Raw genomic sequence first — 72,089 nt, forward strand, 5'->3', positions numbered from 1 at the left:
ATGGGTAGGGAAGCTCTCAGTCGGGAATAGAGGGGATGGGTAGTAAAGCTCTCAGTAGGGAATAGAGGGGATGGGTAGGGAAGCTCTCAGTAGGGAATAGAGGGGATGGGTAGGGAAGCTCTCAGTAGGGAATAGAGGGGATGGGTAGGGAAGCTCTCAGTAGGGAATAGAGGGGATGGGTAGGGAAGCTCTCAGTAGGGAATAGAGGGGATGGGTAGGGAAGCTCTCAGTAGGGAATAGAGGGGATGGGTAGGGAAGCTCTCAGTAGGGAATAGAGGGTGTGGGTAGTAAAGCTCTCAGTAGGGAATAGAGGGGATGGGTAGGGAAGCTCTCAGTAGGGAAAAGAGAGTATGGGTAGGGAAGCTCTCAGTAGGGAATAGAGGGGATGGGTAGGGAAGCTCTCAGTAGGGAATAGAGGGGATGGGTAAGGAAGCTCTCAGTCGGGAATAGAGGGGATGGGTAGGGAAGCTCTCAGTAGGGAATAGAGGGGATGGGTAGGGAAGCTCTCAGTAGGGAATAGAGGGGATGGGTAGGGAACCTCTCAGTAGGGAATAGAGGGTGTGGGTACGGAAGCTCTCAGTAGGGAATAGAGGGTGTGGGTAGGGAAGCTCTCAGTAGGGAATAGAGGGGATGGGTAAGGAAGCTCTCAGTCGGGAATAGAGGGGATGGGTAGGGAAGCTCTCAGTCGGGAATAGAGGGGATGGGTAGGGAAGCTCTCAGTAGGGAATAGAGGGGATGGGTAGGGAAGCTCTCAGTAGGGAATAGAGGGGATGGGTAAGGAAGCTCTCAGTCGGGAATAGAGGGGATGGGTAGGGAAGCTCTCAGTAGGGAATAGAGGGGATGGGTAGGGAAGCTCTCAGTCGGGAATAGAGGGGATGGGTAAGGAAGCTCTCAGTAGGGAATAGAGGGGATGGGTAGGAAAGCTCTCAGTTGGGAATAGAGGGGATGGGTAGGGAAGCTCTCAGTAGGGAATAGAGGGGATGGGTAGGGAAGCTCTCAGTAGGGAATAGAGGGTGTGGGTAGGGAAGCTCTCAGTCGCGAATAGAGGGGATGGGTAGGGAAGCTCTCAGTCGGGAATAGAGGGGATGGGTAGGGAAGCTCTCAGTAGGGAATAGAGGGTGTGGGTAGGGAAGCTCTCAGTCGGGAATAGAGGGGATGGGTAGGGAAGCTCTCAGTCGGGAATAGAGGGAATGGGTAGGGAAGCTCTCAGTAGGGAATAGAGGGGATGGGTAGGGAAGCTCTCAGTAGGGAATAGAGGGGATGGGTAGGAAATCTCTCAGTTGGGAATAGAGGGGATGAGTAGGGAAGCTCTCAGTAGGGAATAGAGGGGATGGGTAGGGAAGCTCTCAGTAGGGAATAGAGGGGATGGGTAGGGAAGCTCTCAGTAGGGAATAGAGGGGAGGTGTAGGGAAGCTCTCAGTCGGGAATAGAGGGGATGGGTAGGGAAGCTCTCAGTAGGGAATAGAGGGGATGGGTAGGGAAGCTCTCAGTAGGGAATAGAGGGGATGGGTAGGGAAGCTCTCAGTAGGGAATAGAGGGGATGGGTAGGGAAGCTCTCAGTCGGGAATAGAGGGGATGGGTAGGGAAGCTCTCAGTAGGGAATAGAGGGGATGGGTAGGAAATCTCTCAGTTGGGAATAGAGGGGATGGGTAGGGAAGCTCTCAGTAGGGAATAGAGGGGATGGGTAGGGAAGCTCTCAGTCTGGAATAGAGGGGATGGGTAGGGTAGCTCTCAGTAGGGAATAGAGGGGATGGGTAGGGAAGCTCTCAGTCGGGAATAGAGGGGATGGGTAGGGAAGCTCTCAGTAGGGAATAGAGGGGATGGGTAGAAAAGCTCTCAGTTGGGAATAGAGGGGATGGGTAGGGAAGCTCTCAGTAGGGAATAGAGGGGATGGGTAGGGAAGCTCTCAGTAGGGAATAGAGGGGATGGGTAGGGAAGCTCTCAGTAGGGAATAGAGGGGATGGGTAGGGAAGCTCTCAGTAGGGAATAGAGGGGATGGGTAGGGAAGCTCTCAGTCGGGAATAGAGGGGATGGGTAGGGAAGCTCTCAGTAGGGAATAGAGGGGATGGGTAGGGAAGCTCTCAGTAGGGAATAGAGGGGATGGGTAGGGAAGCTCTCAGTAGGGAATAGAGGGGATGGGTAAGGAAGCTCTCAGTCGGGAATAGAGGGGATGGGTAGGGAAGCTCTCAGTAGGGAATAGAGGGGATGGGTAGGGAAGCTCTCAGTAGGGAATAGAGGGGATGGGTAGGGAAGCTCTCAGTAGGGAATAGAGGGGATGGGTAGGGAAGCTCTCAGTAGGGAATAGAGGGGATGGGTAAGGAAGCTCTCAGTCGGGAATAGAGGGGATGGGTAGGGAAGCTCTCAGTAGGGAATAGAGGGGATGGGTAGGGAAGCTCTCAGTAGGGAATAGAGGGGATGGGTAGGGAAGCTCTCAGTAGGGAATAGAGGGGATGGGTAAGGAAGCTCTCAGTCGGGAATAGAGGGGATGGGTAGGGAAGCTCTCAGTAGGGAATAGAGGGGATGGGTAGGGAAGCTCTCAGTAGGGAATAGAGGGGATGGGTAGGGAAGCTCTCAGTCGGGAATAGAGGGGATGGGTAGGGTAGCTCTCAGTAGGGAATAGAGGGGATGGGTAGGGAAGCTCTCAGTCGGGAATAGAGGGGATGGGTAGGGAAGCTCTCAGTAGGGAATAGAGGGGATGGGTAGGAAATCTCTCAGTTGGGAATAGAGGGGATGGGTAGGGAAGCTCTCAGTAGGGAATAGAGGGGATGGGTAGGGAAGCTCTCAGTCGGGAATAGAGGGGATGGGTAGGGAAGCTCTCAGTAGGGAATAGAGGGGATGGGTAGGAAATCTCTCAGTTGGGAATAGAGGGGATGGGTAGGGAAGCTCTCAGTAGGGAATAGAGGGGATGGGTAGGGAAGCTCTCAGTCTGGAATAGAGGGGATGGGTAGGGTAGCTCTCAGTAGGGAATAGAGGGGATGGGTAGGGAAGCTCTCAGTCGGGAATAGAGGGGATGGGTAGGGAAGCTCTCAGTAGGGAATAGAGGGGATGGGTAGAAAAGCTCTCAGTTGGGAATAGAGGGGATGGGTAGGGAAGCTCTCAGTAGGGAATAGAGGGGATGGGTAGGGAAGCTCTCAGTAGGGAATAGAGGGGATGGGTAGGGAAGCTCTCAGTAGGGAATAGAGGGGATGGGTAGGGAAGCTCTCAGTCGGGAATAGAGGGGATGGGTAGTAAAGCTCTCAGTAGGGAATAGAGGGGATGGGTAGGGAAGCTCTCAGTAGGGAATAGAGGGGATGGGTAGGGAAGCTCTCAGTAGGGAATAGAGGGGATGGGTAGGGAAGCTCTCAGTAGGGAATAGAGGGGATGGGTAGGGAAGCTCTCAGTAGGGAATAGAGGGTGTGGGTAGTAAAGCTCTCAGTAGGGAATAGAGGGGATGGGTAGGGAAGCTCTCAGTAGGGAATAGAGAGTATGGGTAGGGAAGCTCTCAGTAGGGAATAGAGGGGATGGGTAGGGAAGCTCTCAGTAGGGAATAGAGGGGATGGGTAAGGAAGCTCTCAGTCGGGAATAGAGGGGATGGGTAGGGAAGCTCTCAGTAGGGAATAGAGGGGATGGGTAGGGAAGCTCTCAGTAGGGAATAGAGGGGATGGGTAGGGAACCTCTCAGTAGGGAATAGAGGGTGTGGGTAGGGAAGCTCTCAGTAGGGAATAGAGGGTGTGGGTAGGGAAGCTCTCAGTAGGGAATAGAGGGGATGGGTAAGGAAGCTCTCAGTCGGGAATAGAGGGGATGGGTAGGGAAGCTCTCAGTCGGGAATAGAGGGGATGGGTAGGGAAGCTCTCAGTAGGGAATAGAGGGGATGGGTAGGGAAGCTCTCAGTAGGGAATAGAGGGGATGGGTAAGGAAGCGCTCAGTCGGGAATAGAGGGGATGGGTAGGGAAGCTCTCAGTAGGGAATAGAGGGGATGGGTAGGGAAGCTCTCAGTCGGGAAAAGAGGGGATGGGTAAGGAAGCTCTCAGTAGGGAATAGAGGGGATGGGTAGGAAAGCTCTCAGTTGGGAATAGAGGGGATGGGTAGGGAAGCTCTCAGTAGGGAATAGAGGGGATGGGTAGGGAAGCTCTCAGTAGGGAATAGAGGGTGTGGGTAGGGAAGCTCTCAGTCGCGAATAGAGGGGATGGGTAGGGAAGCTCTCAGTCGGGAATAGAGGGGATGGGTAGGGAAGCTCTCAGTAGGGAATAGAGGGTGTGGGTAGGGAAGCTCTCAGTCGGGAATAGAGGGGATGGGTAGGGAAGCTCTCAGTCGGGAATAGAGGGGATGGGTAGGGAAGCTCTCAGTAGGGAATAGAGGGGATGGGTAGGGAAGCTCTCAGTAGGGAATAGAGGGGATGGGTAGGAAATCTCTCAGTTGGGAATAGAGGGGATGAGTAGGGAAGCTCTCAGTAGGGAATAGAGGGGATGGGTAGGGAAGCTCTCAGTAGGGAATAGAGGGGATGGGTAGGGAAGCTCTCAGTAGGGAATAGAGGGGATGGGTAGGGAAGCTCTCAGTCGGGAATAGAGGGGATGGGTAGGGAAGCTCTCAGTAGGGAATAGAGGGGATGGGTAGGGAAGCTCTCAGTAGGGAATAGAGGGGATGGGTAGGGAAGCTCTCAGTAGGGAATAGAGGGGATGGGTAGGGAAGCTCTCAGTCGGGAATAGAGGGGATGGGTAGGGAAGCTCTCAGTAGGGAATAGAGGGGATGGGTAGGAAATCTCTCAGTTGGGAATAGAGGGGATGGGTAGGGAAGCTCTCAGTAGGGAATAGAGGGGATGGGTAGGGAAGCTCTCAGTCTGGAATAGAGGGGATGGGTAGGGTAGCTCTCAGTAGGGAATAGAGGGGATGGGTAGGGAAGCTCTCAGTCGGGAATAGAGGGGATGGGTAGGGAAGCTCTCAGTAGGGAATAGAGGGGATGGGTAGAAAAGCTCTCAGTTGGGAATAGAGGGGATGGGTAGGGAAGCTCTCAGTAGGGAATAGAGGGGATGGGTAGGGAAGCTCTCAGTAGGGAATAGAGGGGATGGGTAAGGAAGCTCTCAGTCGGGAATAGAGGGGATGGGTAGGGAAGCTCTCAGTAGGGAATAGAGGGGATGGGTAGGGAAGCTCTCAGTAGGGAATAGAGGGGATGGGTAGGGAAGCTCTCAGTCGGGAATAGAGGGGATGGGTAGGGAAGCTCTCAGTAGGGAATAGAGGGGATGGGTAGGAAAGCTCTCAGTAGGGAATAGAGGGGATGGGTAGGGAAGCTCTCAGTAGGGAATAGAGGGGATGGGTAGGGAAGCTCTCAGTAGGGAACAGAGGGGATGGGTAGGGAAGCTCTCAGTAGGGAATAGAGGGTGTGGGTAGGGAAGCTCTCAGTAGGGAATAGAGGGGATGGGTAGGGAAGCTCTCAGTAGAGAATAGAGGGGATGGGTAGGGAAGCTCTCAGTAGGGAATAGAGGGTGTGGGTAGGGAAGCTCTCAGTAGGGAATAGAGGGGATGGGTAGGGAAGCTCTCAGTAGAGAATAGAGGGGATGGGTAGGGAAGCTCTCAGTAGGGAATAGAGGGGATGGGTAGGGAAGCTCTCAGTAGAGAATAGAGGGGATGGGTAGGGAAGCTCTCAGTAGGGAATAGAGGGTGTGGGTAGGGAAGCTCTCAGTAGGGAATAGAGGGGATGGGTAGGGAAGCTCTCAGTAGAGAATAGAGGGGATGGGTAGGGAAGCTCTCAGTAGGGAATAGAGGGGATGGGTAGGGAAGCTCTCAGTAGGGAACAGAGGGGATGGGTAGGGAAGCTCTCAGTAGGGAATAGAGGGTGTGGGTAGGGAAGCTCTCAGTAGGGAATAGAGGGGATGGGTAGGGAAGCTCTCAGTAGAGAATAGAGGGGATGGGTAGTAAAGCTCAGGTACTCTTGGAACTGCTGACACTTGAAATGTCTCTCTCTAGGTGATCCAGGGAATAGCTGTTCGCAACTGGACATTTCAACTATCGGATAAATCCCCTTTTAGTGAATTTAGCAGCCGACAGGTGATTTAAGTTTAGCAAAGTCTCTGCCACAGACTTGGTTGTAGAACTTTAGAACAGATCAGAAAGTCTCTCACAGAACTTAGTTGTAACTGAAGGATGAAATTAGGAACTCTCTTACGGTACCAGTATCAGGGCCTCTGGGGGCTGGTCAGGAGGACCAGGGAGTCAGCACATACTTCTGGACCGGAACCCAGAACCACGTGATCTCAGCACCTTAAGTACCCTCTCCCGGAATACACAGCGAGACAACGCACCCGCTGATTAGCTCCGAGAGAGAGATTGGTACCCAATGCGTCCAGCCAGACTACGTTCCAATGCTTGTCAAAGGTAACACCTACACCTATGACCAGGGCAGGACTTAGGGTGGTGGGGGCCCCTGGGCTTGAGTCACTTTTGGGGCCCTACCTTCTATACATTACCGTATTTATTGGCGTATAACACACGCCGGTGTATAACATGCACCCCAAGTTTAGGAGGGAATTTTAAGGAAAAAAACTTTTAAAAGACTTTTAAAAAACTGTTAAAAAACTTACAGTTAAATGCCCATCAATGCAGCCGTATCAGTGTCCATCTGCAGCCTTGCCCATCCATCTGTCATTGCTGTCTTGAAGTTTAAAAATGGCGCCGTTGGCTCTCAGGTCCTCTCGCTTGGGTCCCGAGAGTAGCCGAGTGTACTTGGCTCGGCTCACAGTCACATCCAGTCCCTTTGTTATGTCCATCATAGGGCAGGAGTGGGCGTCACTGTGAGAAGAGCCAAACCGAGTACACTTGGCCATGTATCTCAGTGGGGCCCAAGGGGCCCCCTATTGCGCGGGGCCCATGGGCTTGAGCCCAGTCAAGCCCAATGGTAAGTCCAGCCCTGCCTATGACCAGGCAGAACATAGTACAGTCCAGCCAAACTGATGCCACAACCATAATTTACTGAAATTAACCCTAAAACCCAACTATGGTCTTAGGAAAAACTAAATTTACAAAACATAGCGCGTGCTCTCCAGGAGCCCGGCGCTACATATATTTTCACAAAAAATCCACTAAAATCATTATTTTATAACATATTTACAGGCCCCCTCCCCCACTCTCAATCCTGAAACATTCACTTGTGTGCCCACAGCAGCTGCCAGCAGGGGAGGAAAGAAGGGAAGCCAGAAAAGCTGCAGGGAAAAGGGGCACACGGGGGGGGGGGGGGGCTGCAAAGCAGGGGGATGGGGGGGCAGATGCTAGAACTGGAGGTAGAGAAGGAGAAGCCGGCAGCTCTGCAGGAGGAGGCAGAAGAGGATCAGTATCTGCAGTGAGGCAGTACAGCTGGCCCTCCTGCTCAGCAGGTGCCCGGGGCCCCCCTTTTAAGCTGATGGGGCCCGGGCCCCATACAGGAGGGCTGGCTGTACTGCCTTATCAGCAACCCTGATCCTGTTCTTCAGCAGTGGGTTCCCGACAGCAGAGTGGCCCTTTGTGTAACGATGGCTGACGAACCCGCTCTATATGACTGCAGCAGCAGATGATGATGACCAATGAACCCGCCCTGCATGGCTCCCTGATTGGTTCTTTGCTCTGCCAGGAAAGGAGTGATGTGCTGGGGGAGAAGCCTGACACAGCCAGCATGAGAACAGGATTTTACACAAGCTGCTCTGGCTCCCAGTCTAACATTGTAGGTGGGAGAGGGAAAGGCAAAAGAATCTGCAGCTAGTGGTAACAGATGGCGCCTGGCTAAATATAAATATACTGCATAAACAGCTAATTAAATCTACTACAAAGATTAGGCAGTTGGAGAAATGCGATGGATAAACAAGAGCAGAAATGTGCTGCAACCACAATGATAGGTATAAAACACAACCCCTTCTGCACCCTTTACTGGGTAACCTAGGTAACAAGGGATGGGGGGGGAGATATATCACAGTATAAGCTCAGCAGCCAGTAATAGCCTACTCTACATCTTCTGCTGGCCAGCTCGTTGGGGCCCAAGGCGTTATGTTGGAGCATTCATGTCCCTATAAGAGCTGATACAGGCAATACCGCAGTACCTGGAATTCTGGAACAGGCAGATTTTGTGAAAGTGTCTCTCGTGCATTCTAAAAGCGGTGAAGAATGCCCCAAATTCATTTACCTTTCTAGAGCTGGTGCTTGAACTTGGCTCAAGAGACACTTTCACAAAATCTGTCTTAGACGGGGTTTCTCTCTGTATGCCAAATGAGAGTTGTTCTGAATTAGTTCCACTTTTACATTTAGCGCATTTGGTAAAAGTGGTGCATTTTATAGCTGCCTGAATTTGAGGTCACTGTCAGAACCAAAAGTGTCGCCATTAATTAATTTGGCTCAATACATTAACAAGAGGGATTAACGCCTGAAAAGTGGCGCAGCAGCTTTATTGGATTCCCCCCAGGGTTTCTGGCCAACAATTTTGTTCCTCTGTATTGAAAGAGTAGTGCAGGATTGGCCAGCAAACGCTCACCAGCTTTGTGTTAGCAGGAGGTCTCCTTCCGCTCACTAAGCAAAGGGTCACTTACGGTCACTGTCCATAGAATTGGCGTGTCTACCGCAAAGCAAACAAGGCATCATTGGGCCCTGGGCAGCATTTTTCAGAGGGGGTGGCACCGTCTCCAGCCTGGTCACATGTTTTCCCAGTGGTGTAGCGTGGGGGGGTCAGCAATTAGGGGAGTGCAGAGATTAGTCAAGCAGCGTCCCGAGTCCCAAACTGTGACGACCCGTCCACTTATGTCCGATCACTCCACCCCAGGCCGGGCCCAAACTCCCCGTAGCATTCTCAGTCTTTACTCCTCTACAGCTTTCTACTTCATCCGGCCCACATGTAGGGATGGGAGTCGGCTACGTCTAGCAGAGATGGGAGGAGAATTCGGGCACACAGCTCACACCGGACACACCACCAGTACGATACCAGTATGGTGCTCGGAGAACATTGGGTGGTGTGCGGGGCACGTGATTGGAGCACTGCCATTGGGATTATTGGGCGGTATGCGGCAGCAGGGATCCGGTAGTGGGCGGAGCACCCGTAAGTAGGGCTGCGAGCACCTGACGCCCACAACATTGAGGCGAGTCCCTGTTACAGATCCGCTCTGCCGAACTCCCCAAGTGATGTGCCTGATCTGTGTATAGAGATGAGGAGCCAGTACAGCCAGAGTATCATCTCACTGCACCGCACATCCCCCCTCTACCGAATCCCTCGCTCTCACTCTCTTTCTCACTCTCTCTCACTCACTCCCCTCGCTCTCTCTTACTCACTCCCTCTCTCTCTTACTCGCTTCCTCTCGCTCCCTCTCTCTCTTACTCGCTTCCTCTCGCTCCCTCTCTCTCTCTTACTCGTTCCCTCTCTCTCTTGCTCTCTCTCACGCTCTCTCACTCTCATGCTCTCTCACTCTCTCTCACTCCCTCTCTCTCTCTGATCTGATCCACCCAGACAGAGGGGAACAGATCCCCTTCCATTTGTTTTTAGCACACCGGATTGGATTGGAGATTATAGCCCGCTGCTCCATAGAGAAGAATGGAGGGTCCAATTGGGTCCACCTGAAAAATGGACAGGCAGATCCAATTGGGCTGCTCATGTGAAAGGAAGGGGTGGAACAAATTTAGATGGGGGGGGCGCCAATTTTAGTCTTGCCTAGGGCAGCACAAAACCAAAATACACCACTGGTCATCAGCATCTGGCTTCTTAGCTAAACAGCACACTCCCCAGCAGCCAGAGTTCCTTCCACTGCTTCGGAATGGCTGCCTCTCTGTCTCTTCTGCTTGTAGGTGCCACCGTCCACTGCTCCTCTGCAGGAAGTCAGCCTCTCTTCTCTCCCCAAGTGCAGCAGGTCTATATCAACCTCAGCCTCTCTGTAGAATGCCCCTTTTTTAAATTTTCCTCCACACCTCAGTGTAGCTAATGCCGCATACACACGACCGGACTTTCCGGCAGAAAAGGTCAGATGGAATCATTTCATTGGATATTCCGATCGTGTGTGGGCTTCATCTGACTTTTTAAAAAAAAATTCTGATGGACCTAGAAATAGAACACGTTTTAAATCTTTCCGGCGGAATCAATTCCTATCGGGAAAACCATTCGTCTGTGTGCTGTTCTGACGGACCAAATACGACGCAAGGGCAGCTATTGGCTACCAGGCATGTACTGACCATCGGGAATACCGGGAGTTTCCCGGTGGGCCGATGGCTCAGTGGGCCACTCTGATGTAAGGGGGCTGGTGATGGGATACTCTGATGTAAGGGGGCTGGTAATGGGACACTCTGATGGAGGGGGCTGCTGATGGGACACTCTGATGTAAGGGGGCTGCTGATGGGACACTCTGATGTAAGGGGGCTGCTGATGGGACACTCTGATGTAAGGGGGCTGGTAATGGGACACTCTGATGGAGGGGGCCGGTGATGGGACACTCTGATGTAAGGGGGCTGCTGATGGGACACTCTAATGGAGGGGGCTGGTGATGGGACACTCTGATGTAAGGGGGCTGGTGATGGGACACTCTGATGTAAGGAGGTGCTGATGGGACACGCTGATGTAAGGGGGTGCTGATGGGACATGCTGATGTAAGGGTGTGCTGATGGGACACTCTGATATAAGGGGGTGCTGATGGGACACTCTGATGTAAGGGGGCTGGTAATGGGACACTCTGATGTAAGGGGTGCTGATGGGAAGCTCTGTTGTAAGGGGGCTGGTGATGGGACACTCTGATGTAAGGGGGTGCTGATGGGACACTCAAAATGTAAGTGGGCCGGTCTGGATGAAGTCCAGGGCCAAATTTCTGTCCCAGTCCAGCCCTGTTGGCTACTGGCTATTGAACTTCTTTTTCTAGTCCCATCGTACGTCATTGCGTTCTAAACGAACAGACTTTGGTGAGATCGTGTGTAGGCAAGTCCGTTTCAGCGGAACTCCGTAGGAAAGACCGTCAGAGTTTATTCTGACGGAAACTCCGGTCGTGTGTACGCGGCATTAGAGTTCAAATCCAAGAACAAACTGTCCTGCATGTTGTCAGGTTATTTTCTTTGGAGGAAGAGAGGAAGAGGGGCTTTGAAATTCTAGAACCAGAACTGATTCTCCTGCTTGGGTGTCTCCAGTGAAGGGTCCCGGTAATACTCCATCATACAAAGAAACTGTAGGCAATTGTACTCTTCCATCCTTGTGGTAAGAGTTTGGGGAAGGCCCTTTTCTGTTCCACCATGACTGCCCCCGCCCCGTGTACACAGCCAGCTCCATAAAGACATGGGTGACCAGTTTGGTGTGGAGGAACTCCAGTGTCCTGTACAGAGCCCTGACCTCAACCCTACTGAACACCTTTGGGATAAATTGGAATGCTAATGGTGAGTCAGGACCTCTCACTCAAAATCAGTACCTGACCTCACAAATGGGCATAAATTCCCACAGACACCCTCCAAAATCTCGTGGAAATCTTTCCCAGAAGAATGGGGGATGTGATAGCCACAAAGTGGGTGAAAAATGAACTCTGCCTTATTGCCCATGGTACTGTATGTCCAGGGATGAGAGGATGTCTAGTAAGTTCGTATAGGTGTGATGGCTAGGGGTCCACATACAATAGACAAAAAAATGCAGAATTTTCAGTTATTTGAAGTTTGGGGGCTTAAAGTGTATCCAAACCCAAAAACAAAAAGACGTGGTGTTCACATTCAATTGTTTTTGTTTAAATTCACCCGGGGATCCATCCAGTTACACACTTTCTATCTTAGGTTGGCAACGGCTATATTTAGGCAATGATGTAAGGCAGTGATGGCCCGTCCATTAAGGGCGCCCGGGCATAGCTCCTTCATCCATGTGTCCGGCCCCCTAATCTACATACATGGACGCCAGATGCCTGGATTCCAATGGGGGGAGTGTGTTTTTGAAGAACATGAGGCTCTAATAGGCTTCAAAAAAGGGTGGGCTCCGTGTGCAGAGCACTGCGCCCAAAGCCCACCCAGTTGTGTGACGATAACGGATGAATATTCGTTATCGCCACACTGATCCTCCTCCCGGCCAATTGGGAAGCGGGTCTGACACCTGTCACCCAATTGGTTGAAAGGAAAGGTGATCCTATTGGATGCCTAGGAGGAGGAGAGAAGAGATGCATGGCGTCTCTATGAGAAGAAACAGAAGCCTCTGCCTGGGACACAGCTTGCCACCCGTCACCTGCTGCCTGACCCGCAGCCCATCACTTAGACCCCTTTCACACCACACCGCCCTTTGCGTCGGTGGTAAAACGCCGCTATTTTTAGCGGCGTTTTACCACTGGATTTGCGGCCTATTTGCGGCGCATTTCGGCCGCTAGCGGGGCGCTTTTACCCCCGCTAGCGGCCGCGAAAGGGTTAAAACCGCCGGCAATACACCGCAATAGCAGCGTTTTGCCGGCGGCATTACAGCGCTGCCCCATTGATTTCAATGGGGAACAGCGGTGGAGGAGCGGTAAACACACCGCTCCTTCACCGCTCCAAAGAAGCTGCTGGCAGGACTTTTTTCTGACGACCTTCCAGCGCACCGCTGTAGTGTGAAAGCCCTCGGGGCTTTCACACTACATACAATGGTGCAGCTTCTTTAGAGCGGATGGCAGGCGCTATTTCTAACGCTATAGCGCCTGCAAAACGCCCTGGTGTGAAAGGGGTGTAAGATGGGGTACATGCCAGGCAGACAGCAGGTGGGTGGTGCGGTTAAGTGCCACTGGCTGCGGGGGGAGGGTTTTGGGTGCGAGGGTGTTGGACTACTGCTGTGGCGCTGGCCCCAGGGGAGGGGGGGGGGTTCTGGAAAGGTGTCCAGCTGCTGGCCGCCTGGGGGGGTTGGTTGATTGCTGCCCCCCCCCCCAAACAAAAACCCACAAGCTGCCACTGATATAAGCCTTAATTCCTCACCCATTTGCTTAGGGGAATGGGCTGGGTGATGTCAATGGTTGGTAAGGATGCTGTGGGTGCAAGTAGGCACTGCTACCTTAACAACCATTGATAGCCGGGATAGTGGTGACATTATTGCCCATATATGGACATGTGGCCATATTTAAGCACTGATGTAACCCTCTCCATTCCCTGTCCATTTGCTTATGTGGTCAGGCATTCCCTGCCATGTAATGGGCCAGGTAATGTGCGTCCTAAATGTTCAGATTTGAACGAACGTCCAATAAGCTAGTGTTCGAAACTGATCTAACATTCGGACCGACCACTAAGCTCATCCCTATCTCCCTTTACCATTCTTTGGTCAGTCTTCAACCTTTCCCATTCTGGAATGGGCACACTTGTGGTAGTCTTATCTATACTGTTTTAGCTGTAAACAAAAATATGTAAGTGAAACTGATTTGTCTGCATTCCCATGCTATTGTTGTGAAATTCGGAATTTTTTTCTGTCTGTGTAGTTCTGCTGTCACAAGCAATATATAAATCCCTCACTAACACAGCCGTGACCTGATGACGCCATGAAAATCATGAGATCCTGTTTTTTTTCTTAATGAATTTTTGTTTTATTGAATTCAAAGTCTATGGTACAGCAAATAATCCAATCCTATCATAAAACGATACTGTTATGCCACGTACACACGACCGGAATTTGCGGCAGACTAGGTCTAACGGTCTTCCCAACAGACTTTTGTCTGAGTTTCCGACAGACTTTCCGAACGAACGGACTTGGCCACACATGAACAGACTAAGTCCATTCGTTTTCAACGTGATGACGTAAACGGGACTAAACAAGGAAGTTCAATAGCCAGTAGCCAATAGCTTCCCTTGCCTTGTATTTGGTCCGTCGGACCAGCACACAGACAAACGGTTTTCCAGATTTTAGTCCGTCGGAATTGAGTTCGTCAGATAGATTTGAAACATGTTCTATTTCTAGGTCTGTCTGATTTTTTTTTTCGAAAAACAATCGGACTAGCCCACACGCGATCGGATTGTCCGACAGACTAATCCCTTTCGGACCTAGTCTGCCGGAAAGTCCGGTCGTGTGTGCGCGGCATTGGAGGCTGCAGGCTCAGGGCCGCTGATAAGGCAGTACAGCCAGCCTTCCTGTACTGGGCCCAGGTCCAGGACCGTTTTTAAGGCCGGGCAAAAGGGGCAGCTGCCCTGGGCCCTGTGATAGTTATGGGGCCCAAAGCAGCTCCCTCATACTTGCCAACTATCCTGGTTTAAATTCCCTTGTCCCCTGAGGTTTTAGTCCTGTGCTGTGTCCCAATATCTCAGTGTGAAGTGCTGCTAATAATGCTGCCCAGCCCTGCCCTATTGTTGTGTACAGATGACTCATCTGCAGACCCTGTGTTTACATGTAAATTACCGGCATTCATATGCAAATAGCAGTGGCATTCATATGTAAATAGGGGTGACTGGCAGCATTGAAATGTATATCATGCCCCCCTGAGGTCATATCCACAGTAATCTCTAGCAACCAATCAACAAGCAGAAATCATGTGCTGTAACCTCTAGCAACTAATCAGTGAGCCATAATGTGTGCTGTAACCTCTAGCAACCAACCAGTGAGCGGTAATGATACACTGTAACCTCTGGCAACCAATTGCAATAGTCACCTGATTTGATTCAGTAAACTGATTTTGAGTCTAACTGCTATTTATTGTATGTCTCAGAGCAGGTGGAGAGCAAAACTGCATGCGGGGGGGGCCAAGAAAAGTTTTGCCCAGGGTCCAATCAATATTAAAGATGGCCCTGCCCAGGTCCCCTCAGTTCAAAAGGGGTTTCAGCACCCAAAAACCTGCTGAGCAAGAGGGCTGGCTGTACTGCCTTACTGCTGACCATAGGTGTGCACAGCCTATTGCATTAGGGTGTGCACCCCAAATGTATTAATACATGGATGGTGTTAATAGGCAATGGACTTTTCTATAGAGCCGAGGTTGGTGTTAGTAGGGCAGTGGACAGTGTCAGTAGTTTTCTATTTCTATTTAATTTTTTTACAATTTTTTTTAGGGGCCCCATTGGGGGGGTTTTGGTGAAATATCAGCAAGGGGACACCCGGCACACCCCCTGCGCACACCTATGCTGCTGGCACTTGTGACTCTTGTGGATCTCCCTGCAGCATATTTCCTCCTCCTTTGCCCTCTGGCTGTGCTGCAATGGGAACAGTTCTAGGATCTGAGACCCTTCCGCCTGCAATGTAGGGGGATTGCTGGAACTTTCAGCATTTCCTGAAGATACCATCCATGGATTCAACCAGTATTGGACTTTTGTTTGAGTGGGTATGCTGGGGCAGCCACAAGCCTGAAGTTAGGGACTAGGGATGCTTGGAAGTGATGGTACTTTATCTTGGACTGTCAGTGTTCTCTGTCATTATGTTAATTTATTATTCAAATAAACTGTTTGAAATGTTGCCTTTGTCTGGTCTGAAGTTACTAAAGGGGTGCAAGGCAAGTAACCGGCACATGTAGTCTACAGCTTGGGTCACTTAGCAAACTTAGGTGTATGAAGTTAATGGAAAAAGTATTTATACAGTGTGAAGATAAAGTGGTTATCAAGGGTAACAAAGCTTTCTCTAGCAGCCTTTCATTAAGCTCCTACATGTGGCAGGTGAGGCAGCCTCTTTCAACGAGGGAGATGTTTTCAGTGCTTCTTCAGCTGCGATCTGTCTTTCTGCACCGCCAGGGCCCTCATCCTGTACACAGGTACGGAAGGGTAAGAGCTAAGTCAAGAGCACTCATGGAGTCTATGCCAGGTGCACGGCGGGACCCCATACCGTTACTGGTAGTGAGGTAGAGGTGATACACTGGGCAGGAGGAGAGGGCAAAGGCTCTGTGTGGCCCTCCAAAATGCCAGAGAGTTTACTAGACTTGGTTCATATTTTATCACATGTTCGGGTCATGAGCATGACATAGTTTCGAGGCTGTCCCTGGGCTGGACTTTCAGCTCCCTCCAAAGATTTTCTATTGGGTTCGGGTCTGGAGACTGGCTAGGCCACTCCAGGACCTTAAAATGCTTCTTACAGAGCCACTCCTTAGTTGCCCTGGCTGTGTGTTTTAGGTCGTTGTCATGCTGGAAGACCCAGCCACGACCCATCTTCAATGCTCTTACTGAAGGAAGAAGGTTGTTGGCCAAGATCTTGCGATACATGGCCCCTTCCATCCTCCCCTCAATATGGTACAGTCGTCCTGTCCCCTTTGCAGAAAAGCAGCCCCAAAGAATGATGTTTCCACCTCCATGCTTCACGGGTTGGGATGGTGTTCTAGGGGTTGTACTCATCCTTCTTCTTCCTCCAAACACGGCGAGTGGAGTTTAGACCAAAAAGCTCTATTTTTGTCTCATGACACCACATGATCTTCTCCCATTCCTCCTCTGGACCATCCAGATGGTTATTGGCAAACTTCAGACGGGCCTGGACATGCGCTAGCTTAAGCAGGGGGACCTTGCGTGCGCTGCAGGATTTTAATCCATGACGGCGTAGTGTGTTACCAATGGCTTTTTTTGAGACTGTGGTCCCAGCTCTCTTCAGGTCATTGGCCAGGTCCTACCATGTAGTTCTGGGCTGATTCCTCACCTTCCTCATGATCACTGATGCCCCACGAGGTGAGATCTTGCATGGAGCCCCAGACCGAGGGAGATTGACCGTCATCTTGAAATTCTTCCATTTTCTAATAATTGCGCCAACAGTTGTTTCCTTCTCACCAAGCTGCTTGCCTATTGTCCTGTAGCCCATCCCAGCCTCGTGCAGGTCTACAATTTTATCCCTGATGTCCTTACACAGATCTCTGGTCTTGGCCATTGTGGAGAGGTTGGAGTCTGTTTGGTTGAGTGTGTGGGCAGGTGTCTTTTATACAGGTAACGAGTTCAAACAGGTGCATTTAATACAGGTAATAAGTGGAGAACAGGGGGGCTTCTTAAAGAAAAAAATAACAGGTCTGTGAGAGTCGGAATTCTTACTGGTTGGTAGGTGATCAAATAATTATGTCGTGCAATAAAATGCAAATTCATTTTTTAAATCATACAATGTGGTTTTCTGGATTTTTGTTTTCGATTCCGTCTCTCGCGGTTGAAGAGAACCTATGATAAAAATTACAGACCTCTACATGCTTTGTAAGTAGGAAAACCTGCAAAATCGGCCATGTATCAAACACATGTTCATATTCTGCCTGTAGGCACTAGGCAAAATATGAATTCTAAATGGGTAATAACAGGAGAGTCCACAGTGTTCTGTATCTGGATGAGGCATACCGTATTTATCGGCGTATAACACGCACCTTTTTCCCCTTAAAATCGGGGGGAAAACGTGGGTGCGTGTTATACGCCGATCACCCGCCGATTGCGAGCTCTTCTGCCTTTTCCGCCGGTCTCGGCAGCTTTCGGCTATTTTCGGCTATTTCCAGCTGCTCTCAGCTATTTTCGGCCGCTCTCGGCTTTTTTCGCCCGTTCTCGGTGGCTTTCCGGAAGCCGCCGAGAACATCCGAAAATAGCCGAGAACGGCCAAGAGCTACCGAGCGCCGCCGAGATACACAGGACATCCGCTCTGTATCTCGGCGGCGCCATTTTTAAACGGAAATACTGCAAAAGAAACTGACAAGGCTGCAAATGACTGACAAGGCTGCAATGGAAGGCTGCAAATGACATGTAAGGCTGCAATGGAAGGCTGCTAATGACTAACAAGGCTGCATTGATGGGCATTTAAATGTACGTTTTTTTCCTTAACCGGTTCCCGATGTACGTCGGCAGAATGGCACGGGCAGGCATATTGGCGTACAGGTACGTCCAATCTTCAATGCCGCCCTGCCAGTCGGGACCCCCGTGAGTCCGGTCGCGGGTCCCGCGGACTCGATTGCCGCGGGAATACCCACAATCGTCTCACGAGACGGCTGAATGGAGAAGTGCTGTTGTAAACAGCATTTCTCCATTCTGCCTAGCAACTAGTGACGCTGATCTCTGCTCCATGTGATTGGAGCAGAGATCAGTGTTCACTAAATGAAAGCCCAACCCCCCTCAGTTAGTAACACGCCCCTAGGAACACTTAACCCCTACACTGCCACCCACTGGTTAACCCCTTCACTGCCAGTGTCATTTACACAGGAATTACTGCATTTATATAGCAGTGATTGCTGTATAACTGACAATGGTCCCAAAAATGTGTCAAAAATGTCCGATGTGTCCGCCGTAATGTCGCAGTCACAATAAAATAAGCGGGTCGCCGCCATTACTAGTAAAAAAAAAAATAATTAAAAATTATTAATAAAAATGCCATAAAACTATCCCTATTTTGTAAACGCTATAACTTTTGTGCAAACCGATCAATAATCACTTATTGCGATTTTCTTTTACCAAAAATATGTAGAAGAATACGTATCGGCCTAAACTGAGGGAAAAATTTTTTTTTTTTTTTTTTTGGGGGATATTTATTATAACAAAAAGTAAAAAAATAATGTGTTTTTTTCAAAATTGTCGCTCTATTTTTGTTTATAGCGCAAAAAATAAAAACCGCAGGGGTGATCAAATACCATCAAAAGAAAGCTCTATTTGTGTGAAAAAAGGATGTCAATTTTGTTTGGGAGCCACGTCGCACGACCGCGTAATTGTCAGTTAAAACGACGCAGTGCCGAATCGTAAAAAGTGGTCTGGTCTTTGACCAGCAAAATGGTCCGGTCTGAAAGTGGTTAAACTTCCCTCCTAAAAGTTTTTTTCTTTTAAATTCTGTCCTAAACTTAGGGTGCGTGTTATATGCCGATAAATACGGTAATTCTTTTCGGGGCGGGGGCTCTGTCGTTCTAGATCCAGATCTGGTAAATCCTTATCTCAACCAATTATAAAGGATTACTCTGATAGTGATTGCGGTGTTCGCATTGTACTCTTTGCATTTATTATTCGTGGAGAGGGAAGTACAAGTTCAGTGTTATTTGTAAGAAAAACAAATGCGGAATTTTCTGCTGATGTATGGAGAAGAAGAAAGTGAAAGAGGATGAAGAGTATATAAGAGCGGAGCCAGGACTCTGGAGGAAGCAAACACAAGGCAGAGGTCATGGCTGGTGCCCCAGAGACAGGTATGACTACATATTATTATAATCAGGGGGGATTGTAGGGTGATATTATGGGGGAGTCATGGCTGGTGAAGACACCTTTGGATTAGATACAAAATAAAGCCGGGTTGAGTCTTTATTAGGTACATTGTTGGCTGGAAGATGGGTTTCCCCTTTATTTGGGTCCAAAGTTGAACTTTTTAAGGTTGTTATTCCCTTTATATTGGTTACATTCAGTAAAAATGAAACAGATGACTACAAATCATTCGTAAATTGAAACATCGTCCAGACTGGAATCCTGGAATGGAATTTTTATGTAACTTCTTTATTTGGTCTGTTTATTATACTTCTCTTTTTTTACTTTATTGCTTTCAAAATATTACATTAAAAACTCCTACACACTTCTTGCCTTTTACATATTCTCCATCATAAGCAAGAAAACCAAAACAAAAGACAGAAAGAAAAATAAGAATAGATAGGATACTATCTATCTATCTATAAGAGCCTTGGAAAATTGTCTCTGTATTTTGCTCAGCATTTATCAAATGTATCTTTATCCTTTTAGAAGAGTTTCGTCCTAACACATCGTAGGATTCCATTGATTTGTGGAATGTTTCTAGACCAGCCTTTGTCAACAAAGGTTCAATGAGATCCTAGGGTTCCGCCAGTGTATGTTAGGGCTTGCTTGAAAGATGAGCAGTTTCGGCCATCAAGGAACTTTTTAGCTCTGTAAGGGGCCCACCTACCATTAGCTGCCAGTTTAAGGGGTGCTCTCAATGACCACCATTATAAAGTGATCCTTTTCCCACTGACCACCAGTCTAAGGGGGCTTTTCTCCACTGACCATCAATCTACGGAGGTCTTTCTCCACTGACCATAAATACAGGGCCGTCTTTAAGGCAGGGCTGCTTTGGGCCCTGTCATTGCTGTGGGGCCCAAAGCAGCTGCCGCTCAAGCCTTGCACTGCCTGAATTTTTTCCAGAGTAGCAGGTGCAGCCGATTCCCCCCCCCCCCTCCCCGCTCTCCCAAGCGGTGGCCATATTAATTATAGAGGAGAGTGGGACAGCTGCGGGGTTCATGTGTTTGAGCCCGCTCGTCCCGCTTCTCCCTCTGCCAGGAGCTGCGGATCAGAGTCAATGACAGAGCAAGAGCGGCACTCCATGTTCTTTCCGCCCCCACCCCCACCTGGCGGACCTGTGTAGCACACAGCTGAGTGAAGTTTTCTGCCTGTGTGCTGGGTCTGATATGTGGAGACTGTGTACATACAGAGGTGGAAGAGGGGGTACAGAGATGAACCCAAAGGTAGACGGGGGTACAAAGGTGGACATAGGGATGTACAGAGGTGGACGGGGGTACAGAGGTGGACGGAAGGATATAGAGGTGAACGTGGATGGGGGGATACAGAGGTGGATGGGGAATACAGAAGTGAGCTGTGAATGGGGGGGGTACAGAGGTTGACATGGGGGGGGTACAGAGGTGGATGGGAGGAACAGAGGTGGAGGGGGGTATAGAGGTGTACACAGAGGTGGAGGAGGGTACAGAGGTGGACAAAGGGGGTACAGAGGTGGACATGAGGGGGTACAGAGGTGGACATGAGGGGGTACAGAGGTGAACACAGGTGGACGGGGGGTACAAAGGTGGACATGGGGGGTACAAAGGTGAACCCAGAGGTGGACATGGGGACGTACAGGGGAGGGGTACAGAGGTGGACAGAAGGATTTAGAGATGAACTTGGATGGGGGATACAGAAGTGAGCTGTGGATGGGGAACACAGAAGTTAGCTGTGGATGGGGGGGGTACAGAGGTGGACATGGGGGGGTACAGAGGTGGATGGGGGGAACAGAGGTAGAGGGGGGTACAGAGGTGTACACAGAGGTGGAGGAGGGTACAGAGGTGGACAAGGGGGGTACAGAGGTGGACATGAGGGGGTACAAAGGTGAACCCAGAGGTGGACATGGGGATGTACAGAGGGGGACGGGGGGGTACAGAGGGAGACGGAAGGATATAGAGATGAACATGGATGGGGGGATACAGAAGTGAGCTGTGGATGGGGGGATGTAGAGGTGGATGGGGGTACAAAGGTGGACATGGGGGGGTACAGAGGTAGACGGAAAGATATAGAGGTGAACATGGATGGGGGGTAGAGAGGTGGACGGAAAGATATAGAGCTGGACATGGATGGGGGGTAGAGAGGTGGACGGAAAGATATAGAGGTGGACATGGGGGGGTACAGAGGTGGAGGGGTGTACAGAGGGGAACACAGAGGTGGATGGGGGGTACAAAGGTGGACAGAAATATATAGAGGTGGACATGGGGGGGTACAGAGGTGGAGGGGGTACAGAGGTGGACATGGGGGGGTACAGAGGTGGAGGGGTACATAGGTGGACATGGGGGGGTACAGAGGTGGAGGGGGTACAGAGGTGGACATGGGGATTACAGAGGTGGACATGGGGGGGTACAGAGGTGAACACAGGTGGTCGGGGGAACAGAGGTGGTTGGGGGGTACATAGGTGAACAGAGAGGTGGACAGGGGTACAAAGGTGGGGGGGTTCAGAGGTGAACATGAGGGGATACAGAGGTGGAAGGGGGGTTACAGAGATGAACCCAGAGGTGGACGGAGGTACAAATGTGGACATGGGGATGTACAGAGGTGGACAGGGGTACAGAGGTGGACGGAAGGATATAGAGGTGAACGTGGATGGGGGGATACAGAGGTGGATGGGGAATACAGAAGTGAGCTGTGAATGGGGGGGGTACAGAGGTTGACATGGGGGGGGTACAGAGGTGGATGGGAGGAACAGAGGTGGAGGGGGGTATAGAGGTGTACACAGAGGTGGAGGAGGGTACAGAGGTGGACAAAGGGGGTACAGAGGTGGACATGAGGGGGTACAGAGGTGGACATGAGGGGGTACAGAGGTGAACACAGGTGGACGGGGGGTACAAAGGTGGACATGGGGGGTACAAAGGTGAACCCAGAGGTGGACATGGGGACGTACAGGGGAGGGGTACAGAGGTGGACAGAAGGATTTAGAGATGAACTTGGATGGGGGATACAGAAGTGAGCTGTGGATGGGGAACACAGAAGTTAGCTGTGGATGGGGGGGGTACAGAGGTGGACATGGGGGGGTACAGAGGTGGATGGGGGGAACAGAGGTAGAGGGGGGTACAGAGGTGTACACAGAGGTGGAGGAGGGTACAGAGGTGGACAAGGGGGGTACAGAGGTGGACATGAGGGGGTACAAAGGTGAACCCAGAGGTGGACATGGGGATGTACAGAGGGGGACGGGGGGGTACAGAGGGAGACAGAAGGATATAGAGATGAACATGGATGGGGGGATACAGAAGTGAGCTGTGGATGGGGGGATGTAGAGGTGGATGGGGGTACAAAGGTGGACATGGGGGGGTACAGAGGTAGACGGAAAGATATAGAGGTGAACATGGATGGGGGGTAGAGAGGTGGACGGAAAGATATAGAGCTGGACATGGATGGGGGGTAGAGAGGTGGACGGAAAGATATAGAGGTGGACATGGGGGGGTACAGAGGTGGAGGGGTGTACAGAGGGGAACACAGAGGTGGATGGGGGGTACAAAGGTGGACAGAAATATATAGAGGTGGACATGGGGGGGTACAGAGGTGGAGGGGGTACAGAGGTGGACATGGGGGGGTACAGAGGTGGAGGGGTACATAGGTGGACATGGGGGGGTACAGAGGTGGAGGGGGTACAGAGGTGGACATGGGGATTACAGAGGTGGACATGGGGGGGTACAGAGGTGAACACAGGTGGTCGGGGGAACAGAGGTGGTTGGGGGGTACATAGGTGAACAGAGAGGTGGACAGGGGTACAAAGGTGGGGGGGTTCAGAGGTGAACATGAGGGGATACAGAGGTGGAAGGGGGGTTACAGAGATGAACCCAGAGGTGGACGGAGGTACAAATGTGGACATGGGGATGTACAGAGGTGGACAGGGGTACAGAGGTGGACGGAAGGATATAGAGGTGAACGTGGATGGGGGGATACAGAGGTGGATGGGGAATACAGAAGTGAGCTGTGAATGGGGGGGTACAGAGGTTGACATGGGGGGGGTACAGAGGTGGATGGGGGATACAGAAGTGAGCTGTGGATGGGGGGGCAGAGGTAGACAAGGGATACAGAAGTGAGCTGTGGATAGAGGGGTACAGAGGTGAGCTGTGGATAGAGGGGTACAGAGGTGAGCTGTGGATAGAGGGGTACAGAGGTGAACTGTGGATAGAGGGGTACAGAGGTGAGCCGTGGATAGAGGGGCACAGAGGTGAGCTGTTGATAGAGGGGTACATAGGTGAGCTGTGGATAGAGGGGTTCAGAGGTGAGCTGTGGGTGGACAGAGGTACAAAGGTGAGCTGTGGATGAGGGAGCAGAGGTGACCAATAGATGGTTACATAAGTTTATGTATGTGTTTTGTTTTTTCGAATGTTGGGGTGGAGAGACAATTTGCATGGGGGGGGGCTCAAGACTTTTTTTTGCCCAGGGCCCAATCAATAGTAAAGACGGTCCTGCATAAATCTATAGGGATCTTTCTCCTCTGACAATCAATCTAAGGCGGGCTTTCTCCACTGACCATAAATCTAGGGGGGTGTTTCTCCAATGGCCATCAGTCTAAGGTGGTCTTTCTTCACTGACAATCAATCTCCACTGACCATCAATGTACTGGGATCTTTCTCCACTGGCCATCAACCTACAGGGGGGTCTTTCTCCACTGACAATCAATCTACTGGGATCTTTCTCCATTGGCCATCAACCTACAGGGGCTTTTCTCCACTGGCCATTAATCTATGGAGGTCTTTCTCCACTGGTCATTAATCTATGGAGGTCTTTCTCCACTGGCCATCAATCTATGGGGGTCTTTTAACACTGGCCATCAATCTAAGGTTTTTTTTCTCCACTGACCAATTTGATTAATTCCTTGAATATTATTAAAATTATTGAGACCATTATTTAACCTCCATTCATAACTCGAGTAAAGATTAGGAATGCAATAATTTTAAATGTTAACATTCTATGCCTCTCTACCATCTCATTTACCCAAATATCTACTTTACTCCAAAGTCTTATCACTACTCTACAATGAAAAAAACATATGGTTCATGTTTGGGTGGGTCCCACATTTCAGCCATTAATGTTCCTCAACCCCATTAAACTCAGAAGGACATTTAGGAGCAACTTAGTAACATTATCTCTGACCAGTGTCACCATCCGAGGACCAGCTTACTTCCCTGTGAATCTTAATTTAAGGAGCCCCTCAGAACAGATTTAGAGGGGTTGATTTTGCTGACTCTAGCCCTCGTTTTTTAGAGGGATATTTCCTTTGAAGGTGTCAATACATATGGGACCCCACAATCTTGTTTCCTCAGATGGTAAATTATAGGGGAGGACACAAAGAGAAAGGACCAGGGCTGGATTAAGAGCATCATGTGCTTGGTGCTGAGGATTTTGGTGGACCTTTTTCTGGGCACCCTTCTGTGTTTCTAAGAGCCCGTGTTGGCATGCGCCCAGACTCTAAAGGGTGAATGCCAACTAGGGAAGCCAGGCATCTGACTTGCCAGGTTGCCGTAAGGGCCGTGCATTGGTGTGCACTCTGAGCTGAAAGAGTGCAGCCGAGAGGGCCTAACACTATGGAAGCCCCAGAATTCTGGAAGTGCCCTGCACTGGTGTCCCCAGCCTTCCCGTTAGGACTGCTCATGCGGCGCCCATTATCAATCCCACCACCCTGCCCAGGCGTTGCATGTGGAATGCAGGGCCTGTCAGTGGAGAACTCTGTTGGCCCATTGCTTTTCATGAGCAGTGTGTTCTTTTTGGGTGGCTGGGCCTATATTAAGGTAGGGGCCTGGAGCTGCAGCCCCAATAGCCCCTACGTTAATCCAGCCCTGGAAAGGACCCATAACGTAAAACTGTTAGTAAAAATGTATTTAACAAAAAAGGCATACATTTTTCACTTACATGTCGTGGTGCCCATTAACTAGGCACCCGGTGAAGTATTAGCGGGTTCCCAGCCAGGCATCCAATGTTTGTATTGCAATGCAGTTCCGCCAGTGGCAACCCTAACCCCAGATAAAGTGTCAGGCTTGGATAAAATAAAAAATGTGACCCTCTAAAACTCCTGTCCTGACCCACTAACAGGCCAGATTTTATGTATTACCTTGGGGGGAGATGGAGACTAGAATACGGCAATCACTGAGCAGCAAATGGGATCACCTGCGATGTATTTCAGTTTTCTCTTGGAAACCTGGCCTGTTAGTGGGCCCCGAGGACAGGAGTTGAGGACCACTGCTCTAAAACATGTTGCCTTTATTCTTCTGTGAATAAATGTTGTCATTAAAAGCTTTGGACACTTGGATATTTATTTGGTGCTCTCAATGGACTGTATGTACAGTGCCTTGAAAAAGTATTCATACCCCTTGACATTTTTCCACGTTTTGTCATGGTACAACCAAAAATGCAAATGTATTTTATTGGGATTTTATGTGATAGACCAGGGGTCTCCAAACCCGCAGCCCGCGTGTGTGTTTAAACCGGCCCGCCCGCAGCTGGCAGGTCCTGCAATACAAAAGCAGCACACCCACCCATGCTGCACGACGTGCTTATTATTGGCTGCTGGGAGCACCGATGTCCCAGCAACCAGTGACGTCATTAGCGCGGCGCCTCCCCTCTTCCCGCCCGCTGTTTGTATTAACTATCTTTCAGCGTGTGAAGCAGTGGGTGGGAGTCGTGAGCTGAAGACGGCTGTACGGAGGTGTGTGTGTGTTGCCGATGGGTGGAGGGAGGTTAAGCTGTAAAATTGAAGAGGTTGAAGGCTGCATTCCCCGCTGCCCCACCTTCCCACTGACCTGTTTGCAGCAGAAGTTGGCTCGTACAGAGGCGTGTGTGGTGCTGATGGGGACACTGATGGCTGCCAATACTCTGCCATACCCTGCCAATACTCTGCCATACCCTGCCAATACTTTGCAATACCCTGCCAATACTCTGCAATACCCTGCCAATACTCTGCCATACCCAGCCAATACTCTGCCAATACTCTGCCATACCATGCCAATACTCTGCAATACCCTGACAATACTCTGCCATACCATGCCAATACTCTGCAATACCCTGACAATACTCTGCCATACCCTGCCAATACTCTGCAATACCCTGCCAATACTCTGCCATACCCTGCCAATACTCTGCCATACCCTGCCAATACTTTGCAATACCCAGCCAATACTCTGCCATACCATGCCGATACTCTGCAATACCCAGCCAATACTCTGCCATACCCTGACAATACTCTGCAATACCCTGCCAATACTCTGCAATACCCTGCCAATACTCTGCCATACCCTGCCAATACTTTGCAATACCCAGCCAATACTCTGCCATACCATGCCAATACTCTGCAATACCCTGCCAATACTCTGCCATACCATGCCAATACTCTGCAATACCCAGCCAATACTCTGCCATACCCTGACAATACTCTGCAATACCCTGCCAATACTCTGCAATACCCTGCCAATACTCTGCCATACCCTGCCAATACTTTGCAATACCCAGCTAATACTCTGCCATACCATGCCAATACTCTGCAATACCCTGCCAATACTCTGCCATACCCTGCCAATGCTCTGCAATACCATGCCAATACTCTGCCATACCCTGCCAATACTCTGCAATACCCTGCCAATACTCTGCAATACCCTGCCAATGCTCTGCCATACCCTGCCAATACTCTGCAAATACCCTGCTAATGCTCTGCCATAACCTGCCAATACTCTGCCATACCCTCTCAATACTCTTCAATACCCTGCCAATACCCTGCCAATGCTCTGCAATACCCTGCCAATACTCTGCCAATACCCTCCAAATACTCTGCAATACCCAGCCAATACTCTTCCATACCCAGCCAATACTCTGCAATACCCAGCCAATACTCTGCAATACCCAGCCAATACTCTGCCATACCCTGCCAATACCCTGCCAATACTCTGCCATACCCTGCCAATACCCGGCCAATACCCAGCCAATACTCTGCCATACCTGCCAATACTCTGCAATACCCTGCCAATACTCTGCAATTCCCTGCCAATACTCTGCAATTCCCTGCCAATACTCTGCAATACCCTGCCAATACCCAGCCAATACTCTGCAATACCCAGCCAATACTCTGCAAAACCCTGCTAATACTCTGCAATACCCTGCCAATACTCTGCCATACCATGCCAATACTCTGCCATACCCTGCCAATACTCTGCAATTCCCTGCCAATTCTCTTCAATACTCTGCAATACTCTGCAAATACTCTGCAATACCCTGCCAATACTCTGCAATAGCCTGCCAATACTCTGCGATACCCTGCCAATACTCTGCAATTCCCTGCCAATACTCTGCAATACTCTGCGATACCCTGCCAATACTCTGCAATAGCCTGCCAATACTCTGCAATACTCTGCGATACCCTGCCAATACTCTGAAATACCCTGCCAATACTGTGCAATTCCCTGCCGATACCCTGCCATACCCTGCCAATACCCTGCCAATACTCTGCCATACCCTGCCAATACCCTGCCAATACCCAGCCAATACTCTGCCATACCTGCCAATACTCTGCAATACCCTGCCAATACTCTGCAATTCCCTGCCAATACTCTGCAATACCCTGCCAATACCCAGCCAATACTCTGCAATACCCAGCCAATGCTCTGCAATACCCTGCCAATACTCTGCAATACCCGGCCAATACTCTGCCATACCATGCCAATACTCTGCCATACCCTGCCAATACTCTGCAATTCCCTGCCAATTCTCTTCAATACTCTGCAATACTCTGCCAATACTCTGCAATACCCTGCCAATACTCTGCAATAGCCTGCCAATACTCTGCGATACCCTGCCAATACTCTGCAATTCTCTGCCAATACTCTGCAATACTCTGCGATACCCTGCCAATACTCTGCAATAGCCTGCCAATACTCTGCAATACTCTGCGATACCCTGCCAATACTCTGGAATTCCCTGCCAATACTCTGCAATTCCCTGCCGATACTCTGCCATTCCCTGCCAATACTCTGCCATTCCCTGCCAATACTCTGCCATACCCTGCCAATACTCTGCCATACCCTGCCAATACTCTGCAATACCCTGCCAATACTCTGCCATACCCTGCCAATACTTTGCAATACCCAGCCAATACTCTGCCATACCATGCCAATACTCTGCAATACCCTGCCAATACTCTGCCATACCCTGCCAATGCTCTGCAATACCCTGCCAACACTCTGCCATACCATGCCAATACTCTGCCATACCCTGCCAATACTCTGCAATACCCTGCCAATACTCTGCCATACCCTGCCAATACTCTGCCAATACCCTGCCAATGCTCTGCCATACCCTGCCAATACTCTTCCATACCCTGCCAATACTCTGCAATACCCTGCTAATACCCTGCCAATGCTCTGCAATACCCTGCCAATACTCTGCCATACCATGCCAATACTCTGCCATACCCTGCCAATACTCTTCCATACCCTGCCAATACTCTGCAATACCCTGCTAATACCCTGCCAATACTCTGCCAATACCCTGTAAATACTCTGCAATACCCTGCCAATACTCTGCCATACCCTGCCAATACTCTGCCATACCCAGCCAATACTCTGCCATACCCAGCCAATACTCTGCAATACCCAGCCAATACTCTGCCATACCCTGCCAATACCCTGCCAATACTCTGCCATACCCTGCCAATACCCTGCCAATACTCTGCCATACCCTGCCAATACCCTGCCAATACCCAGCCAATACTCTGCCATACCTGCCAATACTCTGCAATTCCCTGCCAATACTCTGCCATACCCTGACAATACTCTGCCATACCCTGACAATACTCTGCAATACTCTGCAATACCCAGCCAATACTCTGCAATACCCAGCCAATACTCTGCCAATACCCTGCCAATACTCTGCAATACCTAGTCCATACTCTGCAATACCCTGCCAATACTCTGCAATACCCTGCCAATACTCTGCCATACCATGCCAATACTCTGCCATACCATGCCAATACTCTGCAATACCATGCCAATACCCTGCCAATACCCAGCCAATTCTCTGCCATACCCTGCCAATACTCTGCAATCCCATGCCAATACTCTGCAATTCCCTGCCAATACTCTGCAATACTCTGCCAATACTCTGCAATACCCTGCCAATACTCTGCGATACCCTGCCAATACTCTGCAATTCCCTGCCAATACTCTGCTATACTCTGCGATACCCTGCCAATACTCTGCAATAGCCTGCCAATACTCTGCAATACTCTGCGATACCCTGCCAATACTCTGAAATACCCTGCCAATACTCTGCAATTCCCTGCCGATACTCTGCCATTCCCTGCCAATACTCTGCCATTCCCTGCCAATACTCTGCCATACCCTGCCAATACTCTGCCATACCCTGCCAATACTCTGCAATACCCTGCCAATACTCTGCCATACCCTGCCAATACTTTGCAATACCCAGCCAATACTCTGCCATACCATGCCAATACTCTGCAATACCCTGCCAATACTCTGCAATACCCTGCCAATACTCTGCCAATACCCTGCCAATACTCTGCCATACCCTGCCAATACTCTTCCATACCCTGCCAATACTCTGCAATACCCTGCTAATACCCTGCCAATGCTCTGCAATACCCTGCCAATACTCTGCCAATACCCTGCCAATACTCTGCCATACCCAGCCAATACTCTGCAATACCCAGCCAATACTCTGCCATACCCTGCCAATACCCTGCCATACCCTGCCAATACCCTGCCAATACTCTGCCATACCCTGCCAATACCCTGCCAATACCCAGCCAATACTCTGCCATACCTTGCCAATACTCTGCCATACCTGCCAATACTCTGCAATACCCTGCCAATACTCTGCAATTCCCTGCCAATACTCTGCCATACCCTGACAATACTCTGCAATACTCTGCAATACCCAGCCAATACTCTGCAATACCCAGCCAATACTCTGCCAATACCCTGCCAATACCCTGCCAATACCCTGCCAATACTCTGCAATACCTAGCCCATACTCTGCAATACCCTGCCAATACTCTGCAATACCCTGCCAATACTCTGCAATACCCTGCCAATACTCTGCCATACCATGCCAATACTCTGCCATACCATGCCAATACTCTGCAATACCATGCCAATACTCTTCAATACTCTGCAATACTCTGCCAATACTCTGCAATACCCTGCCAATACTCTGCAATAGCCTGCCAATACTCTGCAATAGCCTGCAATAGCCTGCCAATACTCTGCGATACCCTGCTAATACTCTGCAATTCCCTGCCAATACTCTGCAATATTCTGCGATACCCTGCCAATACTCTGCAATAGCCTGCCAATACTCTGCAATACTCTGCGATACCCTGCCAATACTCTGAAATACCCTGCCAATACTCTGCAATTCCCTGCCGATACTCTGCCATTCCCCTCCAATACTCTGCCATTCCCGGCCAATACTCTGCCATACCCGCCAATACTCTGCCATACCCTGCCAATACTCTGCAATACCCTGCCAATACTCTGCAATACCCAGCCAATACTCTGCAATACCCAGCCAATACTCTGCCAATACCCTGCCAATACTCTGCAATACCCTGCCAATACTCTGCAATACCCAGCCAATACTCTGCAATACCCTGCCAATACTCTGCAATACCCTGCCAATTCTCTGCCATACCATGCCAATACTCTGCCATACCATGCCAATACTCTGCAATACCATGCCAATACTCTGCAATTCCCTGCCAATACTCTTCAATACTCTGCAATACTCTGCCAATACTCTGCAATACCCTGCCAATACTCTGCAATACCCTGCCAATACTCTGCAATAGCCTGCCAATACTCTGCGATACCCTGCCAATACTCTGCAATTCCCTGCCAATACTCTGCAATTCCCTGCCAATAGTCTGCAATACTCTGCGATACCCTGCCAATACTCTGCAATAGCCTGCCAATACTCTGTAATACTCTGCGATACCCTGCCAATACTCTGAAATACCCTGCCAATACTCTGCAATTCCCTGCCGATACTCTGCCATTCCCTGCCAATACTCTGCCATTCCCTGCCAATACTCTGCCATACCCTGCCAATACTCTGCCATACCCTTCCAATACTTTGCAATACCCAGCCAATACTCTGCCAATACTCTGCCATACCATGCCAATACTCTGCAATTCCCTCCTGATACTCTGCCATTCCCTGCCAATACTCTGCCATTCCCTGCCAATACTCTGCCATACCCTGCCAATAATCTGCCATACCCTGCCAATACTTTGCAATACCCAGCCAATACTCTGCCATACCATGCCAATACTCTGCAATACCCTGCCAATACTCTGCCATACCCTGCCAATGCTCTGCAATACCCTGCCAATACTCTGCCATACCATGCCAATACTCTTCCATACCCTGCCAATACTCTGCAATACCCTGCTAATACCCTGCCAATACTCTGCAATACCCTGCCAATACTCTGCAATACCCAGCCAATACTCTGCAATACCCTGCCAATACTCTGCAATACCCTGCCAATTCTCTGCCATACCATGCCAATACTCTGCCATACCATGCCAATACTCTGCAATACCATGCCAATACTCTGCAATTCCCTGCCAATACTCTTCAATACTCTGCAATACTCTGCCAATACTCTGCAATACCCTGCCAATACTCTGCAATACCCTGCCAATACTCTGCAATAGCCTGCCAATACTCTGCGATACCCTGCCAATACTCTGCAATTCCCTGCCAATACTCTGCAATTCCCTGCCAATAGTCTGCAATACTCTGCGATACCCTGCCAATACTCTGCAATAGCCTGCCAATACTCTGTAATACTCTGCGATACCCTGCCAATACTCTGAAATACCCTGCCAATACTCTGCAATTCCCTGCCGATACTCTGCCATTCCCTGCCAATACTCTGCCATTCCCTGCCAATACTCTGCCATACCCTGCCAATACTCTGCCATACCCTTCCAATACTTTGCAATACCCAGCCAATACTCTGCCAATACTCTGCCATACCATGCCAATACTCTGCAATTCCCTCCTGATACTCTGCCATTCCCTGCCAATACTCTGCCATTCCCTGCCAATACTCTGCCATACCCTGCCAATAATCTGCCATACCCTGCCAATACTTTGCAATACCCAGCCAATACTCTGCCATACCATGCCAATACTCTGCAATACCCTGCCAATACTCTGCCATACCCTGCCAATGCTCTGCAATACCCTGCCAATACTCTGCCATACCATGCCAATACTCTGCTATACCCTGCCAATACTCTACAATACCCTGCCAATACTCTGCTATACCCTGCTAATGCTCTGCCATACCCTGCCAACACTCTGCCATACCTTGCCAATACTCTGCAATACCCTGCCAATGCTCTGCAATACCCTGCCAATACTCTGCCAATACCCTGCAAATACTCTGCAATACCCAGCCAATACTCTGCCATACCCTGCCAATACTCTGCAATACCCTGATAATACCCTGCCAATGCTCTGCAATACCCTGCCAATACTCTGCCATGCCCTGCCAATACTCTGCCATACCCAGCCAATACTCTGCAATACCCAGCCAATACTCTGCCATACCCTGCCAATACCCTGCCATACCCTGCCAATACCCTGCCAATACTCTGCCATACCCTGCCAATACCCTGCCAATACCCAGCCAATACTCTGCCATACCCTGCCAATACTCTGCCATACCTGCCAATACTCTGCAATACCCTGCCAATACTCTGCAATACCCTGCCAATACTCTGCAATTCCCTGCCAATACTCTGCCATACCCTGACAATACTCTGCAATACCCAGCCAATACTCTGCAAAACCCAGCCAATACCCTGCCAATACCCTGCCAATACTCTGCAATACCTAGCCCATACTCTGCAATACCCTGCCAATACTCTGCCATACCATGCCAATACTCTGCCATACCATGCCAATACTCTGCAATACCATGCCAATACTCTTCAATACTCTGCAATACTCTGCCAGTACTCTGCAATAGCCTGCCAATACTCTGCAATAGCCTGCAATAGCCTGCCAATACTCTGCGATTCCCTGCTAATACTCTGCAATTCCCTGCCAATACTCTGTAATACTCTGCGATACCCTGCCAATACTCTGCAATAGCCTGCCAATACTCTGCAATATTCTGCGATACCCTGCCAATACTCTGAAATACCCTGCCAATACTCTGCAATTCCCTGCCGATACTCTGCCATTCCCTGCCAATACTCTGCCATTCCCTGCCAATACTCTGCCATACCCGCCAATACTCTGCCATACCCTGCCAATACTCTGCAATACCCTGCCAATACTCTGCAATACCCAGCCAATACTCTGCAATACCCAGCCAATACTCTGCCAATACCCTGCCAATACCCTGCCAATACTCTGCAATACCCTGCCAATACTCTGCAATACCCAGCCAATACTCTGCAATACCCTGCCAATACTCTGCAATACCCAGCCAATACTCTGCAATACCCTGCCAATACTCTGCCATACCATGCCAATACTCTGCCATACCATGCCAATACTCTGCAATACCATGCCAATACTCTGCAATTCCCTGCCAATACTCTTCAATACTCTGCAATACTCTGCCAATACTCTGCAATACCCTGCCAATACTCTGCAATACCCTGCCAATACTCTGCAATAGCCTGCCAATACTCTGCGATACCCTGCCAATACTCTGCAATTCCCTGCCAATACTCTGCAATTCCCTGCCAATAGTCTGCAATACTCTGCGATACCCTGCCAATACTCTGCAATAGCCTGCCAATACTCTGCAATACTCTGCGATACCCTGCCAATACTCTGAAATACCCTGCCAATACTCTGCAATTCCCTGCCGATACTCTGCCATTCCCTGCCAATACTCTGCCATTCCCTGCCAATACTCTGCCATACCCTGCCAATTCTCTGCCATACCCTTCCAATACTTTGCAATACCCAGCCAATACTCTGCCAATACTCTGCCATACCATGCCAATACTCTGCAATTCCCTCCTGATACTCTGCCATTCCCTGCCAATACTCTGCCATTCCCTGCCAATACTTTGCAATACCCAGCCAATACTCTGCCATACCATGCCAATACTCTGCAATACCCTGCAAATACTCTGCCATACCCTGCCAATGCTCTGCAATACCCTGCCAATACTCTGCCATACCATGCCAATACTCTGCAATACCCTGCCAATACTCTGCCATACCCTGCTAATGCTCTGCCATACCCTGCCAACACTCTGCCATACCTTGCCAATACTCTGCAATACCCTGCCAATGCTCTGCAATACCCTGCCAATACTCTGCCAATACCCTGCAAATACTCTGCAATACCCAGCCAATACTCTGCCATACCCTGCCAATACTCTGCAATACCCTGATAATACCCTGCCAATGCTCTGCAATACCCTGCCAATACTCTGCCATACCCTGCCAATACTCTGCCATACCCTGCCAATACTTTGCAATACCCAGCCAATACTCTGCCATACCATGCCAATACTCTGCCATGCCCTGCCAATACTCTGCAATACCCTGCTAATACCCTGCCAATGCTCTGCAATACCCTGCCAATACTCTGCCATACCCTGCCAATACTCTGCCATACCCTGCCAATACTTTGCAATACCCAGCCAATACTCTGCCATACCATGCCAATACTCTACAATACCCTGACAATACTCTGCCATACCCTGCCAATACTCTGCCATACCCTGCCAATGCTCTGCAATACCCTGCCAATACTCTGCCATACCATGCCAATACTCTGCCATACCATGCCAATACTCTGCCATACCCTGCCAATACTCTGCCATACCCTGCCAATGCTCTGCAATACCCTGCCAATACTCTGCCATACCATGCCAATACTCTGCCATACCCTGCCAATACTCTGCAATACCCTGCCAATACTCTGCTATACCCTGCTAATGCTCTGCCATACCCTGCCAATACCCTGCCATACCCTGCCAATGCCCTGCTAATACCCTGCCAATGCTCTTCAATACCCTGCCAATACTCTGCCAATACCCTGCAAATACTCTGCAATACCCAGCCAATACTCTGCCATACCCTGCCAATACTCTGCAATACCCTGCTAATACTCTGCCAATGCTCTGCAATACCCTGCCAATACTCTGCCAATACCCAGCCAATACTCTGCAATACCCAGCCAATACTCTGCAATACCCAGCCAATACTCTGCCATACCCTGCCAATACCCTGCCAATACTCTGCCATACCCTGCCAATACTCTGTCATACCCTGCCAATACGCTGCCAATACCCAGCCAATTCTCTGCCATACCCTGCCAATACTCTGCAATACCCTGCCAATACTCTGCAATTCCCTGCCAATACTCTGCCATACCCTGACAATACTCTGCCATACCCTGACAATACTCTGCAATACCCTGCCAATACTCTGCCAATACTCTGCAATACCCAGCCAATACTCTGCAATACCCAGCCAATACTCTGCCAATACCCTGCCAATACCCTGTCAATACTCTGCAATACCCAGCCAATACTCTGCAATACCCTGCCAATACTCTGCAATACCCTGCCAATACTCTGCAATACCCAGCCAATACTCTGCAATTCCCTGCCAATACTCTGCAATACCCTGCCAATACTCTGCCATACCATGCCAATACTCTGCAATACCATGCCAATACTCTGCAATTCCCTGCCAATACTCTTCAGTACTCTGCAATACTCTGCAATACCCTACCAATACTCTGCAATAGCCTGCCAATACTCTGCAATACCCTGCCAATACTCTGCAATTCCCTGCCAATACTCTGCAATAGCTTGCCAATACTCTGCAATACTCTGTGATACCCAGCCAATACTCTTCAATTCCCTGCCGATACTCTGCCATTCCCTGCCAATATTCTGCCATTCCCTGCCAAAACTCTGCCATACCCTGCCAATACTCTGCGATACCCTGCCAATACTCTACCATACCCTGCCAATACTCTGCAATACCCTGACAATACTCTGCAATACCCTGCCAATACTCTGCCAATACTCTGCAATACCCAGCCAATACTCTGCAATACCCAGCCAATACTCTGCCAATACCCTGCCAATACCCTGCCAATACTCTGCAATACCCAGCCAATACTCTGCAATACCCTGCCAATACTCTGCAATACCCAGCCAATACTCTGCAATTCCCTGCCAATACTCTGCAATACCCAGCCAATACTCTGCCATACCCTACCAATACCCTACCAATACTCTGCCATACCCTGCCAATACTCTGCCATACCCTGCCAATACCCTGCCAATACCCAGCCAATTCTCTGCCATACCCTGCCAATACTCTGCAATACCCTGCCAATACTCTGCAATTCCCTGCCAATACTCTGCCATACCCTGACAATACTCTGCCATACCCTGACAATACTCTGCAATACCCTGCCAATACTCTGCCAATACTCTGCAATACCCAGCCAATACTCTGCAATACCCAGCCAATACTCTGCCAATACCCTGCCAATACCCTGCCAATACTCTGCAATACCCAGCCAATACTCTGCAATACCCTGCCAATACTCTGCAATACCCTGCCAATTCTCTGCAATACCCAGCCAATACTCTGCAATTCCCTGCCAATACTCTGCAATACCCTGCCAATACTCTGCCATACCATGCCAATACTCTGCAATACCATGCCAATACTCTGCAATTCCCTGCCAATACTCTTCAGTACTCTGCAATACTCTGCAATACCCTACCAATACTCTGCAATAGCCTGCCAATACTCTGCAATACCCTGCCAATACTCTGCAATTCCCTGCCAATACTCTGCAATAGCTTGCCAATACTCTGCAATACTCTGCGATACCCTGCCAATACTCTGCAATTCCCTGCCGATACTCTGCCATTCCCTGCCAATATTCTGCGATTCCCTGCCAATACTCTGCCATACCCTGCCAATACTCTGCCATACCCTGCCAATACTCTACCATACCCTGCCAATACTCTGCAATACCCTGCCAATACTCTGCCATACCATGCCAATACTCTGCCATACCCTGCCAATATTCTGCCATAGCTAAGTAAACATGTAGCGCTAAAAGAAAGAATGAAAAAAATGCAAACAAATACAAAAACTTGTATGGTAACCCCTGTGTACAACTGCCTAGGGCTATGCCAATGTTCCTTATGATGAGAACATTAATCAAAATAAGTATCAAACTGGTGCTAATAAACAATTTACCTCAAAAATTTGTGCATTACATATGTCTATAATACATTTACCACATAACAATATAATGCTTTGTGTGCAAAAAAACAAAATAATCAGTGACCAAAACAGTTTGTTGGTATAAACATAAAGTCTCTTTGTATGGTGAAAATAATCAAATCCCACGTGTGTAGTAAAATTATCAGTCCGTCTTCACTCTTAAAGGGATGACATGCGAACACCACGTGACAATCCCACCACCACTGTGGATGCGGGCTTACCGAACGTATCAGACCCAAAGGAATATATATTCGAAGGGTCATACGGGCTTTTTGTAGTACCAGTAGAAATTCGAACTCATGCAGATTGAATCTCCAAGGAAACATCAAAACGGTCTCTCCGCCTATATAATTGATGATGATAGGTTTTCTCCAATTGTGTAAAGGTCCAGTTCAGAATATTGGACGCATGAAATAAGAAGATGGGGCCATATAGTGTAATACCATTAAGAAACGAAATTTAATAAAAATAGTAACAAACTCACATTTGAGAAGTAAATCAAGCGTTTTTCAAATAAAAATCGGCTGCAGTAGAGTCCTCCCGACGCGTTTTGTCCTCATAGACATCATCTCTGCCATACCATGCCTATACTCTGCCATACCATGCCAATACTCTGCAATAGCCTGCCAATACTCTGCAATAGCCTGCCAATACTCTGCAATACTCTGCAATACCCTGCTAATACTCTGAAATACCCTGCCAATACTATGCAATTCCCTGCCAATACTCTGCAATACTCTGCCATACCATGCCAATACTCTGCCATACCCTGCCAATACTCTGCCATACTCTGCAATACCCTGTCAATATTCTGAAATACCCTGCCAATACTCTGCCATACCCAGCCATACTCTGCAATACTCAGTGATACCCAGCCATACTCAGCGATACCCAGCCGTACCCAGCCATACTCAGCCAATATTACAGTGGGGGAGATTGAGGATATTACAGTGGGGACTATATGGTGGTGGAATTTTCACAGGTTTTTCAAATAAAAATCGGCAGCAGTAGAGTCCTCCCGACGCGTTTCGTCCTCATAGACATCGTCTCTGCCATACCATGCCAATACTCTGCCATACCATGCCAATACTCTGCAATAGCCTGCCAATACTCTGCAATACTCTGCAATACCCTGCTAATACTCTGAAATACCCTGCCAATACTCTGCAATTCCCTGCCTATACTCTGCAATACTCTGCCAATACTCTGCAATACTCTGCCATACCATGCCAATACTCTGCCATACCCTGCCAATACTCTGCAATACTCTGCAATACCCTGTCAATATTCTGAAATACCCTGCCAATACTCTGCCATACCCAGCCATACTCTGCAATACTCAGTGATACCCAGCCATACTCAGCGATACCCAGCCATACTCAGCCAATATTACAGTGGGGGAGATTGTGGATATTACAGTGGGGACTATATGGTGGTGGAATTTTCACAGTTTTTTGCAAATTCAATTATTTGCTGATCCGAAAAATTATCTGATCCGTGACTCTGATGCAAGGAACGATCGGATCAGTGAGTTTTTTGATCCGTTGCACCCCTAACTGATGGGGACATTGCTCGAGTCACCACTGATGGGGACATTGCTGGAGACACTGCTGATTACAAAAATGATCCATGTAAAATATATACATTAAAATGTTATTCATTCATGTGTTTTATACATAACTGATTTTTTTTCAGCCCCCGAATACTTGTAAAATCTACAATGTGGCCCTCGTGTTGAAAAGTTTGGGGATCCCTATTATAGACCAACACAAAGTGTCACATAATTGTGAAGTGGAAGAAAAATGATAAATAATACAAAAAAATATGTGAAAAGTGTGGGGGGGGGGCATTTGTATGGCACCCCCCGGAGTCAATACTTTGTAGAACCACCTTTCCCTGCAATTACAGCTGCAAGTCTTTTTGGGGGTGTCTCTACCAGCTTTGCAGATCTAGAGAGGACATTTCTGCCCATTCTTCTTTGCAAAATATCTCAAGCTCTGTCAGATTGGATGGAGAGCGTCTGTGATCAGCAATTTTCAAGTCTTGCCACAGATTCTCAATGGGATTTAGGTCTGGACTGTGACTGGGCCATTCTAACACATGAATATGCTTTGATGTAAACCATTCCATTGTAGCTCTGGCTGGATGTTTCGGGTCGTTGTCCTGCTGAAAGGTGAACCTCCACCCCGGTCTCAAGTATTTTTCAGACTCTAACAGGTTTTCTTCTAAGATTGTCCTGTATTTGTCTCCATCCATCTTCCCATCAACTCTGACCAGCTTCCCTGTCCCTGCTGAAGAAAAGCATCCCCACCGCATGATGCTGCCACCACCATGTCTCACAGTGGGGATGGTGTGTTCAGGGGGATGGGCAGTGTTAGTTTCCCCCACACATAGCGTTTTACTTTTAGGCCAAAAAGTTGAATTTTGGTCTCCTCTGACCAGATCACCTTCTTCCACATGTTTGCTGTGTCCCCCACATGGCTTCTCACAAACTGCAAACAGGACTTCTTATGACTTTCTTTCACCAATGTCTTTCTTCTTGTCACTCTTCCATAAAGGGCAGATTTGTGGAGAGCACGACTAAGCCCCCGTACACACGGTCGGACATTCCGACGACAAAATCCGTCTGATTTTTTCCAACGGATTTTGTCCGAAACTTGTGTTGCATACACATGGTGAGACAAAGTTGTTGGAAAATCCCATCGTTCTGAATGAGGTGACGTACAAAACATAGGACGGGACTACGTAGAGGCCAGTAGCCAATAGCTTTGGTCCCCAAATTTATTCTGAGCATGCATAGCACATTGTGCGTCAGAATTCTATACACACGATCGGAAAAAGTCTGATCGGATTTTGTTGTCAGAAAATTTAAGGTCCTGCTCTCAAATTTTTTACGACGGAAACTCAGGTGGAAAAAGTCCGCTAGAGCTCACACACGGTGGGATTTTCCAACAACATAATCCGATCTGACTTTTCCCATCGGAATTTCCGACCGTGTGTACGGGACATAATAGTTGTCCTGTGGACAGATTCTCCCCCCTGAGCTGTGGATCTCTGCAGCTCCTCCAGAGTTACCATGGACCTCTTGGCTCTTCTCTGATGAATGCTCTCCTTGCCCGGCCTGGTCAGTTTAGGTGGACGGCCGTGTCTTGGTAGGATTGCAGTTGTGCCATACTCTTTCCATTTTCCGATGATGGATTGAACAGAGCTCTGTGAGATGTTCAAAGCTTGGGATATTTTCTTATAACCTAACCCTGCTTTATACTTCTCCACAACTTTATCCCTGACCTGTCTGGTGTGTTCCTTGGCCCTCATGATGCTGATTGTTCACTAAGGTTCTCTAACAAACCTCTGAGGGCTTCACAGAACAGCTGTATTTATACTGAGATAAAATTACACACAGGTGGACTCTATTTATTTATTAGGTGACTTCTGAAGGCAATCGGTTCCACTAGATTTTAGTTAGGGGTATCAGAGTAAAGGGGGCTAAATACAAATGCACAACACACTTTTCAGATATTTGTAAAAAAAAAAAAAAAATTGAAAACCATTTATCATTTTCCATCCACTTCACAATTATGTGCCACTTTGTGTTGGTCTATCACATAAAATCCCAATAAAATACATTTACGTTTTTGGTTGTAACATGACAAAATGTGGAAAATGTTAAGGGGTGTGACTACTTTTTCAAGGCACTGTCTGTGGATTCTCAACTCTGGGGCCTCTCCCTGTTCTTGGGGGTAGTCCCTCTTTTGTCCCTCTTTTGTGGAGTGCTGCCGAACCGAAGCCCAGTGACAATTTCAATAACCCTTAGAAAAAAATCGTAACCCAGTGCCCCATTTGTTCTTGTATTTGGACTTTAGCTGGATTGTGAGGGGGTCAAAAATGACCAGAACCCTACATAATGCAAACTTATGAGCTGAGAGATAGTATGTGAGAAAGGGTTGCAATACTCAGACTTTATGTGAAACCTGACCCTCCGATTGTCTCAGCGGTTCCTATAATTCTGTCCTTCCTGACTGTCCACCAGCCTTATTTGAAAGAAATAACCAAGGGTATAGCATGGGCATGTGTTCCAATTTTTGGTGCCAGAGCCAGGACAAGGTGGGGGGGAGAGGAGGAAAGTTGGCAAGGGGGGCCCGGACAGCAGATGAAAGTGAGGCTCGGAGTGCATGACTACAAGGAAACTAACGGAGGGCCGGGCATGACAGGGATGTATAAGGGCAGCAGGGGGTTAATTGGGGGGTAGGCAGAGGCCGGTAGGAGGAGCTGGGAGAGTCTGCTGTATGGAGGGGGCGGAGCCGTATAAAAGGTGGAGGGGGCGGAGCTGAATTCAGTCCGACGGAGGAGAACCAGAGAGGAGGCAGTTGTCCCACCCTCCCTCCCTACTTTTCTGAGTTTGAGGTGTTTGGTTGTTGTTGTGTTTTTCTTCCAGGTGCCGTGGATCGGATGTCATGACAGCTGTGCAGTCGGAGTTGGACGTTGGCGGTGTGTGTCTGGTGGTCTTTGACGGTTGGCGGTAAAAATCAGAAGTCATCTGATATGGGGTGGGGGGCCCATTGCTAAGATGGGTCCCTCCGGTGTATTCCTGAACGTTGGAGGGAATACCGGTATGGTTGTCACTGCGGAGGTTGTCTCCGAGCGGTCACAGCTAGAGGCCTGGAGAAGTGGGAAGTGGGTACCGCAGTGACTTGTTGGGTTGGTAAAGTTATGGGTCACCGTCAGAGATCACCAGACCGGGCATGTTAGCTATATGCTATTTCGTTACCAGATGTGTGTTATTGGTTATATGTTTATGTTTATTAAGTATATTTTATATTGTACATTCTTTCGGTTATATATATATTTATGGAGATATATATTTATATATTTTTGGTTGGAGTATTTTGAGGATTGTAATAAAGGCTGTTATGGCCATTTTACTCCACAGCAAGGTGTGGTCTCTTACTTATGGGTAAAACATGGGGGGTGGAGGTTGGAGTGGAATGGGTAACAGGTAATAGTGGGGGCCTTTAGACTACCCTGGTCAAGTGGCACCTGTGCTAGAACCAATTCTCTTGCAGTGCAGCCAGCAGCTGCTGGCGGGAGAGCAGGAAAGTTGGCAAGGGGGGCCCGGACAGCAGATGAAAGTGGCATATGGGATAGAACCAATTCTCTTACAGTGCATCTGGTGGAAAAGAAGAGGAGGAGAAGCCGGCAGTGCTGCAGTGGGAGACAGAAAAGGATCGGTGTCTGCAATGAGACAGTACAACTGGCCCTCCCGCTCAGTAGGTGTCTGAGCCCCCCTTTTGAACTGATGGGTCCCGCGCCCAGTACAGGAGGGCTGGCTGTACTGCCTTATCAGTGGCCCTGAATACAGGGCTGAACATGGCCCTGAGGGAACAAAAAAAAATTGTGTTTTGCACGTGGTTCCCCCTTAAGCCTCCGTTTACACTGAACGCGGCTTTGAAATTGCGCGACTTCACCTGAACTCGAACGATTTTAAAGCCATATTTCAGTCCGACTTCGGAGGTGAGTTAAAAGACATCCGTGTGGGTTCATGCACAGATGTCTATTGAAGTCACCCCCAAAGTCGGCAAAAGTAGTTGTAGCAGCCATAACCCGTTGCAGGGTGGCCTTGACTGAATGGGCTTACTGGTTACCTTCTCTTGGCCTGCTCCTCCGCGTCTAGGGGTTCCCAGGGTTGATACCCAACGACTTGTACACTGACACAGATAAAATCCTTTCAAAAAGGTTTTGCAGTAGAACTTTTTTAACACAGCCTCTTTAGGGAACAGAGGGCATGGGGTGAAGAACTCAGGCACCTTGAACTGCAGGTCTAGCAAAGTCTCTATTTCCACCCAGAGAGTAGCCACTCGCAGCTGGGTACTTCAAGGCTGAACAGATCTCTAGCCAGAGATCATGGCAGTCAGCACGTTGACTCAAACTTGAACAAACAACTAAGGGCAACAGGAACCTTTTTCCTCCGTACCTGGAACGTTTCCCGTCTCCTTTATGGTACTGGAAAAGTGTCAATTTGCCAATGTCCTTCTCAACTCAGTAACCAGGCACTTCTCAGGATGCCATTTGCTGGCCCTCCTCCGAAGAGTCCTCCCCCGTCACTTCCACGAGCTGCGGTGTCCCTCCAAGCCAAGAGCACACCCGGACACCTTGAATCCTCCCTCAGTTACTGCTCCTCGAACCAGTCGGTTCCGAAACAGACTGATCCCTACCCCAGACCAGGCAGGTCTATCAGGGGCCACTGACAGGAACATGTTGCGGGGTGTCGAACACCCCGTGACCGGGACCCCTCACCGGGCTACCCCGGTCCTGGAACCAGAACAGACCGCATGGGTCTCCCGAACACTCCGGAACCACGAACACGTGACCCACACCCGTTTAAGTACCCCCTCCCAGACTCCTCAGTGGGCCCCGGCACTCCCGCTGATTGGCTCCGAGAGGGCCGATACCAAAACATCCAACCAGACTTGGTTCTGGCCCGTCATGTGCACCTCACCGTCCACATGACCAGGCAGAACTTCCAAACATAGTCTGGCCAGACTGTTGTTTAGGCCAACCTACATAATCAACCCTCAGAACCTTTACTGTTCTGAGGCCAAAAACTAAATTTTCAGGCGTGTGACATTGGATCGCAAATGTCATCTGCTACATAGTGCAGGAACTAATTTTGGAAATCAATGCGGCACCACAAAGTCGGCGTTGCACCGATTGGCATGTCGCATGTCAAATCTTGCCCATGTGAACAGGGGCTTAATCCATACCAGATCTGAAGAGTCTCTTATGGCATGTGGGGGGTGAACACACATTGTTGTGTGGGGTCCCCTTTAAAATATATACCAGGCCTGAAGGTCTTCTTTAACCACTTTCAGCCCCGGACCATTTTGCTGGTCAAAGACCAGAGCACTTTTTGCGATTCGGCACTGCGTCGTTTTAACTGACAATTGCAATAAGCGTTTTTGATTGGTTTGCGCAAAAGTTATAGTGTCTACAAAATAGGGGATAGTTTTATGGCATTTTAATTAATATTTTTTTTTTTTACTAGTGTAGCGCCGGGCTCCTGAAGAGCATGCGCTATGTTTTTTTCAAAGTTAATACCTTACCCAAACTACAGTTTGGTTTGGGTCTATTTGCCTAAATTTGACTTCTGTGTCAGTCTGACTGGACTGTGAGATATTCAGCCTGGACGCAGGGGGGCGCTGTCTCTGGTGACAGGCGTGAAACTATGGTCTAGTCAGGCGCTTAAGTTACTCTCCTCTGGAGCCAGGTCAGTGGGAGTGGCCCTCTCGCTGTGTCCTCTGGGAGAGGGTATTTAAGATGCGGACGTCCCATGGTTCGGGGTTTCCGGTCCAGTATGCTGTGCTGACTACATGGTCCTGGTCCTCCTGACCAGCCCCCAGGAAGGCTATGGCCTGGGGTGCGGATACACCTGGCTTTAATGCCTCGGGGCTGGCTAGCCCAAGGCAAGGGAACTAAGGAAGGATTCCAAGGTGGACGGGTGCTGTCTCTGGTTCGGGAGAGACCCATTGAACTTCAAGCATTCCAGGGGAGGACTCTTTAGAAGAACACCACCTATGGGTTGGTTTTCTTAACAAGAGCCTGGAAGGGCTGAAGTAACCGAGAGAATCCAGTCTTGTGGATATCGCCAAGTGGGCTGAAAGATCCAGGTATCCTACAAGTGTTCTACAGCTTAGTTTCCTACGTGTTCTACAACAACGTCTGTGACAAAGACTTTGTTCCTGAGGAAGCACCTTGTTGGCTGCTCGGCCTTGTGAGAGAGGGACTGTTCAACCTGAGTGATCATCCAGCTGTGAATGGCTATTCTCTGGATGCTGTCAAAGTAAGCAAGTTTTCTAACATTTTTGATTTTTACATTGAGAGAACCTGATCCTCCTTCCCAACCCTCTGATCCCAAGTTGAAAGACTGTGCAGTGGTTTGAGTTTTTGCAAATAAAATCCATTCAAGTGGATCTATTGTCAGTCTCAAGTTACTGGGCCACCTACCACTGGACATCCCCTAGACGTCAAACAAGGAGAAAGAAAGGTAACGGTAAGCCCAAAAATAACCAGCAGCTCCTTTGGGGGTTAGTGCTACACTAGTAATGGCGGTGATTTTTATCGTGACTGCGACATTATGTGGGACACATCGGACAAGTTTGACACATTTTTGGGACCATTGTCATTTTTACAGCGATCGGTGCGATTAAATTGCACTGATTACAGTAATAATTACACTGGCAGTGAAGGTGTTAAACACTAGGGGGCTAGGGAAGGGTTAAGTGTGTACTGGGGAGTGTTTCTAACTGGAGGGGCTGTGTGTAACACTACACTGATCAGCTCTCCCGATCACCGCGGTATCCCCGTGGTGATCGAGTCCGTGGGACCCGCGACCCGACTCACGGAGCTCGCGACAGGCAATGCAAGCGCGCCGCCGTTGGGGCTCACGCGATGGAACGGCGGCAAGTTCAAAGGGATGTACCTGTACGCCCATATGCCTGTCCGTGCCATTCTGCCGACGTACATCTGTGTGCGCCAGTCGTAATGTGGTTAATGGGGCTGGGTGATGCCATTGACACTGGGAGGCTGTTATAAAAAAATTTGCATTACCACTATTATACATGGTTGTCTCCCAATGAACGGGTAAATGTTTCATCCAAATGTCCAAACAGCCAAGGTTCGGTCTGAACTTGTGTTAGGCCTTAATCTTAAGCTCACCCTTAGCATACAGCTGTTTCAAGCTAGTCAGCCATCGTCAGAGCAGTGTATGAAAACCATGGCTTTTATGGAGTCGGGCTGATAAATCCTTCATATTTTAATCCTGTGATGGAAGTGACCCATGTAAATAGCTTCTGTATTTAGAAGGCTCTATTGTGTTTCTCACTACATAGGTGGGGGACTTTTTTTGTTAATTTTAGCCCACCCCACCATAACCTGTCTGGTTGTACCCTTTTATAATAGTTTGTAGACATGTGCAAAAGGAAAAAAATTGTTTAGTTTCGTTTCGTTTTAATTCGTTAATTCATTAATTTCGTTTAGTTATATTCGTTAACTTCCTTAAATTCGTTTTCGGATTTCGTTTAGTTTTCAACCGAATTCGAAAAATCGGCCACATTCGAAAATATTTCAACCAAATTCGAAAATATTTCTACTGGATTCGAAATTATTTCAATTGCATTCGAAATGATTTCAACCGCATTCGAAATGATTTCAACCGCATTCGAAATGATTTCAACATGATTCAACATTATTTCAACCGCATTCGAAAATATTTTGTGACCCGAATTTAGGGCCATGTATCTTGGGGTCACTTGGTGCTAGAAACTCCAAATTTGGATATGTTGTAGTGCTAGTACTATTGTGTTTGCATACAAAATGTGGGGTTTCTAGCTATAAGTGACCCCGAGATATGTGGCCCCAAAATCGGGTCGCAAAATGTGATTCTCTGCTGCAGAAAAGTGCTTGACATTTTGTGACCCGAATTTGGGGCCATGTATATCGGGATCACTTGGTGCTTGAAACTCCAAATTTGGTATGCAAACACAATAGTACTAGCACTACAACATACCAAATTTGGAATTTCACTAGCGCCAAGTCACACCGAGATACATGGCCCTAAATTCGGGTCACAAAATATTTTTGAATGCGGTTGAAATAATGTCGAATCATGTTGAAATCATTTAGAATGCGGTTGAAATAATGTCGAATCATGTTGAAATCATTTTGAATCCGGTATTGAGTCGAATTTCGTCCGAATTTGATTGAATTCATTAGCATTGTAATTCGGTAATTCGGATGCATCCGAATGTCCGAATAATGAAAATTCGTCCGAATTTCGAATCGGAATGAAGCGAAATGCACATGTCTAATAGTTTGGTGACTTGTTATAGTAGCCATATAAAGATATCATCAATAACTGTTTGTATGTTGATTTTGTAGGTACTGAACGCTGCCTTTCTACGGTAGAGAAATGCAAATTGTCCCTACTACTAAAAACGCACAGGTCCCTGAGCTGCGCAGAGAAGGTTGGACCTCTGACCATTTACAGGATGGCACTGAAGCATGTCAAGCATCAGAAGATGTGGGAATTTGAAACAGCAAAGGCCGATAAGAAAAACAAAGTGATCATGATGGTCGGTGAAACTGGGTCTGGAAAGACATCCCTGATTAACACTATGGTCAACTACATCTTTGGTGTGGACTGGAAGGATGATTACCGGATTCAGCTAATTGAGGAGAGTAGTGAGAAGAGTCAAGCTCACAGCCAAACATCGAGTGTCACCATCTACCAGATCAACCACGACCATTACTTCAGAATCCCATACACCATAACTATTATTGACACTCCAGGGTTTGGAGACACCAAAAATGTAAAGCACAATGAGAAAATCATGCGGAAGATGCGAGAATTTTTTCATAAATGCAAATTCACGGAAATCGATGTGATTTGTTTTGTGGTTCCGTCTACTTTGGCTCGGTTAACTCCAACACAGAAGTACATCTATGACAACATTTTATCCATTTTTGGGAATGACATCAAGGAGAATATAGTCTTCTTCACCACCTTCGCTGATGTCCAGGAACCGAGCGTTCTCTCAGCAATTACTGAGACTGGTGTTCTCTGTGCAAACTCTGAAGATGGAGAACCTGTGTACTTCAAGGTCAATAACAGCATGGTGTACGCTAAAAACGGCCCTGATGAAGTTGACGATTATGTCTACAAGACCAGTGAAGGGCAGTGGAAGATGGGAATGGAAAGCACTAGGAAATTTCTTTTACACTTTTTGCCTGGAATAACAAGTAAAGATTTCAGTTCAACCAAGGATGTTCTAGCAGAAAGAAATGCTTTGGAGGTAACTTTGGATGGACTTGTCCAAAAAATTGAGGAGGTGATCAGGAAACATCATGAACTGGAGCAAACCGAGAGAGCTCTGAATAAACACAAGGCAGAGATTGAAGAGAATGAGCATTTTGAGTTTGAAGTGTTGAAAACCGCAAAAAGAAAGATAAACTCATTTGTATACTCAACCAACTGCCAGGAATGCCACTTCACATGTCACCAAGACTGCCTCGTGTATTTTGACCCCTCAGTTTGTTCTTGTGAAGTTTTTAGTTTGAAGGGAACTTGCAGTGTGTGTGGACATAGCTTCAGCAAACATGTTTCTGAAAATGTTTACTGGCAAACTTTTGTTGAACCCAAAAAGAAAAGTTATTTTGCAGTAAAAGAAAAATACGAAAAAGAGGAGAACAAGGTGATGACTCCACCAAATGTTTTCATCAAATTGAAGGACGACCTTAATAAGTCAGAGGCTGAGGTGCTGAAACTAATTCAGGAGATTGCCAAGATCCTTAAAAGTCTCAAAGAGATCACCTTAAAACCCAACCTAACGTCTGCTGTAGATTATATCCGACTGGTCATTGAAAAAGAGAACAAGGAAGGGACAAGTGGATTCATCGAGAGAATTCAAATTCTGGAAGAAGCTATTAAAAGATTTGAAAATCAGTCTCAAAGAGCAGGTACCAGCTTTGACTACATATTATCAGAAGCCACCAAAGCTATATCCACTGTGGTCTTTTCATTCTTTTATTAAAACCCCTAAGGGCCGGTTCACACAGGGGCGACCCGTCAGGCGACTTAGCCGCCTGACAAGTCGTGTCCTGCTCTATGCAATGGAACCGTTCTAATCGGAGCGACTCAAGTCGCTCCGACTTAGAAAAAGGTTCCTGTACGACTTTTGGGGCGACTTGCATTAACTTCTATACAGAAGTCATTTCACAAACCGTCGCTAAAGTCGGATCCCGGTCGCCTGAGGCAGTCGCGCTGCAAGTCGTGTTGCCTCCGTGTGAACGGGCTCTTACTGTACTCTTTGTCTCTAATAATGTTGCACAAAAATATGTGTTATTTAAAAATGTCAATTGTGTTTTAAAGTGGTTGTAAACCCTTACAACACACTTTGACCTACAGGTAAACCTAGATTAAAGTGGGAGTCCGCGTTTTTTTTTTTTTTTTAAAAGCCAGCAGCTACAAATACTGCAGCTGCTGACTTTTAAAATAGTGACACTTACCTGTCCAGCGCGTCCGCGATGTCGGCACCCGAAGCCGATCTCTAGATCGACACTCGAGTGCTGCCGCCGCCATCTTGGGTATGGGAATCAGGAAATGGAGCCTTTCGGCTTCATTTCCCGGTTCCCTACTGCACATGCGCGAGCCGCGCTGCGCAATGAGGACGGTCCCCGCTGCCTCTGGGATCTGTGTGTTTCCCAGCAGGCAGCGGGGCACTTGCGGAAGGGGGCGGGCACTTGCGGAAAGGGGCGTAATGTACGCCCCTTTCCGCAGAGAGCTAGCCCGGAAGTGGGTGCAGTTACCTGGATTATCCAGGTAACTGCACCCCCCTCCCCCCTGAAAGGTGCCAATTGTGGCGCCGGAGGGGGGGAGGAATCCGATGAGCGGAAGGTCCATTTTAGGGTGGACCTCCGCTTTAAGGCTTACCTGTAGGTCCAAGAAATATCTCCTAAACCTAGACAGCGGCGCGCAGGCGCACTGAGCGCGGCACCGTCAACGACGGAGATGCCGCGCGTATCGGCTTCCGTGCGCATGCGTGGGAGTGACATCATCGCGGCTTCGCCGAATGACAGCGGCAGTGCAGCGAGACCCCACCGAGAAGATGGATGCGCCGGACTACAGGAGACAGCGGTGACTTCGCTGGCTCCTGTGTCAGGTAAGTGACACATAATGGACTACTATGCGATGCATAGTAGTCCATTATGCTTTGCCTTTGCAGGGAATGAAAGAGGAAGTAGACTCATCAGGGTTTACTTCCTCTTTAAAATGAACCTCCTCTTGGTCTATTTACCGATGCTCTATCCTCTGTGGTCTCTTCATCCTTGTAGTAAAACCCCTTTTAGTGCGCTTTTCTTCTAGTAACTTCAGGCTTCGAAAGAATGTGAATGCATAATCAAATCTTTATTAGTGCCGGATGCACAATGAGGGCAGTGCGCAACATAAGCAAAACATACAAAAAGGAGAACAGTTTTATACAAAATGTACTTCTAAGCCCCTGTACACACGGTCGGAGATTTCCACAACCAAATCCGTCGGATTTTGCCCGTCGGATTTTGTCCGTCGGATCTTGTTCGAAACTGTTGCATACACACGGTCGGACAAAGTTGGCGAAAAATCCGATCATTCAGAACGTGATGACGTAATTTCATTACGATGGGACTACATTCAGGCTAGTAGCCAATAGCTTTGATGTAGGAATTTGATCTGAGCATGCGTGGCACTTGGTCCGATCAAAATTCTCTACACATGATCGGATTAGGTCCGACCGGCCCAGTTGGTCGGGAAATATTTCCAACATGTTGGAAAATTGGGTCCGACGGATATTCTGATGGAATCAGTCCGATGCATACCACACACAGTCGGATTATCCGACGACGCGGTCCGATAGGACACATTCCGACGGATTCTCCGACCGTGTGTACAAGGGCTTAGGCTGGCCATACATGGTCGAATTTCAAAATAATTTTCCCTTGAAAATCAAAACATTTGTGCGTTTTGTGATCCGATGGTGCCACCATTGATTTTGAAATTCGGCCAACCAAACCTTCATTTTCACCTCATGTTGCTACAGAAAAAATAATTTGTGGCTATCAATCTTCTTTTCTTTCTGGGAATTTTCTTTTCTTGCACATGCGCATTTCTTTTTTGATTACATTTCTCGCATTATTCTCCCATCATTGATTAGAAAATCGTTAGTTTTTCAAAAAATTTCCAACATGTCTGATTACTCAAATTTGATTGCCACCCAAAAACCGGCTGATGCTGCAAACCCACTCATGGTGCAAAATACGAACGAAATTCTTAGATAAGATTTTCAAAAGAAAATTCTTTCGAAATCCGACCCATGTACGGCCTGCCTTAGACTTTGAATATACAGTATTATAATGTACTGTATATAAATAACATGTTTGGGTCATGCCTTAAAGTTGCATGTGCTGTTACAGAACAGTATGATCTAATGCAATGTTTCTCAACTCCAGTCCTCAAGGCGCACCAACAGGTCATATTTTCAGGCTTTCCATTATTTTGCACAGGTGATTTGATCAGTTTCACTGCCTTATTAATTATCGCAGCCATTTCATCTGAGGGAAATCCTGAAAACATGATGTGTTGGGGTGCCTTGAGGACTGGAGTTGAGAAACACTGATCCAATGCTTTAAAAAAATATATATTTAAATGGTGTGAGTTCCCCTTAGCTTTTTACCTACTACTTTATCCAGACATGTAGGTTGGGTGGCCAGGAACGGTAGTGCAGCTTTACCCTCCTTATTATTGTAGCGCCGGTACTTTTTTAAAGTACGCGCTATGCATTTAAATTTAGTTTTTGCCCAAGGCTGTAGTTGAGTTTTGGGGTTAATTATTCTAAATTATGTTTTGGCATCAGTTTGGCTGGGCTGTATTGAGGATCTGCCTGCTCATAGGTGGGTGAGCACCTGTGACAGGCTTAGAACGCAGTCTGATTGGACGCATTAGGTACCAATCTCCTCTCGGAGCCAATCAGTGGGCGCGGTGTGCCGCTGTGTATTCTGGGAGAGGGTACTTAAGGTGCTGAAGTCACGTGTTTCTGGGTTCCGTTCTGGGTTCCGGACCTGACCAGTACCCCAGAGGTCCTCATGGCCTGGGGTGCGAATCCATCTGTTTCCAAGCTTCGGAACTGGCTAGTTTGAGGCACAGTAACTGGAGGAGGATTCTAAAGTGTTCCGGTGCCGTCTCAGGTTTGGAGAGGCACAGCAACTCTACATGCGACCAGGGGAGGACTCTTTGGAGGAGGGCCGCGCATGAGGCTGGCTGCTCGGTAAGAGCCTGGAAGCTGAGCTGTAAGGACACTAATTGAATCTGCAATTCTTACGGTATTGCCGGACCGGCTGCAAGATATTGGTGCTGTAAGAAAAGTTCCTAACCTATCCTTCAGTTGCAACTAAGTTCCTGTGAGAGACTTTTACTTTCATTTAAAATTTCACAACCAAGTCTGTGGCAGAGACTTTGCTAAGCTAAAATCATTTGTTGGCTGCTAGATCCACAAGCAAGGATTTATCCAACAGTGAGTTATTGTCAGAAACCATGAATCAGACAGAGACAGAAGTACAATTAAAAAGGTAAATAGAAAAAGCGTAGTCAAGCATAGCCAGAGTCCAGTAACCAGATCGGGTAGTCAGCCAGGCCAGAAGTCAGGGATCCAAGTAGAGAAACAGCAAGCAGGATAAGTAGCCAGAAGGGATGTCAGCAAGCCAGTCTTTAAACAAACCACAGGAGATGGTTTCTAGTGATGTGACCGAGGCGAAGGCAGAGGTGAAGTGAGCTGGAAGGCTTTAAGTAGGCAGGTCAGACGAGCATCATCAGGAACAGCTGGTAACTGTGGAGAGAGAAGAGAGCTGGCAATTAGCCGACAGCTGAGCGGCCAGCCCAGAGAAGGAAGGGCTAAGCCAGCCCTGACAGTTATCCAGTTGCGAGTGGCTACTCCCTGGATCATTTAGAAAGAGACATTTATTGAGTGTCAGCAGTTCTAAAGTGCCTGAGCTTCTATACCCTTACCCTCTATTCCCAACTGGGAGAATGTGTTTCTGTTCAAAGTTTTAAGCAAATAAAAATCCTAAAAAAGGAATTCAGGTGTCGGTCTCCGCAGTTACTGGGTTTAAACCCTGGGAACCCCTAGACAAGAACGACGAGCTACAAGGCGGAGGAGGTAATTGGTAAGCCCAGAAAAATCCAGCCGCCCTTAGGGGTTATGGCGCTACATTATATTTCTCACTAAGTGTGGGATCATTTTGGTTCATTTTAGCCCACCTAACCATAACCAGTCTGGTTGTAGTCTTGACTGATATTCATTGTTTGATTTGATTTGATATGGGATTTGTACTGCACCGAGTGCACTCCATTAGGAGCGTGTCTAGGTGCACAGAGACCCTAAAATCAAGTTGAGATTGCCAATAGAACATTAAAAAAGGAGCCTAGGGTGCCCAGTATGAAAGAGGTAAAGTAAAACAGAGAGGGGGAGCTAACCCTCCAGATGGGGGTAGAAAAATAGCATACAAAATCCATGTTTTTTCCACGATTCATATTCTTCATCAGATTATCCGTAGGCCTGGATAAAGAGGAATGTTTTTAAACCCTTCCTGAAACTCAGGAGGGAAGGTAAGGACCTTAGAGATGCTGGAAGGGACTTCCACAACTCATTGTCCTTTGTAACCAGGCGTCTGTTACCAGTGAATTTTAGTCTGCTGATTGTCGGTTCTGTGAGAAGTAAGTTGCCTGATCGAAGTGGTCTTGACGGTACATAGTGAGAGGCCCATTCAGACAGATAAATTGGGCCCAGTTTCTGCTGTGCCCTATACATATAGCACATTGCCTTGAATAGTACTCACTTGGCGATAGGAAGCCAGTGCAGTTTTTCCAGCACGGGAGAGATGTGGTCTGTTCTGGCGCATCCGGAGACCAGGCTAGCAGCTTGATTCTGAGTTGTTTGCAATTTTCTTTGCCACTTCAATGGAAGTCCAAGAAAGAAAGAAAGTCCATTGTTTGCTGACTTATAGTGACTAAATAAAGATATTATCAATAACTGTTTATATGTTGATTTATTTTAGGTACTGAACGCCACCCTACAATGGTAGAAGATTCTAGAAAGTCTCTACCACCGAACCTAGTCAACTGCACGAGCAGCACATCAAAGGCTGGACCTCTGACCATTTACGGCATGTCATTGGAGCGTGTGAAGGCCAAGAGGAAAAACAAGGTGATCATGATGGTTGGTGAAACCGGATCTGGTAAAACGACACTGATTAATGCTATGATCAACTACATTTTTGGTGTCGAGTGGAGGGATGATCACCGGTTCCATTTAACTGTAGCTCACAACCAAACATCAAATGTCTCCATCCACCAGATCAACCATGAAGATGGCCTCCGAATCCCATACTCACTAACCCTCATTGACACTCTGGGGTTTGGAGACACCAGAGGGATAGAGCATGATGAGAAAATCATGCGGAAGATACGAGAATTTTTTTATAAATGCAAATTCACAGAAATTGATGCTATTTGTTTTGTGGTTCGGTCATCTTTGACTCGGTTAACTCCAGCACAGGCGTACATCTTTGACAACATTTTGTCCATTTTTGGGAAAGACATCAAGGACAATATAGTCTTCTTCACAACTTTTGCTGATGACCAGAAACCAAGCGTTCTCTCAGCAATTACTAAGGCTGAAATTCCCTGTGCCCTGTCTAAAGATGGACTTCCTGTGCATTTCAAGGTCAATAACTGCATGCTGTACGCAAATAACCGTCCTGATGAAGTGGATGCTCAGGTCTACGAGGCATATGAAAGACAGTGGAAGATGGGAATGAAAAGCATCGAGCAGTTTCTTTTAAATTTTTTGCCTGGAAAAGCCAGTAAAAATTTACGTTCAACAAGGAATGTTCTAGCAGAAAGAAATGCTTTGGAGGTAACTCTTGATGGACTTGTCCAAAAACTAGAGGAGTTGATGTTTAAACAGCATGAATTGCAGCAAACGGAGAGAGCTCTGAATGAACACAAGACTGAGATTAAAAAGAACGAGCATTTTGAGTTTGAATTGTGGGGAACTGTAAAAATTAAGAAACACTCTACTGAATCCTCGACCAACTGTCACAAGTGCAAATCTACATGTCACCAAGACTGCCTTGTGTATTTTGACACCTTTGTCTATTTTTGTGAAGCTTTTAATTTGATTGGAACTTGTCGTGTGTGTGGACATGGATCTAGCACACATTTTTCAGAAACATTTTACTGGCAAACCATCACCCAACCAAAAAAGATAACTTTTTTTTCTTTAAAAAAAAGATATGAAGAAGAGGAGAAGAAGGTGATGACTCTAGAAAACGTTCTCAAAAAATTGAAGAGTGAAATCAGAAAGGCAGAAGATGAGGCCCTAAAACTTATTCAGGAGGTGGCCAGGATCCTTGAACATCTTCAGAAGATTGCTTTGAAGCCAGACCCGGTGCCTGCTGTGGATTACATCCGGCGGCTCATTGAAAAAGAGAAGCGGGAAGGAAAAAGTGGATTCATGGAGAGAATTGAACTGCTGGAAGAAGCCATTACCAATTTTGTTCCTATTAGTAATATTAAGTCTCAAGGAGCAGGGGCCAGCTCTGGCAACAGAATTTCAGCAGGGATGAGTCCCGCTGGCCAACCTAGGTTCTAGAAGGTTCATCAACAGAGTGGAAAAAATCTGTAAACGCCAAAACTTGCATCGAACCCCAAAGACATCTCTGGGAGTTTAAACTAGTTATTCCAGTGATGGCGAACCTTGGCACCCCAGATGTTTTGGAACTACATTTCCCATGATGCTCATGCACTCTGCAGTATAGTTGAGCATCATGGGAAATGTAGTTTCAAAACATCTGGAGTGCCAAGGTTCGCCATCACTGAGTTATTCTATCTGTTCTTCATCAAGTTTAATAGGCAAGCTATTGGTGGAAAAAAAAAAGGACATGGGGATTTGGGCACTGCCATGGGAACCTGCATCAATCCAAAATAAAAATGGGCGAGGGTCTTTTCAAGCAACTTAAAAGACGACTTTAAAAATACATACACCCTTTTCACCCTTTATAGGCACCACAATGACAACATAGGAAAATGAAATACATTTTATTATAACATATGTACAGTTGAACAATGCTAAAAACATTGACTATCCATTGTGCAACAATGTTGCCTTGATACACTTAACACACCACCTATTGAACCAATAACATTGGGCTACTTATTGTCCAAAGAACCAAGGATCAATTTCCATGGATCCTTGGTCAGCTAGCTCAGCTCTACATGTTGCACATATTGAACGCTTTTTCAGGAGCCAGGGCGCATTATCTTTATAATCATAATAGCATACAAAGGGGCACAGAGAAGATTACAGGGATGTGTCACCAAAAAGTTATGCTGGTCTGTATATATAATAAAGTGACTCCGCTCAATAGTACACTATGGTTAGTCAAAAGACCAACATAGAATAAACATGGGTAATTGCAGTTTGGGTGCTGTTAGGTAGTTTGGAATTACAGGGAGTTTTTTGAGAGACTTTTTATATACTTCCATATATCAATGTACTTTCCCATACAGACACCAGGTAAACATCCTCTGCAGAGCTCCGCTGTGTCTATACCACCCAGCATGGAAAATAGGAAAGTACCATGATATATAGATATATATAGAAAAATACCAATGGAAATTGATCCTTGGTTCTTTTGACAATAAGTAGCCCAATGTTATTGGTTCAATAGGTGGTGTGTTAAAGAGGAAGTAAACCCTGATGAGTTTACTTCCTCTTTCATTCCCTGCAAAGGCAAAGCATAATGGACTACTATGCATCACATCGCGTAGTAGTCCATTATGTGTCACTTACCTGACACAGGAGCCAGCGAAGTCGCCGCTGTCCCCTGTAGTCCGCCGCATCCATCTTGCTGGTGGCGTCTCGCAGCTCCGCCGCTGTCATTCGGCGGAGCCGCGATGACGTCACTCCCGCGCATGCGCACGGGAGCCGACACGCGCGGCAGATCCATTGTTGGAAATGCCGCGCTCAGTGCGCCTGCGCGTCGCTGTCTACGGGGCGCATGCGCCATAGACAGCGGTGCCTGTCTTCAGGCAAATATCTTCTAAACCGTATAGGTTAAGGAGATATTTCTTGGACCTACAGGTAAGCCTTAATCTAGGCTTACCTGTAGGTCAAAGTGGTTTGTAAGGCCGCGTACACACGGGCGGACTATCCGTCCAACTAAGTCCGTCAGACAATCCGACAGACAGTCCGTCCTACTTTTGAATGAACGGACTTGACCACACACGATGAACAGACAGTCCGCTGAAAGCTTGCGCGATGACGTGTACAGCACGTACAACGGGACTAGAAATACGACGTCCAATACACAGCAATGCAACCTTCCGCCGTGTAAATCCTTTCTGAGCATGCGCCATACTTAGTCCGTCCAACTTGCCTACTCACGAGCGGACTGTCCGCTGAAACCAAGTTTGGACGGACAATATTACGGAAATTCCGAAAGACTTAGTCCGCCAGACTGTCCGCTGAAAAAGTCCGCTGAAGCCCACACACGAGCGGACTGTCCGTCAGACAGTCCGCCCGTGTGTACGCGGCCTAAGGGTTTACAACCACTTTAAGTGTATCATTGGCAACATTGTTGCGCAATGGATAGTCAATGTTGTTAGCATTGTTCAACTGTAAATATGTTATACTAAAATGTATTTAATGTTGCTATGTTGTCATTGTGGTGCCTATAGAGTCCATCATCCAAATTTCCTCTTATTGTGCAATTTATCGGGACGTGGCACTTGTGTATTTTCTTTGTATCCACAGCACCACTCTGTGGTGAAACAAATAAAACCTTTATTCACCTTTTAACAGTACATTGTAATCCTTTAAAAGTGACTGTATAATAAAACGGGAAAGTAGCATGGAGTCTCCCCAATAATGACACCCAGACCTTTTTCCAGGCATGTAGCCTGGGTGGTCATCAAAGATAGGACAGCAAGTGTGCAGCACCCTTCCACCTTTCTGTACCATACCAGGTCACATGCCTTTCAGAAATTGGGGGTACCTTGCTAGGAGAAGCAGAAAAGTCTCCCCCCTCCCGGCAAAGAATCTTGGCCCAATGTTAAGCGACAAAGGCTTCTTCCCCACAGCCAGTCCCACAAAAATGATATGGGGGTTATTGGAGGGGACATATAGTGAAATCTGGAAGCCTACTCCCCCCCCCTTTTTTTTTTTTAAAAGGCCTCCCAAGGAAATGATTGCCGGCATAAATTAATATCCCTTATATACTCGAGTATAAGCCGATATTTTCAGCCTCTTTTTTGAGGCTGAAAGTGCCCCCCTCGGCTTATACTCGAGTCATCGCCGTCTGCCTGCCCGATCAGCGTGTCGAGCAGACAGACGGCGGCCATTCTACTATTCAAAAGCCGCGTCTCCCTGTCTGTGATAGGCGGAACACTCAATTTCCCAGCAGTCAGTGTTCCGCCTATCACGGACATCCTCTCATCCTTGTCCGTAGTATGAGAATGAGAGGATGTCCTTGATAGGCGGAACACTGACTGCTGGGAAATTGAGTGTTCCGCCTATCACAGACAGGGAGGCGCGGCTTTTGAACAGAGGAATGGCCGCCGAGGACGAGGAGAGCATGGCACACAGAGGCTGCAGATCGGCACAGGTAGGCAGGGATGGACGGGACACAGCGACGGACGGGACACAGTGACGGACGGGACACAGCGACGGACGGGACACAGCAACGGACGGGACACAGCAACGGATGGGACACAGCAACGGACGGGTCACAGCAACGGACGGGACACCGAGACGGACAGGACACAGGGACGGACAGGACACAGGGACGGACGGGACACAGGGATGGACACAGGGACGGACGGGACACAGGGATGGACGGGACACAGGAATGGACACAGGGATGGACAGGACACAGGGATGGACACAGGGATGTCTCACCCTCGGCTTATACACGAGTCAATAAGTTTCCCGTTTTTTTTGTGGTAAATTGGGGGCCTCGGCTTATATTCGGGTCGGCCTATACTCGAGTATATACGGTATTCCCCCAAAAAAGAGTGAAATAAAAATAAATACAACAACCTAACAAAAAGCCCTTTAACCTCACTGGCGGTATGATTATTTCAGATTTTAGGTGCTGAAAGCGGTACAATTATTTTGCATGAAAATTTGGCGTTTTATATTGTAGTCCTGTAATTCTTAGAAATAACTCCCTTAAATCTGTCCAAACCAGAGTCTAGCAGACATCCCGGGTATGATAAAGTTTGAAAAATTAAATCATAAATTATAATATAATAAATAACTATAAATAATTATACCAAATAATAATATAACAATAATAAAAATGATTCAATAATGTAATAAAATCAAAAACACTGAAATTTGCTCAGTTGCAGAATTGTCTGTGTCTATACTTTTCAATATTTGATGACGGATCTCCCCACAAATCGCTATCGCTCAATTCTGCGAGTGATTCTAATTTATTATCGCTGTTTTCTAGCTGGTCTAAAATAATTTTTGATGTAAAGGGACAGTTTTGGTTGCTATGGACAATCTCCAGTTTCCAGGCATAAAGAACAGTTTTTATATTATAAAACTGCATGCAGGACACTGGTCAGACCACTAGGGACAAAGGGGATGTGAAATTATTACATAAAGCAATGTCATTTGTAAGATTACATTATACTGTATACAGTGCCTTGCGAAAGTATTCGGCCCCCTTGAACTTTTCAACCTTTTGCCACATTTCAGGCTTCAAACTTAAAGATATAAAATTTTTATTTTTTGTGAAGAATCACCAACAAGTGGGACACAATTGTGAAGTGGAACGAAATCTATTGGATTTTTGAAACTTTTTTAGCAAATAAAAAAATGAAAAGTGGGGCGTGGAAAATGATTCGGCCCCCTTGCGTTAATACTTTGTAGAGCCACCTTTTGCTGCGATTACAGCTGCAAGTCGCTTGGGGTGTCTCTATCAGTTTTGCACATCGAGAGACTGAAATTCTTGCCCATTCTTCCTTGCAAAACAGCTGGAGCTCAGTGAGGTTGGATGGAGAGCGTTTGTGAACAGCAGTTTTCAGCTCTTTCCACAGATTCTCGATTGGATTCAGGTCTGGACTTTGACTTGGCCATTCTAACACCTGGATACGTTTATTTGTGAACCATTCCTTTGTAGATTTTGCTGTATGTTTGGGATCATTGTCTTGTTGGAAGATAAATCTCCGTCCCAGTTTCAGGTCTTTTGCAGACTCCAACAGGTTTTCATCCAGAATGGTCCTGTATTTGGCTGCATCCATCTTCCCCTCAATTTTAACCATCTTCCCTGTCCCTGCTGAAGAAAAGCAGGCCCAAACCATGATGCTGCCACCACCATGTGTGACAGTGGGGATGGTGTGTTGAGGGTGATGAGCTGTGTTGCTTTTACGCCAAACATATCGTTTTGCATTGTGGGCAAAAAGTTTGATTTTGTTTTCATCTGACCAGAGCACCTTCTTCCACATGTTTGGTGTGTCTCCCAGGTGGCTTGTGGCAAACTTTAGACAAGACTTCATAGTTTCATAGTTTCATAGTTAGTAAGGTTGAATAAAGACACCAGTCCATCCAGTTCAACCTGAGTGAGTGTCTAAAATTGTCCCTTTCCCTGTACATTGCTACACCCACAACGGTCCCTATCCTCAAGGAGCCCACAATCCAAGGTCCCCATTCATATACTAGGGCCAATTTTGGACAGAAGCCAATTAACCTACCTGCATGTCTTTGGATTGTGGGAGGAAACCGGAGTACCCGGAGGAAACCCACGCAGGCACAGGGAGAACATGCAAACTCCAGGCAGGTAGTGTCATGGTTGGGATTTGAACCAGTGACCTTCTTACTGCTAGGTGAGAGTGCTAACCACTACACCACTGTGCCGCCGCCAAATGGATATCTTTGAGAAATGGCTTTCTTCTTGCCACTCTTCCATAAAGGCCAGATTTGTGCAGTGTAAGACTGATTGTTGTCCTATGGACAGACTCTCCCACCTCAGCTGTAGTTCTCTGCAGTTCATCCAGTGATCATGGGCCTCTTGGCTGCATCTCTGATCAGTCTTCTCCTTGTCTGAGCTGAAAGTTTAGAGGGACGGCCAGGTCAATGATCGCTTTCACAGTGCTCCTTGGGATGTTTAAAGCTTGGGAAATCTTTTTGTATCCAAATCCGGCTTTAAACTTCTCCACAACAGTTTTACGGACCTGCCTGGTGTGTTCCTTGGTCTTCATGATGCTCTCTGCGCTTTCAACAGAACCCTGAGACTATCACAGAGCAGGTGCATTTATACAGAGACTTGATTATACACAGGGGGATTCTATTTATCACCATCAGTCATTTAGGACAACATTGGATCATTCAGAGATCCTCGCTGAACTTCTGGAGTGAGTTTGCTGCACTGAAAGTAAAGGGGCCGAATAATTTTGCACGCACCACTTTTCAGTTTTTTATTTGCTAAAAAAGTTTAAAATATCCAATAGATTTTGTTCCACTTCACAATTGTGTCCCACTTGTTGGTGATTCTTCACAAAAAATTAAAATTTTATATCTTTATGTTTGAAGCCTGAAATGTGGCAAAAGGTTGAAAAGTTCAAGGGGGCCGAATACTTTCGCAAGGCACTGTATATACTGCGTGTTTCACTTTTTGAATTTAGCTCCATTCTCCGTCCCCGTGCGTTGCAACGCTCGCAGGGAACGGAGCCCGGCTCTGTGAAGAATTGAGCGGAGGACGAGCCACTCACACAGCGGGGGGGACATCGCTGGATCCAGGGGGGAAAGTAAGTAAACCTCATCCTCCATTCGGCGATGCGGTCCAGAGTGTGGTTACCGCTTTTGGTATAAATCTTCCACCCCGGGCCAGACTCGGGAATACCGCCAGGGGGGTTAATAACAATATAATAAAATAAGACAATAAAAAAAAAAGAAGAAGTTACAAATGTCCAATTATGTAAATCCATCATCAATCACAGAATCCATTGATGTAAATCACCATCATTTACATTGACCTGATGCCTGTTGATCAGTTTTTAATTGCACTTCTGTCATTAAATAACAGATCCCTGATGCTTCAGTAAAGTAAAGACAGTGCCAGGGCCCCACTGCCAAGTGCACTCATTTGGCTAGGAATAAACAGACTGGACTTTATTTTACCCCCAGTGCTCCTCCCCCCTCTCCCTTTCAGGCATGTACTGGCCATTGGGACTACAGGGAGTTTCCCGGTGGGCCGATGGCTCAGTGGGCCACTCTGATGCAAGGGGGCTGCTGATGGGACACTCTGATGTAAGGGGGCTGCTGATGGGACACTCTGATGTAAGGGGGCTGCTGATGGGACACTCTGATGTAAGGGGGCTGCTGATGGGACACTCTGATGTAAGGGGGCTGCTGATGGGACACTCTGATGTAAGGGGGCTGCTGATGGGACACTCTGATGTAAGGGGGCGCTGATGGGACACTCTGATGTAAGGTGGCTGTTTAGGGGACACTCTGATGTAAGGGGGCTGCTGATGGGACACTCTGATGTAAGGGGGCGCTGATGGGACACTCTGATGTAAGGGGGCGCTGATGGGACACTCTGATGTAAGGGGGCGCTGATGGGACACTCTGATTTAAGGGAGCTGCTCAGTGGACACTCTGATGTAAGGGGGCTGCTGATGGGACACTCTGATGTAAGGGGGCTGCTGATGGGACACTCTGATGTAAGGGGGCTGCTGATGGGACACTCTGATGTAAGGGGGCTGCTCAGGGGACACTCTGATGTAAGGGGGCTGCTCAGGGGACACTCTGATGTAAGGGGGCTGCTGATGGGACACTCTGATGTAAGGGGTGCTGATGGGACACTCTGATGTAAGGGGGCTGCTGATGGGACACTCTGATGTAAGGGGGCTGCTGATGGAACACTCTGATGTAAGGGGGCTGCTGATGGGACACTCTGATGTAAGGCGGCTGCTCAGGGGACACTCTGATGTAAGGCGGCTGCTCAGGGGACACTCTGATGTAAGGCGGCTGCTCAGGGGACACTCTGATGTAAGGGGGCTGCTGATGGGACACTCTGATGTAAGGGGGCTGCTGATGGGACACTCTGATGTAAGGGGTGCTGATGGGACACTCTGATGTAAGGGGGCTGCTGATGGGACACTCTGATGTAAGGGGGCTGCTGATGGGACACTCTGATGTAAGGGGGCTGCTGATGGGACACTCAAAATGTAAGTGGGCCGGTCTGGATGAAGTCCAGGGCCAAATTTCTTTCCCAGTCCAGCCCTGGGACACTCTGATGTAAGGGGGCTGCTGATGGGACACTCTGATGTAAAGGGGCTGCTGATGGGACACTCTGATGTAAGGGGGCTGCTGATGGGACACTCTGATGTAAGGGGGCTGCTGATGGGACACTCTGATGTAAGGGGGCTGCTGATGGGACACTCTGATGTAAGGGGGCTGCTGATGGGACACTCAAAATGTAAGTGGGCCGGTCTGGATGAAGTCCAGGGCCAAATTTCTTTCCCAGTCCAGCCCTGGGACACTCTGATGTAAGGGGGCTGCTGATGGGACACTCTGATGTAAGGGGGCTGCTGATGGGACACTCTGATGTAAGGGGGCTGCTGATGGGACACTCAAAATGTAAGTGGGCCGGTCTGGATGAAGTCCAGGGCCAAATTTCTTTCCCAGTCCAGCCCTGCTCCCTTTTCATCTTCTCTTCCCACCCCCTCTTATTTTTATTCTTTTGCTCACTCCTCCTTTCCCCCCTCCCCAGTCCCGTAAATCTATCCATCATTCAGGCACCCCAACTGGGCCACCCTATTTAATGCTGATGACTTCTTTCTCATTCCCTACAGTTCTGTCCCTCTTGATTATCAACAATACTGGATGGCACTGGTGAAAGCTATCCTCTGCTGCAGATAAAATTTAGGGGTTTCTTCTGTGACCTAAAGTGGCAATGTATAAATGCTGTACAAAGTTATGTAAAGGCACAGCCAACAGAACATGGGCACAACTTTTCATTCACGGTGTAGCGCGGATCTCCTCAGGGACCACTAATTTTCACAGGCTGCCAGGTACACAACAAACATCATTCACTCCGGGTCAATGATCTGTTTAGGGGGTTGTCTTTATATTTATTACTTTATAAAATTGCAAAAGCTCTGGCACTCATGCACAAGGGATAGTAGCAGGAACCAGTCACTAGGATCCTACACCCAGGTCTGTACTCACAATGTCTCTGGATACTTGGATGCCTCCTTCCAATATCAACCAGACATTTCTCCTGTGACCTCTCCAGACCAGATCCTCAATGAAGTCCCTTTATTAGTTCCAGACATTTTTCAGCAAGTCGGGCAACCCATCAATAGTATAGCTATACATGCAGAACTTCAGCTGGGCATCCTAGCAGGGTAGCAGCCCTTCAGGTTGAAAACTTCTCCTCCTGGGCAAGAACAGGGCAGCTCCAGACACCTCACTATTTATGTACTCCCCATCCATCTATTGTGCACCTTCCCCCAGGGATTGGCTAAGGGAGCATAAATATTCAGGTTGCTGATTTGCCTTTCTAGCCCACTACAATCTAGAATCCTCCAGACGGCAGGGGCAAGCAATTGCAAGCAATAGCAAAAGCCCACAACAGCCAAAATGTTGTTCCACTGATTACAGAGGAGCCAAAAACTATATTTACCTAACAACCTATCTGGAAGGGAGAATGCTACACCAGGTACCACCAACAGGCCCTCTGCTATAATTTATGTTAGTGTGAGTCCCAACTCCCAGAGGGAGCCAAACAGCATGCATTCCCCAGCACATGTACAATACCGTACCTGACACTTAACCCCACATTCTTCCCAGCAGACCCCCGGGTACCAGTTCCAAGGATAGGCCATTAGTAGTAAAAGTGGCAGGTACAATACGTTTTCAAAGCTTTGCTTTCAGAACCTTTTGAGGTAGACAACTTCAAGACATATAAGTTCAAGGCATACAGCGTTTACTTTTATTAGCGGTCGTCTGCATTTTCCCAGGTTGGGCCATCTATATCCTGTCCCCAACTCCCTCCTGAACCGAGACACTAGGGCCTCTTCAGGTAATCCGTACATAGGGAATACCAACTGCTGGAAACACTACATTTCGGCAGGTGAGGACCCACGTCCCCTGGCCAGAGAGAGAGCACTGGGAATCCTGGATGATGTCAATACCCCTATTTGGTCAATTACATAACCCAGGATCCCTGGTCTTGTGTTTACATTACAGCGATGCTGGAAGTTCAGATAGGCATACACCTGCAAATGGCCTCAATAGTTTGATGGGTCTGAGAACAGAGAATGGACTCGATTTGCCTCAAGCCTAGGTGTGACCTAAACTCAAATCTTATTCTCAATTGTCGGAAACCTCCAATGCTTCCAACACTTCTGAATAATGAGGCCATATATAAAAACTTGAGGGTCCTGATTCTTATTTTCTTGGATTACACTGTCCTCCAACTGCCTTCCATCGCTCGCCTACCTAAAAAACATATATGATAGAGAACAGATGGGGGAAATGTATCGGTATGCCTTTGGGTACTTTCTGTTTTTTTTTCTTGACCCATACAAAAATAACCCAAAAAATACAGCAGCTGTTAATTAGTGAATGCAAGGACAGATGTACCTAGCAGTATGTAGTCACATTGAACTAGGTTTGTTATAGACATTTCAATTGTCCATGCAGCTTCCTCTGGTCTAATGAATGGCAGGAACTAGGGATGAGCTAATGGCCTGGTTTGGTTCGTGGAAGGATCTGGGAAAGAAAATAGCTTCCTTATTGACATGGGTTTTCCCCGCATCCAATTCGCTTAGCAGGAGATCGTGACCGCCTCTCTATGGAGCCGGTTCACATATCTCCGCAGAGGCTCTGGTGCAAATTGCACAGGAGCCCTTTGCGTCTTTTGGTCTGTTTCAGGTCCGAATTCAGCCATAAATTTGGGCTGAAATGGGATCTAAAAAAGTGAATGGAGACGCACTGGACTCCTTCTGTGAGCTGCTGCGTTCTCCAGTGTGAACCCAGCCTAAATCTCTCAATATGCTATTTGACAGCTTTCCCTATTCTTTTCCTACAGCAGATTCCAATACACTGACACTATGGCAGTTCCATGCCCTCCTTTATAGTGAGGGAGCTGGCATAGAACAAAGACCCTAAAATTGGCTGTTCTAAGGCAATTGACCAAAGTTCAAAGGCCCTTGCAGCGCATTCTAATTACAGCCAATGGCAGGAGTGCAAATTTCAACATTCAAATGTTTCCTAAGACTGTGAGTTGCAAATGGTTTTGGGTTGCCTCAAACTCAAGTGTGAATCCATATCTAACCTGAAGCTAATCCCTATTGGCAACACGGATTGGGTTTACCTCAAACCAACATCAGAACCCACATCTAACCCAAAGTTCATTCTTACTGGGAAAACGGATTGGGTTTGCTTCAAACCCACCTTTGAACTCACATCTAACCTAAAGCTCATCCCTATCGGGAACATAGCTTGGGTTTGCCTAAAACCTACATCTAACCTGAAGCTCATCCTTATTGGGAACACAGTTTGGGTTTGCCTCAAACCAACATCTAACCCAAAGCTCATCCCTATCAGGAACACAGATTGGGTTGCCTCAAGCCCACCTCTGAATCCACATCTAACCTGAAACTCATCCCTATCAACATGGATTAGTTTTCCCTCAGACCCACCTCTAAACCCACATCTAACCCTGAAGCTCATCCCTATTGGGAACACAACTTAGGTTTGCCTTAAACCCACGTCAGAACCCGCATCTAAACTGAAGCTCATCTCTATCGGGAACACAGCTTGGGTTTTCCTCAAACCCGCATCTGAACCTACATCTAACCCAAAGCTAATCCCTATTGAGTTTGCCTCAAGCCCACATCGACACCCACATCTAAACCTGAATCTCATCCCTATTGGGAACATTGCTCGGGTTTGCCTTTAACATACGTCAGAACCCACATCTAACCCTGAAGCTCATCACTTTTGAGGACACACCCCAGTATTTATATCCATGTAGCTGTGGCTCCTGAAGAGCTTGCGCTATGCTTTTTTCCAAAGTTAAAGTTTGCCTAAACTGCAGTTTGGTTTGGGTGTAATTGTCTAAATTAGACTTCAGCATAAGTCTGACTGGACTGTGAGATGTTCAGCCTGGCCACAGGGGGGCACTGTCTCTTCTGGCAGGCATGGAACTATGGTCTGGTTAGGTGCTTAAGTTACTCACTCTCGGAGCCCACCCAGTGGGAGGGATGCTCTCATTGTGCTTTCTGGGAGAGGGTACTTAAGATGTGGATGGCACGTGGTATGGGGTTCCGGTTCAGAACGATGTACTGACTTCATGGTCCTGATCCTCCTAACCAGCCCCCAGGAAGGCTATGGCCTGGGGTGGGGATCCACCCGACTTTAATGTCTCTGGGCTGGCTGGCCCGAGGCAAGGAAACTAAGAGAAGGATTCTGAGGTGGTTAGGTGCCGTCTCCGGTTCGGGAGAGACCCAGTGACTTCAAGCATTCCAGGGGAGGACTCTTCAGAAGAAGACCACGTACGGGTTGGCTTCTTAGTGAGAGCCTGGAAGGGCTGAAGTAACCGAGAGAATCCGGTCAAGCTGGCTGAAAGAACCAGGTATCCTACAAGTGTTTCAAGCTTAGTTTTCTTACATGTTCTACAACAACGTCTGTGGCAGAGACATTATCTTGTATGTTCTACAACAACGTCTGTGGCAGAGACTTGTTTCTGAGCAAACACCTTGTTGGCTGCTAGGCCTTGTGAGAGAGGGACTGTCCAACCTGAGTGATCATCTAGTTGCAAATGGCTATTCTCTGGATGCAGTCAAAGTAAGCAAGTTCTTCAACAAATTTGACTTTTACACTAATGCCACGTACACACGACCGGACTTTTCGAGGGACTAGGTCCGGCGGTCTTTCCGACGGAGTTTCGGCGGAGTTCCGACGGACTTCCCGAATGAACGGACTTGGCCACACACAATCACATCAAAGTCCAACGGATTCTAACGTGATGACGTACGACTGGACTAGAATAAGGAAGTTCATAGCCAGTAGCCAATAGCTGCCCTATCGTCGGTTTTTGTCCACCGGACTAGCATACACACGAACGGATTTCTCGGTCCGGCGGAGTTCCGGTGGAAAAATTTAAAACATGTTCTATTTCTAAAGTCCTCTGGATTTTTGGCAAGCAAAGGTCCGATGGAGCCCACACAAGATCTAATTGTCCGACGGACTCGTTCCATCGGACCTTTGCTGTCAAAAAGTCCGGTCGTGTGTACGCGGCATTAGAGTACCTTAACTTCCCTTCCAACCCTTTGATCCCAATTCAAGAGACTGTTTCATTGTCTACGTTTTTGCAAATAAAATCCATTCAGTTGATCTGTTGTCAGTCTCTAAGTTACTGAGCCATCTACCACGGGAACCCCTAGACATACAACGAGGAAAACAGGAGGTAATGGTAAGCCCAAAACTAACCAGCAGCTCCTTCGGGGGTTAGTGCTACATCCACATAGGTAACTCATGGGTTACTTTATCCAATCACCATGGAATGTGACAAGACAGACGATTGTCCATGCACATGATGGGAGGTGGGGAGGATTTTTTAACCACCCTGTTCTAACTAAATAATCTAATCACCACAGTGCACTGAAGTCCTGAACAGGTGACCCTTGCTCAAGTTAAGATAATGGTAAAACTGCATTCTATGTGGGTGACAGATGGTGCTGAAGGCCCCTGACCATATTTAGGGATGGTGGTTCCAGTTTTTTTTTTTCCAAATTCTTTATTTAAAGTATCCAACATACACAGAGCAGTAAATCACATTAGACAGATACATGCATAAAGTGACCCTAGCGAGATCCAGTACTAACCGGAAGAACAACATCAGTTATAATTAGCATGATTTTTGTTATTGCTGGGTGTTTAGGCGAGGTCGCATGGGCGACCTCACAGGAACAACCAGCAATAACAAAAATCCATTTTTAATTAAATCAAGTGAAAAGAAAAGATAGGAGCTAGAGAAATGTAGGAGTGGGAGAGAGAACAGTAGGGGAAAGGGGAGAGGAGAGATCAAAAAAAAAAAGGGGGACGTTGGGGAGGGAAGGTAGAGTGTAATACATGTGTAGTTGCCAGCAGAGAGTTGGAGGACCCAAAGGACATTAGGATACCGCGTCTTAGTACCCTCAAGATGCGAAGAGGGCCTTTCCTTCCTCTGAGAATGTAACTATGTTCCAATGGACCCAGGTTTTAGAATAAGTGTCATGCCTATTTTGGGGAGAACATAACAGGCATTCCATCTTGTTCACCTCTTCAGTTTTCGAGAGCCAAAGCAAGACAGAGGGAAGTCGTGAGTCTCTCCAGAGCAGCGCAATGCACGATCTGGCAGCATTAAAAACATGGCGTCGAGAATCTCATTACGGAACCTCCTCAAAGAATTTAAGATGTACAAGGCAATCTCTCACCTGAAAAGGAACTTTACTAAATCGGAAGCCATGGGTATAGCAGTCCTACCCCAAACCCTTTCTGACTTGCAGGCCAACTTTAGCTTCAAGTGGACCAACACAGCCTTAACATATCTAGGCACAAAGATCCCAGCTGACATATCCCGGACGTTTGACCTCAACTTTCCACCACTATTGACCAAGGCCCGATTGCTCTTGGAGAAGTGGCACGGAGGCCTCCATTCTTGGTTTGGAAGGTGCCACCTCCTTAAAATGAATATTCTGCCCAAATTTATCTACCTCATTCAAGCCTTTCTCATACATCTACCGCCCCACTTTTTCAAACAAGTACAATCCCTCTTTACCAGGTTTGTTTGGGCACATAAGAAGCCTGGACTGCGCCACTCACAACTGACACTTCCCAAGCACTTTGGAGGACTAGCACTCCCTGACATACGTCAGTACTACCTAGCGTCCCATCTTGGATGGATACTTGATTGGAGACGGAATAAGACCTCCAAACTCTGGGTGCAAATTGAGCAGTCCCAAGTCCAAATATCTTTGGACAGCGCATTGTGGTGCTACAAAGACCTCCCTGCAGCCTTGAAGACACACCCATTCATAGGTACTACCTTGAGACATAGCCACCACACTGCCACTCACGCATCTCTTATATCCAATGTTTCCCCCTTACTCCCAATCCTGGGCCACCCAAGATTTGAACCGGGTCTACACCCTGTGGAGTATGCATCCCTCAGCGACTCTGGCCACAACCATGCAGCCAAATTCATCACCGGGGAGAGGTGGCCATCTATCTCTGAGCTCACGGACCCATTGAGAACGTACCAACTCCCCTTCTGGAAAGCAATGCAATTGCACCATTTTCTTCACTCCCTCCCGCAACCCCAGGATTTTACGCAACAACTGTCCCCATTTGAAACATTGTGCTCGGGAACTGACCCGCTGGCTCACATACTCTCTCAAACTTACGCTTTATTAATCATGCCAAAAGACCCACCACACTTACCCTGTCTAGCAAAATGGGAAAGAGACCTTAACCATGTTTTCGATATCACCCTGGCCCTTAAATCCTCTCCCTGTACCAAAATTCGGGAAACCAACTTAAAGGTCCTCACCCGCTTGGTATTTGACACCTTCCCGGTTGCGCAGGTGCTTCCCCTTGTCCTAGGACCGGTGCTGGTGCTGTGCTGAGGATGAGGGTACCTTGCTCCACATTTTCTGGTCCTGTCCTAGATTGCGGGTGTTCTGGGATGAGGTCCATCGCATTACCCAGAAGTTCACGGATTACGCTGTCCCAGATAATGCCGCTTTTTTCTTACTACATCACTCTACGATCCCCATCAAAAAATATAGGAGATCACTTGTTTGCCACCTTCTCAATGCCGCTAAGACATGCATTCCCCTTCACTGGAAACAACACTCTCCCCCAACCGTTGCACATTGGCTGCGGAAAGTGGAGGAAGTACGGAAGATGGAGGACTTGATCCTCACTGCACAACATAAACAGGAGGCCTTTAAAAAGACCTGGGATATTTGGAGCATGTTCATATTCTCAGCTGAAGGTCAACGATTGATGGGGACATGACCCTTCCCCATCTTCTCTAAGAAGGTAATTAATCCTGGTCACCGCCGTGTCTTTCTTTTAGGTCCCCCTACCTGTCTTTCGTTCCCTCTTTCTTTTCCCTCTACCCCCCTTTTCTTCCCCCTTCTTCCTTCTTGTCCTCCCTCCCTTCCCTGACCCCCCTCCAGCAACTCTGGTTTCCTCCCCCGGGTTCGTGGATGAGTGGGGGGACTGAACCCCATTTCTGTGCCACCGGAATGAGCCTTGGCGCTAACAGATGTTGCTTCTTACGGAGGCAGTGGCCTGCCATTTAACTGTCTAATAATATATGCCCTATACACTGCTCTGTCTGTTTCTTGTGTTGAATCAATCTATGTAGTCATGGCTCTGTAGGTTTTATTATTTGTAATGTGGGGCTTTGCCCTATCCGGAGTTGAATAAAATTCATATTTGAAAAAAAAAAACATGGCGTAGAACTGATTTATTGTCTATAATATTCAAGACATGTAGGAGAAAGAAAGCAGGGGCTTCTGGGAGGATGTAATCGGTGAATGTTTGAGAAATGCAATGTAGCTCCTTCTAGAAGAGCTCCAATTTTGGACAGGAACAAAAAATATGTAGTAAAGTCCCCTTTTCTTCCTGACATCTCCAGCAACTGTCCGGGGTTGAAGGAAAATATTTATGAAGTATTGAGGGCGTACAGTACCATCCCGTCAGATGGTGGTTCCAGTTTAGGGATGAGCCGAACACCCCCCCGGTTCGGTTCGCACCAGAACTTTCGAACGGACCGAAAATTTGTGCGAACTTTAGAACCCCATTGAAGTCTATGGGACTCGAACGTTCGAAATAAAAAGTGTTAATTTTAATGGCTAATATGCAAGATACTGTCCTAAAAAGGGTTTGGGGACCCGGCTCCTGCCCCAGGGGACATGGGTCAATGCCAAAATTTTTTTTTAAAACAGACGTTTTTTTAGGGAGCACTGATTTTAATAACAAAGTGAAAAAAAAGTGAAATATTCCTTTAAATATCATGCCTGGGGGGTGAATATAGTATGCTTGTGAAGTGCCACGTGTTTCCCATGTTTAGAACAATCCCTGCACAAAATGACATTTAAGGGAAAAAAAGTCA

General features: G+C 47.8%; 1 protein-coding gene across 1 annotated transcript; it reads left to right on the forward strand.

Annotated features, from left to right (window-relative positions):
- Positions 1–18,800: 18,800 nt before the first annotated feature.
- LOC143997780 (uncharacterized) lies at positions 18,801–57,757 on the forward strand. Its single transcript, XM_077493571.1, has 3 exons — positions 18,801–18,958; positions 47,247–48,824; positions 53,952–57,757. Exons 1-3 carry the CDS (start codon positions 18,937–18,939, stop codon positions 55,547–55,549), a joined length of 3,198 nt encoding a protein of 1,065 aa, XP_077349697.1. The 5' UTR covers positions 18,801–18,936; the 3' UTR covers positions 55,550–57,757.
- Positions 57,758–72,089: the final 14,332 nt, after the last annotated feature.

Source organism: Lithobates pipiens, unplaced genomic scaffold (genome assembly GCF_037356315.1).
Source record: "Lithobates pipiens isolate NorthernLeopardFrog02 unplaced genomic scaffold, aLitPip1_a1.2 Scaffold_19, whole genome shotgun sequence".
In the NCBI taxonomy this organism is placed as follows: Eukaryota; Metazoa; Chordata; class Amphibia; order Anura; family Ranidae; genus Lithobates; species Lithobates pipiens.

Excerpts from the sequence above, each read along its gene's own strand:
- LOC143997780 (XM_077493571.1), top strand. The coding sequence starts at position 18,937 with ATGGCTGGTGCCCCAGAGACAG. Across the intron at positions 18,959-47,246 it reads GGCTGGTGCCCCAGAGACAG|GTACTGAACGCTGCCTTTCT; the intron begins GTATGACTACAT and ends TTGATTTTGTAG. Across the intron at positions 48,825-53,951 it reads AAATCAGTCTCAAAGAGCAG|GTACTGAACGCCACCCTACA; the intron begins GTACCAGCTTTG and ends GATTTATTTTAG.